Below are 72089 nucleotides of genomic sequence, written 5' to 3'. Positions count from 1 at the left end.
TCGAGTTCTCCCCCAACTCCAGTTTCTCTGGCATTCTCATTTATCGTCCTCCGGGTCCTACCGGACAATTCAATACTTCTCTTATGTCAGTGGCCTCACAGCTGGTTGTCGCTCCCTCCAATTTTACCATCTTGGGAGATTTTAATTTTCATTTTGACAACTTGCTAGATCCCACAGCATCAGAGATACAATCTAACCTAGCCTCCATTCAATTAGAGCAACTAGTTCCCTCGGCCACACATGAAAAGGGGCATCTTCTGGATCCTATCTTTAGTAATAGTGACCAGCTCAAAGTAGGCCTGATTAATATGCTCCCATGGACCGATCACTTCCTGATAGCATTTACCTGGACTACAAGTAAACCACCTCCCTCACTGTTTACATCTAAGAAAACCCGAAACTGGTCTAAACTTCCTCTTGACAACTGGACGAAGACTCTCAGCAACACCAGACCCCGCTTGTCTCACAACCCTACAGACAATAACGTCAAATATGAAGACTGGCTAACTACCTCTTTGGACATAAGTCTCCCTTTATATCCATCTAGATCTAAAAGACATAGCAAGTCAGCCCCATGGTACTCAGAAGACCTGAGAAACCAGAAACGTCTATGTAAGAGACAAGAGAGGAAGTGGCGTATATCCTACGACCAAGCTGCAAAAACTATTTACAGGGAAATGATTAGGGAGTATAAAATGGCCATAAAAAATGCCCAAGCAGCCCACTATACTCATAAAATTACTGCGGCAAAATCAAAACCGAAAGAAATATACCACATAATAAACTCTCTGATAAAACCACCCGCGCCCGCTTCAGACAATAACAACTCAGTGTCCAAATGCAACGACCTGGCTGAATTCTTTTTCAGAAAGTAAATAAAATTTACTCCTCTTTCCCCAACTCACCCACCGATCAGTCCTGGCACTACCTGGACCTTGCCCCTGACAGGGATACTGAGCTGAAATCGTTTCCCTTGATATCCATGGAAACTTTGAAGAAACTAGCCCTACAAATAAAAACAGGGTCTCCTCGCGATCCGGCCCCTCCAGGCCCACTAGGTTTAGCCAGTGATATCATCTTCCCCACCCTGCTGGAGCTGCTGAATTCTTCTATACTGAGCAAGACAGTACCCGTAACCTGGAAGCACGCAATGGTGCGGGCCCTCCTAAAGAAACCCTCCCTGGATCCAGCTAATGCGGGTAACTATCGTCCTATCTCTTTGCTCCCGTGGGCGTCAAAAATCCTAGAGAAACACGTCAATACCACTCTGACGACATTTCTCGAGGACAACCACCTCCTTGACGCTTCCCAGACGGGTTTTCGCCCAAAACACGGGACAGAGACCGCCCTTATAGCTGTAACCGAGGATGCAAGACGGATCTTGGATCGAGGGGGATCAGTGGCAGTGATCCTCCTCGATCTAAGCGCCGCGTTCGACACAGTACATCACAAGATCTTGTTGAACCGTCTTGCTGACCTGGGAGTATCCGGAGATGCCCTGTCGTGGCTGGAATCCTTCCTGTCAGACAGAACCTTCCAGGTCTTCGACGGTACAGCTGTATCCTCCAGTAGGCCACTGGGGTGCGGAGTGCCGCAGGGCTCTTCCTTAAGCCCCACGCTCTTCAATGTGTACATGAGGCCGCTGGCTGGGATTGTTCGTCCGCATGGTGTTAATATCATCTCCTATGCGGACGACACCCAGCTGGTGGTCTCCCTTGCACAGATGAGTGGTCTTCAGACTCCACCTAACCTGGCTGCCTGCCTGGAGGACGTAAAAAGGTGGATGTCAAGCTCATGCTTGAAACTCAATGATGATAAAACGGAGCTTATGCTCCTTGGCCCAGCAACTCCTTCCACCATGGACTTAATTTGGCCCTCAAGCATGGGTCCCCCCCCCCTTCCCAAAGATAATATCAAAAGTCTGGGAGTATGGCTTGACAAATCACTGAGCCTAAACACTCAAGCCACCAAAGTGTCAGCCACTTGTATTGGCCTTCTCAGGGTAATCAAAAAATCCTTCCCCTCCTTCCATTCGAGGCCAGACAAATTGTCATACAGGGCCTGATCCAATCACGGCTGGATTTTAACAATGCCCTGTATCTTGGAGCCCCGGACTATACTCTACAAAAACTTCAGCGCACTCAAAACTGTGCTGCCCGGGCACTACTGGGAATCCCTCGGAGGACCTCTATAAAATCCGGCCTAAAAACTTTGCACTGGCTGCCTGTCAGGGATAGAGTAAAGTTTAAGGCTCTCTGCATTGCCCACCAGACGTTCTGGAGAATGGGCCCAGAAATAAACTCTTCCCTGATTTCCCCTTACCAACCCAATAAAACTTTACGCTCCTCAACTGCTACTTTTGCCACAATTCCTCGAATATTTAGATCCAGAGCAGGAGGACGCTCATTCTCATACAATATTGCCAAACTGTGGAATACTCTCCCGCTGCAGATGCGAAACAACACAAATCTCACCAGCTTCAGGAAACAGCTTAAAACCCTTCTGTTCAACAACTAACAGCCTTAGTGGCCAGGTTTGTTAGGTTTAGCTCCAGCGCCTGGACGCCTCAGGGCAACTGCAGCGCTATATAAACCTAATTTTCATTTCATTTCATTTCATTTCATTTCATTTCATTTCATTTCACTAGTATTTTGTCTAGGAATGAAGAAATGTGAACACAGAAACCAATCTAATAATTTGTGACTGTCTACTCTAAAGTAAAAATGTCCCTTTTTCCAGGGAAGGATGTTGTCTTGCTGCACTTTTTGGCACAACTGATGAATGCTTGCTTTTTAACACGCACCATTTTTCTCATAACAGACAGAAGCTTCACTTCTAAGAACAAATCATCATCATCACCACTAGGACAGAGGGGCCAACGATTCAGCACCAAAAAGAAAAATCAAAGTTCAAACCAGGTGAGGGCTCGGCTCGCCCACAATAAATGTGTGAAATAAATCACTATTAGCACTTTTCCATTTTTAATCAACCGTTTATGTTTTATGGCAAGCTTGATTTTTATAAATATTTTTACTTTTAATGAAGCTTTAAAACTTAAATAGACTCTGTGGTTTTTGGTCAAGAGTGAATGAGTAAAAGGTTTTGCAATATGCAAGCATGAGTCCATGCCTCTGACACTTCTGGACTCTGACTTCGTACTCTTGTCCTGCGTTGGATAATCGTCATTGGGGATCAATCATCGATGAATTTGGGAGCTAAATGACTCTGCCACACTATCTAGTCAGTAGGGAGATTGGGGGTTCTTCAAAGACTGATATCACTGAGGTATGTGGAAAGTCTACCTGCGCCTATTATAATTGATAAACAATGCACTATTTAGTGTCCATAGTTCTGTTTGTGCAGATTTGACCCTGCAACAGTAGTAGTATGGATTGTCCTCCTATCCAAACCAAAAGTAAAGTAGTATCTTATTCTTTTTTGGTGGTCATTCACCTTTTTATTGTTGGTAATTGTCAAAGCATAAACATTTAGAAGACTTGAAAAGACATTATGGCCAATCCCAGAGGACTGCACTCAGTGCATAGAGAGGGATGTACGACGTTACGACGCATGGTTTTACCATGCGTACCTTTACAACGTGTTTTTTACAACGCAAGTCGTTACCATGACTTGCGTTGGAGGGGTGCGGACTTAGGAATTGTTTAATTTACTATTCCAACACCAGCTTACATACAGTAGGGAAGGTGTTGGATAGTAAATGAAATTATTCCTTGTCCTGTAGCGCCCTCCAGCGCAAGTTGTGGTTACGACTTGCATTGTAAAAGATGCGTTGTAAGGGTACTGCAGAGTAAAATTCACGTTGTAAAGGATGTTCCCCATAGAGAGTTATTGCTGACTAGAATGGGAGTTTCGTTTAACACCTTTTGCCAAATGTGCAATCTTACTTAGCTACACAGACAGACTAATAAGAATAATCTAGTAATACCACAGGGAGTCATAGTCGAGGCAGGATAAGAATTTAGATACAGTCTACAAGAAGATCAAAGACGATTTAGAAAAAATCAAACGAGGAACGCTAGGAAAAAATAGGTACTCTATATTAAAATTAAAACTTACCGGGGCCAGCAAAGGAGCCCTCGCCTGACCGATCCTGGCCTTGTTCAGCAGCAGCAGCCTCCTCCAATGTCCTCTTGCCCCTGGGGGGAGCTGATGTACAACATGAAAGAAAGAAAGACCCGAAAACATGGATGATTGTGGTCAACCAAATCAAACATTTCAAAAGAACAATAACAAAATATTTTGGCGAAATAGCAAATAGACAACTATTCCACGGGATATATTGACCTATCTCATGTGGTCTACTACGATATTAGTATTGCTTGATTTGCGGACCGTCAACTTGGAAATTTATGTAACTCACTAAAATAACTACTAAAAAGGTTCGCCTAGGACTGGCAGGCAGCAGTCCGCAGCACGCGAAGTGACAGACAAACTCCATTGTGATTGCAGATCAGCGACAACACTAAAAAGTTTCCTACTACATTAACCAGTCATTAAAATACTCAAACTATCAATCCACCACCACTATTTCTTCTTATTGCCAGGTGTACAAAGGAAGGACTGGACTTGAGTCTGTAGGAGCAGATTTACAAGCCCCTTGCGGCTCTTTTGGTCCGTTGTTGCGTGACTTTTGTGACGCAGCGGCAGAACAAAAGCGCCATGGTGCGGCGTATATTAACAACGTGACGCATATGGGAGATGCATCACGTTGTAAAGCCCTGCACCATCAGGGGTGTTCCGGCGCAAGGGAGGGCGTTCCTGCGCAGGATCGCATCCTAAAAGTGGCTGAGGGAAATCTACAAGAATTCAATCAGTCACTTTTAGGACAATGATGCGTCACTCAAACCCTGCGCCTGCTTGAAGCAGACGTACGGCTTGACGCAGCATTGGGGAGATAGGGCACCCCAGAGCATTGCTGGAGCTGCGCCATCGTTGCGACGCAACTCCAGCAATGCGCCACCTTTACGGCACAGATGCATAACGCTTCAGTGGTGTTTTGGGCCCATCGTGCGCCGCATTGTAAATATGGCGCACCATGGGTGGTGGTGGCGTGGCGCACAATTACTGGCGCATCCCTGCTACTTTGCAGGGATGCGCCGGTAATAAAAAATCTGACCCTTAGTGTCTAGCATTACGCAGTTCTTTAAACTACACTCATACATAATTTCTCAGGCCAATGAAATGAACACAAAATCGAAAACTAATAAGCATAGTAGCAACGCTACTGAGAAGGAGAGCAGTGCACCTGAAATGCACAGAAGATTTTGAAATATAATTTACCTACAATGTAATCAGCAGCATTATTGCAGGAGAAAACAGAGTAATGAAGAAATAGCTACTACTACTCACCAAGGATCTCGAGGCTGAGCAGGTCGATCAAGTCGCGTTCCCGGTCCAGGAGATCCGTCCAATTGTGGGTGGCCTGGTTGTAGGTGCGCCGGACCCGAGAGTGTTGGTACATGGCCCGGCACACCTTCTCCCACTGCTTCCGGTGCTCCCGGATCCCGTAGCCGCTAGCGATCTTGCCACCTGCCATGATGGTCCTGGGGAGGCGGCGCTGGACATAAAAGACTAGTGCGGCCACCAACTCCGCGCTAAAGATCTCCTGGGCTGTGACTGTCTCCCCCCTCAAACGCCCGCACGAGAGCCGGGCACGGGGTGCGGGACCCTTCCCCTTCTCAGGCTGCCTCCTGGCTCCCTTTACCATGGTCTGGGCAGAAAGGAAGGTAAATAATAAAGAAGAAACAGAATAGGGAAGAAGAAAAGAAAATAATTTCAAAAAGTAGTTTAAAATTAACCAAAAGTAGCAGAAAACACAAAAATATAGAGCTAGAAAAATAGAGGGATAGATAATAAGTAAAATAGATCCAAAAAAACTTCAAACAAGCAAAGGATGGCAGAGATTGACAGAGGATACAGAAAGCATGCCCAGAACCATAGCAATGAATGAAAAACAAGATGGCCGCGCCCGTTCATGACCGCGTGGAGACGTTCGTGCGAGATTTTCCTCGAGAAAACACACGCGAACTTGTACTAGCGAGCCGCACACTTTGCGAGATTACACATAGCGCCCAGAAACGGAAATAAGGTCACGCAAACAAAATGGCCGCGCCCGTGAACGACCATGAGGGTAACTTTGCGCCGTTGTGCTACAAGCGGCTCGCTAAAACGCACAAAACCTTGCGAACTAACACGCCGCAAAAAAACAAAACGCATATTCGCACGAATTTGCGGCTTCCGAATTCCATCTCGTGCAAATTCGCGCCCTGCGAATCCCGCAAAATTGCAGAAAAACGACTTTTGCAAAACTGAAAGCACTCAGCAGGTGCAAAAGTTCAACCTCATCATTAGTAACCATTCCCTGTAGTGCTTCCTGAGGGCCCCCTCAAGAGTTCAGTTGCTTACTTGCAACTATTCTATGACCCTGCTCTGACCCTCACAGCAGGCTCAGAGAATAGCTACAAGTAGACCACAAAGGTCCTGTGAAAAAAAAATTGCACTGCAACAGAAAGCAATTACTGATAAGGAAGCAGGTGCCAGACTCAGTGACACATTAATCAACCCCAAATTAATTCATGTCAGTTGAAGCAGGGCAGGTGTGCTGCCTTTTCCCCCCATAATCTACAGTGATGAACCAGTGGGTGGCAGTGATGTACCAGAGGGTTGCAGTGATGTACCAGAGGGTGGCATGGGTGAACCAGAGGGTGGCAGTGCTGTGATGAACCAGACGTAGAAACAACATAGTTGCGACCGTTGCGACCCGACAAATAAACTCGCGTTTGCGAACTGGTGCAAAACCCTTGCGAACTGGCAGAAACCCTTGCAAACACAAAAAAAAGAAAAAATCCACAAATTCGCGAGAATTCGCGGATTTTGCGGATTGCGAATTCGTAAATACGCAAATTCGCGAACCGCGAATTCGCAAAATTTGCCCATGCTCAATTCACGCCTAATCATATTTGGCTCTGCAGAAAATGTTATTGGCCCCGCTGGAATTCTGCTCTTCTATGCTATTCTACTAGCCAGGAGGCAAATTTGTATGAAATGGACAGAATAATCTCCTGCCACTTTTTTGGACTGGCAGCCCACAGTCTTGGCGGTTTCCAAAATGGATCTTGCCAGGCCAGGCAGCAATAAGAAGAGAGAATTTTGGAACCTTTTGCAAGCTTGATGGGGTCCAGAGTCGTTGCAATAACGGGGTGTTTTTTTTCCCCCTTAGAGTTCTATGATTAAGCCATTAACACTCTCCGGGCTAAGTTGGAGACTGGCAGATTTTATGGCAAGATTCTCTGACGGTAGTCATCTAGCTCTTAGAGCTTGACAGAAGAGTTATTCCGGTGGTTATTTCATTGACCCCCAAGATGCTCTGCTACTAGTAGGTGGGCCCCCTCTCGCTAATCAACCTACGCCCTTCAGTTCTCTGGAGGTGAGTACAGGCATCTAGGGTGCAATTTGAAGGAGGATCGGTGGCGAATGAGGACAAAAAAAAAGAAAAACGGGATGAAAGACACCTATGTATTTCTGAAATTGAAACTAAATATAGAGTCTAGGAACAGTAGCTATTTGCACATCTCCAAAATTGTAAGTACCCATACTAGCATGTGAATTATAGGACATTTTTCGAAGTGATTTCTTTTTTACACATTGTCTTTCATTTGGAAGGTAGAAATGCATCAAAAGTCAATAGGTAATAATAGTTGCTCTACAATTCTGCATTACCCTAAGTCTCCTGATAAAAATGGTACCCCACTTGTGTGGATAGGTCTAGTGCCCATGACAGGAAACGGCTCAAAATACAAAGTGGACACACCACGTTTTTACGGTGAAAACTGACCCTTTTTTTCAAAGCGCCTAGCTATAGCTTTTGAACCCTAACTCTGCTGGCACCTAGGGAAACCTAGCAAACCTATACATTTTTGAAAACTAGAAACCCAGGGGAATCCAGGATGGGATGACTTGTCTGGTTCTCACCAGGTCCTGTTACCCAGAATCCCTTGCAAGCCTCGAACTTTGTAAAACAAACCACATTTCCCTCACATTTCTGTTATGAAAAGTTCTGGAATCTGTGTACAGCCACAAAATTCCACCCACCTTACATTCCCCAAAATCTTCCGATAGAAATGGTACCTCACTTGGATGAGTAGGTCTAGTGCCCATGACAGGAAACAACCCAAAACACAACATGGACACACCACATTTTTACATTGAAAACTGACCCTTTTTTTCAAAGTGCCTAGCTATGGATTTAAAACCCTAGCTCAGTAAGCTCCTAAGGAAACCTAGGAAACCTATACATTTTTTAAAACTAGACACCCAGGGAAATCCTGAATCCCTTGCACACCTCAATCTTTGTCAACAGAACTAATGTTCCTCACATTTCTGTGATGGAAAGTTCTAAAATCTGTGTGGATCCACAAAATTCCACCCCCCGCATTTCCCAAAGTCTTCTGATAAAAATGTTACCTCACTTGTGTGGGTAGGTATAGTGCCCGCGACAGGCAGGGGCCTAAAACATATGGGGGAGACATCAAATTTACCGATCACAAAACAACCTGGTTTTGCAAGGGGGGGGTCACTTGGATTTTTGGTCCCGGGCTCGGGCCATCTTGCATGTTCCACTACAACAAGGCTGCCTATCACAGACTCCTGAAACTGAACAAAAGTCATCCAGGAAAATCCAGAATCCCTTGCACACCTCAAACTTTGTCAACAAAACTAATGTTCCTCACATTTCTGTGATGGAAAGTTCTGGAATCTGTGTGGATCCACAAAATTCCACCCCCCCCCCGCATTCCCCAAAGTCTTCCGATATAAATGGTACCTCACTTGTGTGGGTAGGTATAGTGCCCGCGACAGGCAAGGGCCTAAAACGTATGGGGGAGACATCAAATTTACCGGTCACAAAACAACCTGGTTTTGCAAGGGGGGTCACTTGGATTTTTGGTCCCGGGCTCGGGCCATCTTGCTGTTCCACTACAACAAGGCTGCCTATCACAGACTCCTGAAACTGAACAAAAGTCATCTTTGATGCTGGAGAACACTCCTTGAACACACCAAAGCATTAACAGTTGCTAAATTGAATAGAAGGATGGCCAATTTCTTATTCCAAATGTAAGCCTTACGAATAGCAGTGTAAGGTTCCAACCTCTGATCTACTTTATCAACACCACCCATGGGTTTATTGTAGTCTTCAATGCACACAGGTTTGCGCACTTCAGCAACCTGACCCCAAACAGCCATCATGAATGGTAGTCAGCAAATACATGTCCCTCCTGTCCACAAATTTCACAGCTAGTAATTCATCACTACGCAAGGCACTGAACTGTCCCCTCTGAAGCTTTTTGCAAACAAGTCCTTTTGGGTAACCTTTACGGTTAGAGCTGATTATGCCACACTCAAGAGTGTCCGCTTTAAACAATTGCACAGCAGTGTAGAAGTTATCTAGGCACAAATGGTCACTTTGTTAAAAAGTCCTCTAGCAAGTTCTCACACAACTTACTCTTAAACTCCTAAAGCGAACGGACAACCAGGGAAGTAAATAGTGGAATCCCTACCAGTAAACACCCGGAAATTATAGACATATCCGGTCCTGCTGTCTGACAACATATACATCTTAATTCCATAACGTGCCCTCTTGCTAGGAATGTACTGTCTAAAAACCAAACGACTCTTGAACAGGACCAAAGACTCATCAATAGCTATTTCTTTCCCCAGAGTATAGATCTCAAAAAATTGATCTACAAAGTGATCAAGAACAGGCCGAATCTTGAAAATACGGTCACAGTCAGGGTGATCTCGTGGCAACGCCGAAGCATTATCAAAAATGGCAGCATCCAAAGCACAAGTAAATACCAATCATGACTCATAATTGCAGGATATATGGATGTTGCCATCAATGGACTGGTAGACCAATATGAAGCCATGGACGACTTCCTTATACAACCCATCAAAACAGTCAAACCCAAAAACTTCTTCATCTCAACCAGATTTGTGGGAGTCCACCGGGTAGCTCTAGAGTGGGGTCTAAGTCTGTCACTGTTGTTCCTCAAATACTATTCAGCATACAAATTAGTCTGCTCAACAATCTCAGCCAAAAATACATCATCCATATACAACTGAAAAAACTGTACAGGTAAAAACAATTCTCAATTCTACACCCTGCATCAACACTAAAGGAAGGCAACACTGGCTGCATCATGTTTGGATCAATCCAGAGTCCAGCACTTCCAATGGGAAGTTCCAGATGCCTCTTGCTGCACCATTGACACATCAGTGTCCTCCTCTAAAGCAGACACTTCATCCGCACTGAGAGAAGTTCCATCCGCACTGAGAGTAGCTTCATCACCAGATGATTCCTCTTGGACAGAAAACTCACTGCCAGAACCTTGCACTTCCTCCTCTCCCTCAGATGCACTGTCTGTCTCATAATCATGGTGAGAGAAAGATTCAAAAAGCATACCAACCACCTGAGCAGTAATTCTGTGGCTAGCCATAATCCTTACTAACAAAGGTAACTTGTCAAACAAGTCAACAACAACAAACACTTTGTAGAATACGTAATAAACAAAATGTGGCTTTATCACAAAGAACTCTATACTCCAAAACTGTACCACTTACCCTGTAAGACACAGATATACTCACCACCACCTACTCTGCACAGACACAGCAAGGACGAACAATATCCCACTAAAAAACATAAAGAAAAGAAAATTATGCATAAGACAACGCAAAAGACATCACAAAGAATTTCATGCTCAAAACACAAACTAAATATGCTGCTGTTATGACACCACTTACATAAAATTTCACTCATGCTTGATAATAATATTCATTTGGAGTAAACGCAACAAAAAAAAATTTTCTTACCAAAAAAATGCAACTACGCAAAGCTGCAGATGAACCACTGTTGAAACTGCAAACAAGAACAAAAATCTTTGTGGGGAGCGACCCTTGCCCAAGCGGCCGCTCACCACAAACACTTATATATAAATAAAAAAATCCCTGTTGGCCTACCTAAAATATTTTTGGGCCAACGTATCCCTCCGGGGGAGCCAAACGGCCAAACAAAATGTCTCCCAAAGGGAAGCGACCTTTGTCCAAGGGGCCGCTCCCCGCATGCATTAGAAATATGAAACAAAAAACTAAAACAAAAAAATTCCCTGGTGGCCTAGTGGCCCTTCTAAAATTTATTTGGGCTGATCTACGCCCCAGGGGAGCAGAAACAGTAAAAACAAATGTCCCCCAAAGGGGAGCGACCCTTGCACAAGGGGCCGCTCCCCGTATACATTGCACATTTAAAAAAATAAACTAAAATGTAAAAAATCCCTTGTGTCTAGTGGGCATTTCTGCTGCACGATCATGCGATCTTGCAGCAGGAATGCTCAAAGAAACATTGGAGGAAAGGAGAACCCCTTCCTTTCCCAGATGCCTCTTTGAAAACAAAATCCCCCCTCCCCGAGCAAATGGCTTCCATTGCGTCTAATTTAATCTAATTATGTTGGCGCGCGATGCGCGCTGACATCATTAAATGATGTAGTGGAGGGGGTGGGTGGGTGGGGGTCAGTGAAAGGGCTTCCGCTGTCCTCCCCGGTGGGGGCAGAAATATGGGCAGCCCACGGGTGAGTGCCAATGCTTACCCCGTGGGTGGGTACTGGGATGGTCGGGAGCTGTCCCGAGCACACGCCCACCATGTCTCAGTAGGCTACCGGTCATCCTGAGCACGTAAAGGGTTAAAGAGAAAAAACGTATTTGCCACGACAAAGCTGGATACATTCATAATTACAAAAGTATTTCAAAACATTTGATAAGCATTCTTCAAAAGTATTTCACAAAGACAATAAGTCTGCCTTACCTAATATGAAGCTCTTTTAATTGTTTTGTGACATACTCAACTGTGCGCCGAAGCTGTGCGTGACAGCAGGGTAGGCCCCTGTGGGCGGTTTGGTGTAGAGCCTGGCCCCAGCACTAAGGTCCTGCATCCAACCCTACTGCAGACTAGTTTGGGAGCTGTCATTATGAGAACGAAATCCACATTTCACAGGCAGCCATGAAATATTTCTTAAAATGTCCTCCTCTCAATGTGATATGATTTTTTTTATAGCACTGCATTCTGTGAAATAAAACCACCAAAGTATGTATGTATGTATGTGAGTGTGTGAAGACAGTAAACAAAAACACACATTTATTACTACATGCAAATGTCATGTTCTGTGTTAGGAAACTCCAATCCCTCATTTAAGGCTGAGAAACCATTTAAGCCTACTTCTAGGGGAGTAAATATGCACAGACAAAGGTAGCAATCTTTTGTTGTGGAGAGCTCCTCGAGTAAATTCTTTTTCTGTGTTTTTTTATCCAACTCTTTGATGCTCATTTCTTCAGTGTCAGAATAATGAAAACAAGCACTGGCAAAGCCAATTTGTCTCCGCAATCCAAGAGCCAATGGCATTGTTAATGACAATATGTTTTAGCTATGTGTTGTGGAGTGGATGTATGTTGTGTGGAGTGGATTTATGTAGGTTGGTTTGGAATTGTGCGTTGTGGAATTGTGTTGTGTTGAGTGAAGTTGTGTGTAGTGGAATTATGTGACATGGTGTGCAGTGGAAATATGTAAATAGCAATTATGTGGTACTGAGTGTACTCGGATTATGTGAAGTGGCATTGTATGTTTTGGAATGTAACTATGTAAACTGGTATTTTGTGTTGTGAAGTGGTATGTAGTGTAGTTTAATTATGTGGTGTGCTATTGAATTTTATGGCATGATGTGGAATTCTGTGGTATGTATTGGATGTAGGTGGTGTGTTGTTTAATTGTGCTGTTGAGTTAAATTATGTGGTTTGTTGTCGAAATGTGGTATGGAATGTATCTGTGTGGCGTTAAATGAAATGAAAGAAATGTACATGCTGCGAGTTCCCATCCCTCAGAGACAGCAGCTGCATTATGACTTTAAAATGGAACCACTGTATACAGCTCATTGCACTGCACACTAGTTAATGTGCACACGTTATGGCATGGCAGCAGAATAATTCATATTATGATTCATTGAGATGACATCCTGCTCAACAGAACATGAACGATGCACAATCAAAGCAGACATATTAGGTAATGCAAAAAAACTATGTTGACACCAAAAACACTAAAGCCCACACTGGTGATTTTTTTTTTATCTGAGCAAAGGCATTTTTTTTTACCAAAAGAATGATGTACGCTTTTCACATGATAAAGCTAGCACATAGACTGACAAGCTAGGGCTTTTAAAATATCTGATGAATGATGCAAAGCGGAAATACTAAAAATGTTTAAAGCTTTGAGCAGAGTAAATTAGACCCGCTCCGCCATTAATGCAGCTTCTTGGCACATTGTGATTAAAAATAGGGCTTTAGCTGGGCCGGGTCCTGCCGGTGCTCAGCACCAGCAGTTTTTAACAGCAGGTACCGAGACGGATCCCTATCAGGCTCTCCATTTCTACCCTCAGGGTGTAAAAAAATACCTCACTGCTTTTGTTGTAACTTCAAAGAGACTCGTTTTTCAGTTTTATATAGCGCAAACTTGGAGCACTTTCTGTGAGCACCAGTTACATTGCACAAGGACATATTCATTTTTTTGAATCACAGGACATCAGGCTCGAACCTGTTTTCTCAACTCAACTGTTTTTGTTGCATTTTGTGGTGGTAACGTGTTATGTTGCGTTTATGTTTTGGTCTTGCATAAGTGCAGTGTGTGGTATTGTTGTGTTGAACTGTGGTTGTTATGTGGCATTCGTTTTTCCCATTTTGTTGTGCCCTGTGTTGTTTTAGTTGTGTGTTCGCTTTTCTATTATGTTATTGTGCTGTGTTCTACAGTGATCTGTAATTACTTTAGAGATGTTAGCAAATGCAGCTACATTTCTTGCAAAAAGCATATCATTCTTTTAAAAGTTCCAGTGACAAAAACACTGCTCCAGCTCGCCAACTATTATGGACGCCAGTCAGCTCAACATTCACTTTATGTCACTTGGCCCCTGAATGTTTTCCCCTGGATCATGTTCAACCATATGAGTTTATGGACAGGACCACTGACACAGCTGTTAGGCATTGCTGCTTCAGATGTAAACCCCCAATAGGGATTACAATTGTTAAGATTATTGCACGAAGATATACTTTCTAAAATAAAGTGTTATGCAAATGAGAATATCTGACATATCGAAAAAAGAACAGTTGATTAAACTGATGGGTATGTTGTATTAAAAAAACTTTAGTGGATATTATTTGTTTGTTTCACGAGGTTTGTATAAGGCAGAAACTTAGTATATGTAATAACAAACCACGCAGACGCTACGGGAAACGAGTGCTGTAAATAGCCACCAGCAACAGCCATTGCTTACAATTTTCTTTTTATGAAGATTTATATAACTGGAACTCGTTATATAAATCGAGGGGTTAAATCCTGGGGAGATTTAGTGGCAGATTTATGTTGGTAATGCTCCTCGTTTGCGTCACGCAACTGCGGCGTAAACGTGGTGCATATGCCCTGCGCCACTTGTGGGCATTTCGATTCAGAAAAGGGGGTGGTGATGAACAGAGTGTCTGAATTAAGCAGACCACTCTTACCCAGTCCAATGATCAGGGCTTGATCCATCACCGTTATTTATCTCACTGCACCATCCCAGCTCAGAACCTGGCTATATGCAAATCAGTCTGTCCCTGGCCCAGTGCATCATGGGAACAGGGCAGACTAAACTACCAAGCCAATTCTTCACCAGAAAGGAGACAAGCTACCGGGGGCCGGTTTCTGGCATTTCAGCCGTCTTCGGCCTGGCTTGCTTGAATCCTGATGGTGCAGTGAGAAAGGGACTCATGTCTGAGTATACCCTGCCACACCTATAGTGGCCAAAAACGATTCAGAAAAGGGGGTGGTGATGAACAGAGTGTCTGAATTAAGCAGACCACTCTTACCCAGTTCAATGATCAGGGCTTGATCCATCACCGTTATTTATCTCACTGCACCATCCCAGCTCAGAACCTGGCTATATGCAAATCAGTCTGTCCCTGGCCCAGTGCATCATGGGAACAGGGCAGACTAAACTACCAAGCACTTGTGGGCGTTTCGGCGCAGGGTGGGCGTTCCGGGGCAGGTGCGCCTCGCAAAAGTGGCTGAGTGAAATCTATAAGATTTCACTCAGTCACTTTCAGGCCAATGCTGCGTCAAAACCCCGCGCCTGCTTGAAGCAGGCGTAAGGCTTGACGCAGCATTGGACAGATTGGGCACCCCCGAGCCTTGCTGGAGCTGCTCCAGCAATGCGCCACCTTTACGGCACAGATGCGTCACGCATCTGTGCCGTTTTTGCCCCATGGTGCGCCGCATTGTAAATGCGGCGCACCATGGGTGGCGGAGCAGCGGCGCAAAATAACTGGCGCATCCCTGGGGATGCGCCAGTTATCATCAATCTGCCCCTAAGTGATTTGCCCAGAATCACTGGATGTTGAGCGGATTTCAATTTTTGTACCAGGCTCCCCAGCACCAAAGTCGGCAGCTCTAGCCATAAGGCTACATCCTCGCCCATCGTTCCTCTGTCAGGTCAGACCTCTTTTGCCCAATGAGAGATTTATTTTGTACAGTTGTCAAGCGTGCAACGGGCTACAGTGTGCGGTTTTAGACAAAACTCGTCGTTTTAAAAAGAATATGCTATTTTCCTAGCATGAACTTGAGTTAGGATGTTACTGCATACCGAGCTGTGCACTTTAAAAATGTGTAAAAAGAAGCCAAGGTCCTCTGCTACAGCGCTACTGAAACGTTGGTGTGTTGAGCTGTCTAATAGTATTTTGCGAGAACCAAGGAAATAAAGCTCCCTCTTGACTCAGGCCTGGGAGGTTTGCCGAGGGAGGGTGTAATCTTGGGGTGTCTGCCAGGGAAACCTTGACACGGCGTCCTTCGTGAGTCCAAAGTGCACCTGTGTTCTTCCTCGCCAGGCTGGGAGCTGGAGCTAGGGTCGTGTGCAAGTCTTCAAAATATTGAAATTAACAAAGACTCGCCAGGACCCACAGTATGGATGGCATGGCTGCCATCTGAAATGTCTCTAAGTGCGCTTCCAGAAAAAAAGTAGTGCAGAAACAGTAGTCTCAGTTCGAGACAGCGCATGCACGCAGTCTAGAACCGAGACCTAAAAATGGAGCCAGTCCTGCAGGACTATCAGACCTACCAACCTGCAAATACATTTCAACATGTGAGGAGGGGGTAGAGCCTTAACGGGGTAGGGCATTGTGCCGAGAACTACCTAAGAGGAACTCTTCCCCAAGAAGCCCACTACCCCCTCCGCACCCCCAAAAAAATCAAAGGGTTGCTGAGACTGCTGCAAAGTACAGCCACAAAAGACGAGCAGAAGATCCACTCTCTGCAGTGGTTTCCAGTTTGCCTTGCCTGTCACCATGTGATTTTTTCTCCTCACCGCGCGACCGTGTGAAGGGAGCCTAAAATCGTGTGACATGGTGGCACCCTGTGAATTGGAAGGTCTGGATTATTCAATAAATCTAAGAAGGTCTCTGGCTGGCTGCTGTATCACTATGATGAAAATAAAGAATTGAAGATTTCAACATATACAAGACTTCTTCGTCTTTCTGCCACTTTACCTTGTGTTACTCCGCTCTAATCCTATGATATAATCTTCACTTGTACTCCATATGTGTGTGCATGGGGTTGTTGTTTCCTGACAGCTAATACAGTTGGTACAGTAACTCAGTTTACACATATGGATATAGACTATACCCTTGAATTTTTTTTGGTTACACAGGCAAAATATGGGTTATACGCCCAAATTTAATTTATGCAAACATCTTCTGATATGCATGAAATTAAGCGAGCACAACATTTCAGATATTTTGTGCTGCATCGCGACTGGCCTCTGAACACATACAGCTCTGCACCTCCTGTAACTCACCAGACTCGCTCACAGACTAGCTCCTCACACTGGTGCCAAGTTGTTTGTTGCAGGTGGATGGGGTTCAAAGTGTGGGGTTCAGGCGGAGGTAGCAGGGGGTTGAGAGGGAAAGAAAGGAGGCTGATGGGGTGTTAAAGCAAGGTCTGCAGCATGTTAACAAACAAAATGAGTGAAAAATCATTTATTGTAAATCACTGGAGCCAGGCGACAAGCCAGCATCAACTTAATGCAGATACCTCTCCACGCCCCTCTGAAGAGTGGCACCCTGAGCCTGGGCCCAGCACGTCCATGGCAAAAGTCGGCGTTGATAACATGTCATGCACATATGACGTCAAGCCCTTTGATCCACTTTCCGGGATTAATCCACCACAGAGGGAAGTATTATACAGACCATGCAACATTTTGCAGCTTTTCAATACAGGCTGGAAGATGAAAAAAAGAGAAATTGAAAACTGGAAAAGATGGTAAAAATTGACTAGATCTCACATTAAATGATATTAATCTTTAATGAACCTTTGGGATTCAGAGGACATGGCTCATTTTCAATAAGTTCTATGATTTTTTTCTCTTTAGATTGTATTATATGAAAACACCGACGCATACAGTTTTGTTGTTGCTTTAATTATGTACAACGTGTCTGAGAAAGTACAGATTGTGTGACCTCTGCCTTGACACAAATCACTCGGTTTGCTCATATTAGTACATTAGCAGGCCACCTTCACTTGCATCACATGGGGTAGCACATTTATTCAACGAATATATTTGATTTGCGCGATGTTAACAGCGGTAAATGAGTCATGGTTTAGTTCGTCTTGCCCCCTCGTTTCTTTTTAATGTTAAAAGAGCATATTGAGAAAAAAATGCAGACATAAAGAATGAACATTTAGTAGAATACATCAAACTTTTAAAGTTAAAAAGATGTTCAATAAAACAACAATACGCCTTTAATATTTTCAAGGGCAAGAAGGGGAGGGAAGGGAAAAAAAGAAAACAGAAGAGTTGAGAAAAACAATATTTGAATAAATATAATAAAACTGTCCTCACAATTTCCAAAACGGTACAATTATCCTGGAGATAATATAAGATGGAAAGCAATGGTAACAATAAACAAGAATGATTTGTAAAACGAAGATGCAACAGAGAGATGAATATTCATGGTGGTTTGAGATGTGTAGATAATGTTCAAACTGTAGCTGGCATATACTTCTCAGAATTGTTCAGAAAACAAACAGAGTTTGAAGGTAACCATAAAAAGGGGACATGATGAGAATTAGAGCATTGGGACATATAAGTAGTATATAATTTATTATGGCAACATAAAGAGTACTACCACATCCTAAATTATAATTTATGTGAGTATTTCCAATTAAAATTTGGGAAAGGTAGGGGAAAATGTATTAGCTAAAGGACCTATACAAAGATGAAAAGTGTTAAAGGGATGTGATATTTTAAAGACTTTTTCATTCATTCATAAACTTTATTCGGTTTTACAAAAGTAAATATACACATTCCTTAAATACAAACATTAAAAAGTATAAAATTCATATCTTTAAAACATAAGGGAGAACTAAGAATACAATGAATAAATATCAAGATTTCACGTCAAAGAAAGGCACACTGATAACATGTCTAAAACCATAGGTGCCTCTTCCTCCTTAATTGGCTAATATTCAAGATAAGCCCTAGTTCTCATCAATGATTTCAAATACCCTACAATAAAAATTGGACAATCAGGTTTCAACAACTGTAGGTACAAAAGTGCTGGACACACCTGATTAAAATTAACCCTTTTTAAAAGGGGTAATAAAAAATGTCTCCTGGGGACATCATAATGTTTGCAAAAGAACATGATGTGAAGCAAATCCTGTGGAGACAGGTTGTCGCAGCCACAGGGTGCTAGCACCTGACCTTTGCTACAACTTTTGGCACCGCAATTAAAAGATGAAAAAAATAAAGGCGGAACCTAGTCAGCAAAAAACGCTCGTAGGTGGTCAGTGTCCCCAGGAGATACAGCTCTGTTAATGAGTGTGTTTTTTAGGGTCAGAAATTTGCGAACACTAGGTTTGCATAGTTCCCGATCATCTATTTCCAACTTCCTTCTAGAAATAAATGCATCTTTAACAGATTCAACATTCTTTTTTGTAACAGTTGAAGGTTTTAAAAAGAGTTTAGGGCGACCCAGCTCTGAAAAGTGGCCTTTAACATACTCAACTGTTGTTTTTGCATTTAACATACTTCAGCAGAGGAAATCTTGACATACGATCCAGGGACATACAGTCCATCAGGATCTGCTGGGTTAGTTTTAGGTCTTTGTTAAGCCAGCACTTAAGCCATAACACTAAAGAGCGCATGGCAAAAAAGTCACATATAAAAAGGAATCCACAGTGGGCTATCAGATTCGATAGGCCAGTTGGCATTCCCAGCAGGTGCTTCAAAAAAATATTTTCTACTACCTGTAACGAATCTGCCATGGTGTACCCCCACACTTCAGTGCCATAGCTTGCAGATGACACACACTTTGCCTGATAAATTTTCAGCATCGCTGCGATTGGGCGCTTGCCCACCTTAGCAGCAAAGCTGAAGATTGCACCAACTGTTCGTGTGAAATCCCCCTTCTTTGTTTGAATAAGGGGCCCCCACTTCAGGTGCTCAACCCACACTACCCCCAGGTATGAAAAAACAGGAGTTGAGGGAACCTTCTCGGAGCCTACTGAGAAGCAATATTTTTTTGTTTGCCGAGGCCCTACCTGCATAATATAAGATTTTGCATTATTAATCTTTAAGTCACGGGACCCCATAAAATTCAAAAAGGCATCTAATAAACATTGTAATCCTCTGGCAGTTCTTGCTATCAGGACAGCATCCTCCGCTTATAGGAGTACAGGGAGACCCCGACAACCCACACGCGGAAAGTCAGCCCCCGTCGATACCAGGGCTCCCTCCAGGTCATTGATATATAGATTAAACAGGAAGGGTGCCAAAATGCAGCCCTCTCTCCCCCTCTCTCAATATCAAATCCCCTGGAGACCCGGAGATCCTGTGCGTATCTGATATTTGCTTGGTTTCCCTATGCAGGTCCATCAGGATGTCCACGATAGGGGCCTCCACCCCCATGGCCCTCATGGACTGCCACAGTTTGACCCAGTTGACACAGTCAAACGCGGACGATAGGTCCATGAAGGCCATGTAAATCGTGCCTGGGCGGGCCATCGTGTACTTGCCAATGATCATATACAGGTTTAAACATTGGGCCATTGTTGACCTTCCTACCTGGAACCCATATTGGGTATTGGTAATATTCCTCTGCTCATGAAGATAGTCTCTGCAATAAAACCCCTCCCATCACCTTGACCACAGAATCAATGACATAGATAGGCCGGTAACAATGTGTACTATTGCGGTCCCCCTTTTTAAATACTGAGACGATAGCAGAGATTGCCCAAGCAGTGGGGCTACCGTCCCTGGCAGCTGCGTTCAATACCGCAGTATGTTTTTTTAAGACATTCACAAACCTTACAGAGAATAGAATCTACTTTCTCAAAAAATAGCTTTAGGTATATTCACCAACAACATAGAGATGGTAAATATAAAAAGTTGAGAAATCAACATTTTAATGGAGCGCAAATGACACTACCAAGACAAAAATAAATGATTCCAAGATGCGAGTAATGTATCAATTTTATCAAACAGCTCCTTAAAATTAATAGTAAATGAATCTTGTACTGAAGATGCAAACCAATGTATTTCATCTTAGAAGATAACGACGACTGAAAACCAGAATCTATAAAGAAATGTTTGTGAGTATATTTATTTAAAGGAATAATTTGAGTTTTATCCTTATTAATTTTATACCCAGAAACATCAAAGAAGCAGGCTATTTTACCATGTAGTGCGAGTTAGGATGTGCCTGGACGCAAAAGAAAGAGAAGAACATCATCTGCATAATCAGCCAATTTTAGTTGGTAGTCACCATATTCAAAACCAGAGATGGACACATTAAGTCAAATATAAGAAAGGAACATTTCAAGAACAAGAACAAATAATAACGGAGAAAGAAGACACCTCTGATGAACACAGCATTGAAGAGGAAAATAGGAAGAGACTACACGGTAAACTTGAACTGATGCTCAAGGGGATTGACATGGGAGGGGAGATAAGAGCAATCATCTTAAAGCCAAATCCATGCCAAGTTAATGACTTGAACATAAAATCCCAATTGATCCTTTCAAATGCCTTCTCTGCATAAATCGTTATTGTTGCAAGAGGAGTTTTAAGGAGAGGAGCCTTACTGAGAACATTTAGAAATAACCTGGTATTACCTTATGCTAATCTTCCTTTTATTCATTTTGACTGCTCCTTCACAATAAGGCAGGGAAGAAAAGACTAAAAAAAGAGAGCTAAAAGTGGTGCAAAAAATTTGCAGTCAACGTTTATTGAAGAAATGGGTCTGTAATTTGTACAGAGGGTTGGCTCTTTGCAATCTTTATGGATAAGCAGAAATAGAGCGAATAAAGGGTTGAAGCAAGTGCAGAAAGCGAGAGAGAACAATATGTGAAAAATAAAGAAAAAATTTGACAGTAAAAATGCCTGGTCCATCTGTTTTCCCCTTCTTCAAGGAGTTAGGTACTTAGGAAATCTTATTAAGAGTAAGACCTGTCTCCAAAGATATAAAGTCTAAATGAACTGGAACAGATTTGGGAGTATGACGTAAATAGTCATCAATGTGTATGGGATGCACTGGAGACTTAGGGGTACATAAGGGCTTGTAAAAAGACACAAACTCCCCCAGAATTTTGTTATTTTTAACTAATGAGACACCCAGAGAACGTTTTACCCACTTTATTGCGACCTCCATTGTAAGGGATGATAAGGTAGGGGTTGCCTTCAAGGGTTTTTTTTGGCCAAAATATTTCACAAGTTATTTATAAGAAATAAATCACAGGCCTGAATACTTTTGCGTATCTTTTTGGAAATTGTTGCCGTTGAATCCACCAAGCCTTTAGCTGCTTACAAGATTTTCAATCAAATTGATTCGATCCAAGAACGCTCTAACAACATATAATAAGGCACCAGAAAAGATACACGTTCTCGTGCTGGGCTAATAAGAACCCAAGTGCACGCTACATTTCCGAATTTTAGGCATCACCCAAATCAAACAAGCAAATGGACCTTTGAAGAAAAACAAAGGGGTCAACTTCTGTATATTTGTATAGTCCTGAAGATGGTCTCTGTATTGACACGATAGAGACCGAAACGTCGACCCACGCTTTTTCTTTCATCATTTGTTTGTATTCAATTTTAACAAAGAAGAAAAGCTTTACATAATGATACAGTGAAGGTGTCTTTATTGTGTATTGCTTCCCTTCTTGTCACATTGTTTATATACACTCTAGTACCCTCTTTAAAATACAACTATAAAGTAATTTTTTTATATATACACCAGTTTCTGTGCTTTCTTACTTTCCATATATGTTTTTATGTAATGTTTAGTGCTCTATTTAAACCAAAACGTTACTACAAATTCACATGGAGATTTGCTATTGTTTAGCTTGGGCCAAAACTAGTCAGGCCTGTGATTTATTTTTAATAAATAACTTGTGAAATATTTTGGCCAAAAAAAACCCTTGAAGGCAACCCCTACAACTTATCATTTATATAGCCCAAGCCCTCAAGGGTATATTGGGTTTCCCACTTTGTGTATAACTACATTGTAAGGAGCACTACCTTTTATTAAGATCAAAGAGGTCTCACTAGTGGAGAGAGTATTATAGTGTAATTTCTATTTGAGTAGATTTTGAAGATCACTATTCAGTTTGGAAGTAAAATACTTTTTTCTAATGTTTTTATGAAGGATAATAAAGATTTATGTTGTTTATTTTATTCCTTCTTTTTCTTGGATACATACTCAATGATAAAACTGTGCACAGCTGCTTTAAATGTTGAGGTAGTAGGGGATTATTTATACATAAAAAATTCAGAAGTTAATGAGGTAAAGGATGCAGAGAATTGTGGATCCCTTAGCAATGAATTATTAAACCTCCATCCATGAAGAGAAAGTTGAGATGTAACCAAGGTCAAATCAGTAACAGACATGGCATGATCTGAAATCACTATGGAACTAATGGAGGATTGATTTATATGTTGCAACAAATCTCTAGAAACAAAAATATGATCTAACAATGTAAGGGTACCTTGTGTGAGAAGAATAAGAAGTGTAAACAAGTGAAGTGGGATCAGAGTCTCCAAGAGTCTCCAAGAGTCAATAAAAGCATTATTAGAACTGGTGTAATGAAATTGTTTGTGCATTTTATGGGGAAACAATCTGACTGAGGATTGTCTATCTAAGTATGGGTCCATAATGTGGTTCCAGTCTCCACCTAGAATCAAGTATGAGTCATTATTTTGTATGGATTTTTGCACAGTTGCAGGCCAAAAAGTATAATCGGACTGAGTTGGGGCATATATATTGAAATCAGTTAAGGTGATTTTATTGACTAAGAATTTAAGAACAATTTATCTGCCAATAGTGTCCGTTTCTTGACAAGGACAACAAGATCTGAGTTCTTTCTACATAAAATGATAACTCTGTTCTTTTTAGTAGAAGTGAGAGACACAAACACAGTGATATTCCAGGAGATTACTCTGAATGGTACAGCAATGAACAAAATGCAGAAGCCATGAGGACTATCACATAAATGACATATTCTTAATATCGAAACAAGAAAGAAGGAAACAGAAGAATTGACATAGGAATGAAGCATACATCATAAGGGAGAAGGGAGTAAAGAGAATGGGAAAGAGGAAAGAAAGGAACAGATATAGAATATACCAAAAAGACAGTACATGTCAAAAACAGATGACTGAAAACATATACCTAGATGCTGAACAAGAGGAGGTTGGGGTGGTGACAAAACAGATGACGATGGCACATCGCACAATGAGCTCTGCACCACAATGAAGCAAGACATAAGAAGAGGGAAATGATTAAATCAAAAGAGAGGATGGGAACATGTAAGGAAATGGAAGAGGAAAACTAAGAGAAATATAGCATCATCAGGAGCAACATTTGAATTAAAAAAAAGAGGAATAAACAGCTAACAATTGCAAATGAGATGAATTTGTAGATGGACCAGCTGTGACTATCTTGTCCATTGTGTGTGAGTTTATACATTTCCTGATTTCCTAAGTGCATCCGGTTCTTCATGCAAGATGGTTTTCTTTTGACAAGTGACCTTAAAAAGACATGGATGAAAAAGGCCATAACAAGCCCCCATACTGCGAAGTGCAGGTTGGAGACTGAGAAAATTTTTTCTTGTGTTAGCTGTGGCATATAGACATCCTGCAAAATGAAGATCTTCTTGCCTGACCATATGAGTTGTCTCTTTTATTTATCCAAATTAACGACTTTTACAAGGTCAATAAACTCCCCAAAAGACAATGACTCCTCAAGATTTAGTAGGTGGCAGAGAAGTATAGAGACAAGAAGCGAGTCTATACACTCACGCTCATTGAATATTGAGATTTGTGGAAGGAGGTAGATCCAATAATTGCAGTAGAAAAGATACAAAAAATAAGACAGTGCTATCTCCCTCTGTACCCTCAGGATGACCAAAAATACATAGATTATTGTGTCTATTCCTCTTCTCCAAATCTTCTGAGCAAATCTTTAACTGAAGGATCTCTTTTCCAAAAATTAAAATGTTATTGGTTTCACCATGTAAGTCATTAAGTTGTTCTTTCACAAACGACATACAGGCCTCCATAAATGACCTCTTATCATCAAGATTTTGGATGTGTTTATTGGTTTCCTCAACAAAAGGATGAAAGGCTTGAATCTTCTCAAATCAAATCTCCAATGATATAGGAGATGGTGACATTTCTGGTGAAGGAGTATCCTGTTAAGTTTTGTATTTGTGTTAGAGGGTGAATGAGACTTTAATGAGGTGACAGACACAGATGCATCACATAAAGTAACTGAACTTGCCCAGTCAATGGAAGAAGTCCATCAAAGGGCCCCTAAAGGGGAATCTATGGCTGAGTTGGTATAGACTGTACCTTGATAGTAGTAGTTGTACATTAACAGACAAATTATCCTATTGAAAACCAACAAAAACATTTTCGCACTATTTAGCACTATTTAAAATGGAGCAATATTAAAATACAATTTGACCATGCCCATTCCTGGAAATTGACATATCCCTACAGCCTTTTCAGTTTTCTTCATAGTGTAAACCATCCAAATGAGATAATGATTTTCGCCTATGATGAGCCATTTAACAAGGATTGTACAACACATATGCAAAGCTACGGAAAAGCATTTGCTTCTGTACAATTGAATCATTTCTCTAATTGACTTGCTTCCTATGTTCTTAGCGAACCTAAAAACAGCTGCAATATTTTGATCCTGAACATAGTGACCCTTCCCTAATCTTCAATGTTTCTAACAAACCATATTGTATGTCTTTGTTAAATTCAAATTTAGACCCCTGCTCTCCATAAAATTTACAAAATTTTCTATCAAACTCTGTAGGCCATTTGCTGTCTTGGATATGAGCACCCCATCGTCTGTGTAAAGCAAAATTGGGATAGGGTAGGAACCCACTCTTGGAACATCGGCTTTCACATTCTGTAGAAAACTGTCCACCCCATTTATATATGGTGAGAATAATAATGATGCAAGCACACATCCTTGCTAAACCCCACGAGTCATCCAAAATTTCTCTCCCATTTGTAAAATGTACACAGGTGAGTCATATATTGTGCTCATATAAACATGCAAAAATAACAATCCTATTATGATGGCTCATGTTCATTTTATGCAAGAGTCTGTTACTAGTACTTTGGCCCTGAAGTACAAACCTAATTTGTGGTTGCAAGCCTGCAAATTGCAATATCGTGGGGTCTGTGAGCATGTAACAGCTTTTTTTATGTAATAAATCCATTTTGCAATACTGTAACTGGTTAGAAAGGCACACGGAATTACCATTTTGATTGTACAGGTTTTGTTTGTCTATTCCAATAGTGATTAATTTTTGCAAAAAGAACCTTGTAGCAAAACATTGAAAAGAAGCTTACTCCTGAGTTTGGACGGTAACATATTTGCAAAAGCAAGGGGGTCCCTTCAATAAAAAAGTTTGTTGGGAGTAGGCTGTGGTCCAGAGCGCAACTGTCAACTCTAAACAAGTTTAAAAAAGACACTTTTTTTTATTCAATGTGGATGGCAGATCCTAATTGGCTGGCTACAACATGGAGTCTATGCTTTAGGTCTCAGATACCAGATACCATGGTGCAAGTGCCTGATACCTCGGTACCCAGCAAGATACTGCCTGTAGTACAGGGGTGCGAAGCATAGCCAATGGCCAGGCTCTGCTGCCAAACTCAGAACGGTGGTACCAGCACGTGCTATCATGGTACAGGAAGATTACTGCCATAATGAAAGAGTGGGGGTTGTCTGCCTGCACTAGGATATCCACTGGTCCAAACCAAGAATAGCACTTGTTACAATGCATGCGTTTACAACGCATGCCATTACAACGCAAGTTGTTACAACAACGCTTTGTTACATTGCATGCCATTACAATGCAAGTCATCACAATGACTTGCTGTAGAGGGGGCGCTGAAGTTTGGAATAGTATAATTTAGTATTCCAACTCCAGTGGGTGCAATAGTAGGGAAGGTGTTGGATTGAAAATCTTTCAAATCCAACACATTCTGCCCCCTACAGCAAGTCATTGTACCGAGATATGTTGTAAAAGCATGCGATGTAACAACGCGTCGTTGTAACGACTTGCGTTGTAATGGCATGCATCGTAAGCGCTGTTTACCCCAAACCAATGCTGCGCATGGGTGAAGGCCATGTTCAGCAGGGGTATGTGTTCCCATGATGGTTGAGTGCAGGGTCTTGCCAGATGTCAGTCCATGTGGCCAACCCCCGCTGTGCACGACTGAAGGCTGATTGCAATGAGGAACTTGGGCATCGGTGGGGGGTTGGATGCACGTTGCCAGAGGGCGTTGGGTGTATGATCAACTTTGAGTAAGATCTAAAAAACACAGAAATCAGCCAAAAAAGAAAGGTAAAAGAGATATCATAGTTAGGTATGGTAAAAAGAGTTAAGCTTACAAGAAAGAACCCTGGAAATGAAAGTGCTGTTATAGTTAGGTATTGGAATGAGATAAGAACTAGTGCTTCAAAATGAAAAAAATCACTGAAATTCACCACTTATGGGTTAGTGAACTAATTTTAATTTGCGACCCATTATACACTGATTGTGACCTCACATATCACATGACTTATGATGGTAAATTACTTCACTGAAGACATCACTTATGACATCTCAAATGACATCATCCATGATAGTGCTATTTCCAATACTCCATAAACCTTTACCTCATTTTTAAAATGTAAGTTCCTAGTAAAGGGACTATAGTCATATACAGCTTAGGGTAGATGTGTGGGTGCGTAAATTCAAAATAGTGGAAGCCGTAGAGGTAAGTACAATAGTGCATGTTTTCTTTTATTTGCCTTGATTTAACTTCCTTCTACTTCTTCCCAGTTCAGCTTCCTTAACTTAACCTATTTTTCTGTCTCCCACATGTTCTCCTCACATTTCTTCCCTCCGTTTTTTTGGTTTTATCTTTTAATCATTGTTATTTGTCCCCAGATGCGATGCTCTCACTCATTTCTCTCTGGGTATATCTCACATTTCTTCTTTGATTTCTTTTATTTAGTCGCAAACTACTTGGGAGTGGCTGAGGTAAAATCATAGTTTTAATATTCAAAAAGTAAAGAAGTAATCACATACCTTGAGCACTATGATGCTTGGGGAGTGGTAATGCCTCCAGCACAAAGGCCCAGATGTTGCTAATTCTTTGCGCTGGATTTGTGCCACAAAAGTGAAAATCCTGATATCCATTCTCCCATTACCCCTCCGAAGGTGATTTGATTTATAGTAATCAAAGTTGATTCTCAAAGTCGGCTAAACAAAAACAAACAATGGTACAATACAAAAAATAGTGTATGCAAAAACATCTTTTAAATTCTATTTGGGAACAGAGGGGCATATTATCAAGGGGGTTTATCTCCGCTTTTTTGGCTTTAAAAGCCAAGAAAGTGGAGATAAAATGATCTCCCTATTACCTAGCTGTCGCTAACACCAGTTAGTGACAGCTAGTAGGAGATAGCGACCATCTTGGGCCCCGCTTTGCATGTCAGTGAAATTTATCATTAATGACATGCAAAGTGGGCGTGCCAAGATGGTAGCGACTGAAAACAGTTGCTAACATCGCTATCTCCTATTACCAACTTTTGGAGATATTCGCGATAAGCGCGAATATCTCCAAAAGCTAACACCTGCTCCTGAGCAGTTCTTAGCCATGTTATCCAATGGTAGGTGGATAACATGGCTAAGAGCATTAGCTCGGTAATGCATGAATATCGCTGACTTTTCAGCGATATTCATGCATTTCGGCCGATTTTTATCGCTTAGGAGATAAACCTTGATAATAGCAACGTTCCTAAGTGATAAAAATTGCCGCAGCTCGGCGATAAAATTATTGCCGCTAAGCCAACATAGTGATAATTATCGCTAGTTGTTGGTAATATGCCCCAAAATCCCTGCCAAAAGATCACATGCTCATGTATGAAAGAATCTTGATCTATCCTCACTTTTATCTGTAACTGCTTAACGTACTATTTTTTTTTGTCTTTAGGGACTTTCTTTCTGTGCCACAGATGAAACTAGGGATTCTCACAATTTCATAGAATTGAGATGATTTCTTCTAAACATGAGAGGCTAAAATAAAAAATGGTTATGAGATACGGAGAATCGAATACTAGTATTCACTCAAGAGCTTGCGGGGGTTCACACCATCTCACTCATTTTAGCACTGTGCATGTAGATCTTTATTATGGCAAGTAAACTGAAGATATCTATTTAGTCCAACGAGCACCAGTGCAAACTTTAGTTAATGTGCGCCAAACTGCCTTAAAGGTCAGTGTCCAGAATAAGGGAAATGAAGAGATCTGCTCACCTCCTATTTTAGTGCTTGTCAGACCTTTGAATTCTGAATATCTTCTGGTCTGATGTTCCTAGAAACTGTTATCAGGGGAGACCAAGGTTGGTAGTGAGGGTTGACAGGTGGCTCTCTGACAGATGCTGTTTACACCAATGTATTCCGAAATGCTGCCAGTTAGAAAATCACACCCAGGAGTAGCTAGAGGTGCTCCACCACTCTTCTTTCAGTGATTGTGTTTTAAAGGAAATTATGCAAATCCTGCTCAGGAAAATCGGATACAAAATCAATTATGCTAATGTTAGACAGAAGGATTAGGACAGCTATGCAACTTCTGGAATATCGAAAGTGAGTAGAGTGATCATTTCCCTGAGAAATTGAAAAGTGATGACTTTTCAATATTTTTTGATTCATGGATGAGCAATTGCGAGCAATTTTATTGAGTGATCTGGAAAGAAGAAATAGTGGGTGTGAAGATATGTAGTGTATTACATGGTGTAGTTATGCAACCTCACCGAGGAATACACTTATGTTACAGACTTGGATCCGGTCAGGCTTCTTTGTTGAATCTTAGCTCAACCCTTGGTAGCTGTGGCATTGAGAATTCAGGCTTAAACAAAGGAACAAGTGTAAAGCATTTAGGAGTAACAAAACAAAAGAATAAGAAAGTCAAGCAACACAAATAAAATTCAACACCATTTTATAAAAATAGATTATATTTTAATGAATTTTTAGACACAAAAATAAATAAAATCTACCAAAGGGTTCCAGAGATACAGATTTTTAAGTAAAACATAAATCTCAGCTTTTCATTCAAAATCATGAGCAAGCATTGATAACCACAAAGTCTAAAAATGTTTTTAAACTTTTAAAGAGTTTTGTTTGATAACTCTGGCCGATGCTGGGCCCCCTAAGCCGACGTGGGGAAGGGCAGGGCATTTATGAGGAGTAGGAGGACAGTTACAATGGAACCAAAGCAGAATCAAGTCCAATTCAGGTCTATGGGCGAACTGCCATAAACCTCAATGGAGTGGTCCTGATTCAAGGGATACAGGATGCTGAAGATGCTGCAGATACTGACGATCCCATGCGGATGATCGGGGTCTTCCTTGGGCTACTATTCGTTCCACTGTGGGTGAACTTGGCCACAGGGTCGATGTCCTTTAAAGTCTTCTTTGGTACAGAAAAAGTCCAGTTGCCGCTAGACTACTGGTCTCCAGTGACAGGACAGGAAACTAGTAGTTTCCTTTATTAAAGGCTAGTGTCCATCTTGGGTGACAAAACTGTACTCCGACAGGTCTGGCACACTTGGGTGTAACCGTTGAGCATCAGGACTTAGTTTCTGGGCTTCACATCAACTGTCATTGGTGATCAGGCGATTCTGGCTACCAACTGACCTTCAGATTTTGTGGCTCTGGTGGTGTAACAGGAAGTCAGCGAACTGACTCTAGAACTTCACTTCTGTCTGGGGCTCTGAAGGGATTTTTTGTGAGCCAGGCACCAGAGACACAGTCCTCTCTCTGCTAGCACAGGATCAGCAAGTTCAGCAGTTGGTGCAGACCCTATTACCAGGTCTAGGGAACAGCAGGGCAGTCTTTCCCTTGTCCTCTCTCTATTCCAGATGTGACCTGAGGTCTGGAGAGCCAGGGGTGCCATATTTATGCCCAAAAAGAGACATCAGGGCAGATAGCGGTTACTAGCCAATTGGCTGCCTGGTGATAACTTCTTGTGATGTGTGGCATCTAGCTATGACAGAGTGCACTTTTCTGCCCACTCTCAAGAGGACAAAATCCCTCTCTCAGTGTTTTGAGCTGGCTAGCCTGCCCTATAGGAGTGGCTACCTGAGGGCTACATACTCACAGATCCCCAGGGCCATATTTACAAACCCCTATCGGCACCACAATGTCACTTTTCAGGAAATTGTGGTGACGATAGGGGCTTTGCCTCATTTGCAAGGCAGCGTTAAGCCACTTAACATGGCTTAATGTTGCCTTGTAAATAAGGCACCCTTTCATGCTATACTTAGCATGAAAGGGGAGGGCAATGGGTGTTGCTGTGGGTGTGCCACCACAACACCCATTGATTTCGACTCTGCCCCATATTTAAGGGTAGCGTAAATATGGGTCAGTGCATAAAATGAATACTAGGGAAAACCTGGTCTTACCCTGGTGAAACAAAGAGAAATATTTAATTTCTCCTCATTTTTGCTGTTTTCATGTGAGCTGCATTGTGCAGCTCACATGGAAACAGCAAAATGCCAATGATTGTTTATGTGCACGAAGGTGTTTCTTAAACAGCACACATAGCATTTACAAAAACATCATTTAAAGATTGTTTATGTGCAGGAAGGGACGCCTTCCTGTACATAAACAATCTTCCCCTGTGACGCAGACACCCTTGCACTATGGTGCTGTGTTGGCACTAGTCAGCTACATTTAGCGCCAGCGCAGGGGAAAATGCATGGCTGCACCTTATTCTTCCAAATATGGTGCAGCACTGCATTTCCAAAGGGACAGAGCCTGTCGTTAGCCTTCTAACAACATGCTTTGCCACTTTACTAGTTAATATGCCCCCCAGGTTTGGCAACTGGACTACTTACTCTGTCCCTGATGCCAACCCATCTATCCCAGCAACAGAGCAATCCCTCTCATGTTCATTCACCATTTTGCCAGGGAGAGGTGATACCTCTTCTAATGGCAGACCGTTATTGTTTCCTTTCCCAGGAGTTGTTCACATCTATCCCCAGGAGGGCAGAAGGCTGTCTAGTGGCCGGCATCGGCGAGTCGCCACAGAAAGACAAGGGCTACAGAGTGGCAAATTTCTAAATGTTGCACTTCCTAAAAAGTTACATTAAATTTGACTTGTGCATCAAATCGGGTTTATGCAATGACATTTCAGATACCTGAAAGTATCAATTTTAGTAGTCCCATTCATACGTTAGCACAGCTGCATTGTTAGCATGTAACCCTGTACTCCCTACTGGGGCTGCTAGCCTTTACACAGGCAATTGGAAGTTTTAACTTTTGGACATATAAAAACAAATTTCCTACTGTTTAATATACCGTACCCTGCCTTAGGATTCGACGGGTCTGGTGTAGGGAATGAAATATATATTAAAAAGAGATGTTGGGCTTTACCATTAGTTTAAATGGCAAAGTCGATTTAATGGCAAATTAACGGCCCGGGGCGTCTGGTACCATATATTAGGGACTTACAAGTAAGTAAAGTTATGCCAGTTGGGTATAGCCAATTAAACATTATACTTTAAAAGGCCAAAGCACTGGCACTGAGATCTGGTTAGCCAGCCACTGTGCACTGTTAGAGTAAAAAAAACGGCAGCATCAGACCAAAGTTTGGGGGTGATCATTCAAAAAGAGCCATTTGCTTACAGTGGGACTAATGATGGAGGCTTGAAGGGGTGAGATAAGGTCAAGGCAGTGGTCAGTGGAACATGCAGGTACACGGCGTCCACCCACTCTTTTGCACAGGGTGGATGCCGTGACCACAGAAATGTGCTGAACTTGTCCCACTGTAATTTTAAGACACAGAGACATGTTCAGCATCCCCTGCACATTGTTTGATTTCGATTCCCAGCAGGAACATGCAGGCAGCAGGGGGATTTTCTTTCACCCCAGCTAGGCCGAAGTTAAGGGGCCAACAGGCCGCCTTTTGTGTGAATATCCTGACTGGAGGCAGCCCGGAACCTCACACTTACAAGTAAATGCCACATAGGGGAAACAAAGGCACACAGCTTGTTATCTCTTGACAGGTACTTGAGAAAGGCATGCTTTTTCCTTTGTTCAGTCCCAGTATATATAACAGATGCATGCTCTGTAAGAATGTCAGGGGTGTTGGTCTGTCCCAGGATTTACAAAAATAACAATTTCAATAGCACTATTTTATTTCTTTTATAGCGCTATGCAACTCAATGCAGGGTGTCGGAGCTCTTTACGTAACGCACACATTATACATTGACAACAAATCATGTACATGTAAAAATCAATGTACAAGATGAGTTGCATGAGACAGTGAGAGTTACAAGGTGTAGGAGTCACATGTCCTTCATACCTCACTGCGGTCTTTTAGAAGGATTACAATTTATGAACTGCAGGTAACAAAAGGATCTCTGTGTTAAAAGCAGTAACCCACTTTACTATCTACATAAAACAAAAACCAGTCATCTGTGTGTTAGATGATATGCTATGCAGGAGACACATTTACCTTCTCTACTACACTGATTCAAATCTGGAACTTTGCAAAACTCAGATCTCTCCAGGAAGTACATTAACCACTAGAGTTATCTCATCATTATTACTATTCCCTGAGATTTACTGGGCACCTTCACAGCAGATGCCTTAACCCAATCAAATATTTTAAAATGTAGACTTAGCAACCAATTAAGCATAACAGATTTTATTTATTTACTAGCAGCCCGTCCCGACGTTGTCCGGGAGCAATTAGGCTTCAGGGCCCCCGCCCGCCCGACGTTGTACGTGGGTCCCCCGGAGCCTTACTCCATATATTGCAGTATTATACCTCTATGTTTACTTTGTACGCTTTTGTAACCTGCACACATAACTTTTTCCTCCTGTAATGCACCGTTTGGCTGACTTTTTTAATGCTCCGTTTGCTTCCTCTTGCTACCTGCAAAAGTCACTTTTTCCTCCTATACCTCTATGTTTACTGTCTAAGATTTTGTAACCTGCACACGTAACTTTTTCCTCCTGTAATGCACCATTTGGCTCACTTTTTTAATGCTCCTTTTGCTTCCACTTGCTACCTGCACACGTCACTTTTCCTCCTATACCTCTATGTTTACTTTCTATGCTTTTGTAACCTGCACACGTACCTTTTTCCTCCTGTAATGCACCGTTTGGCTCACTTTTGTATTGCTCAATTTGCTTCCTCTTGCTCACGATGTACGCTTTTGTAACCTGGTCAAGTAACTTTTTCCTCCTGTAATGCACAGTTTGGCTCACTTTTGTAATGCTCCGTTTGCCTCCTCTTGCTCACGATTTTCATTTTTGCTTCATTTTTCCGCCGCTCACCGCTCCTAAATAAATAAATAAATAACCTACCTCATCTGCCGCTCACCGCTCCTCCCCACCGGTCCGCCGCTCCTCACCGCTTGTCCACCGCTCCTCACCGCTCCTCCACGCGCCATGTCCGCCGGTCCTCCTCGCGCTCCTGGATGCTGCTCCTCCCCGCGCTCCTCACGTCGGGCACTCACGCCGCGGCCGGCGCTTCTTCCAAGGGACTACTTTTGTTTTTTCAGTAAATTTTTTAAATAAAGTATATTTATTACGTTTATATAGCCTATGTCCATCTCAAAGGTTCAAAGTTCTTCCTTTATAATAGTAGTACAGATATAGCGCTGACTAGACCCGGGCGTATCAGAGCGCTGTACGTGAACAGGGCAATGAAGAAAAGTAGTTGTTCAGGATAAACAAAAACAAGTGAGTACATCTCACATAAAGTTAAAAGGGAGCAAAAATAACTTTAGCAATTTTTCAGGGTAACAAACCACGCAGGTACATCTCATATTAATATAAAGGGGGGCAGAATTTCAGGGTGGTTAGTGGGTAATAAACATATAAATAACATGAATGGGTGTAGCAATTAAGGTCAGAGAAGAGAGGATAATATGTAAAGAGGAAGAGTGAAGAGAGGGTCGGGAAAAAACTGAAGATAACCAATGCATGGGAAACATAAAGTAAGGTCAAAGGAAAGATTATGGGCCCCAGTATAAGTTGAGGAGGTGATTTTTTAGGTCTATTTAAAGTTGAGGTAGGAGGGGTTACAGTGCAGGTCCTGCTGGAGGGCATTCCAGATGTTAGGGATGTTCCCAGAGAAGTAGCGAGAATGGGTGGATTTCTTTTTTAAAAGCGGGGGTACGAGGAGGAGCGCATTGGTGCTTCTCATCAGTCTGGAACAAACCCACCTTATTGAGTTTGTTTGTTAGGTACAACAGGGTTTATTGGTGAAGAGGTTTGTTCATGATGCATGCCGTCTTATAGAAGCATCTTCCTTCAACGGGTAGCCAGTTTAGGGCTTTAAGGGCTGGGGAGATGAGGTCAAATTGTTTACAGTCAGTGATGAGTCTGGCCACCAAGTTGAGCACAGCTCTAAGAGGGGCTAGGTGTACTTTGGGGGTTCCTGTGAGAATAGGCTTGCCATAGTCCAGTTTAGATAGGACTAGTGATTTGGACGACACATTTGAAGTCATCTAAAGGGATGAAGGGTTTGATTTTCTTAATGTGTCGGAGAGTGAAAAGTGCTCATTTAGCCGAGTTTTTTATGCGGTCCTTAAGAGCCAGATTTTTGTCAAGAGTGAAACCTACGGATTTCGCCCAGTTAGATAAGGAGAGCGAGCAATTGAGGGTACGTAGATCCATGATCCAGCCTTGGATAGGGAGCCAATTGTTTAGAGGAGAGAAGAGAATAATTTCAGTTTTTTTAGGGTTCAGTTTAAGATGATTGGATTAGAACCAGGATTGGATCTTTCTCAGGATATTGTTTAAATGAAGTATATCGGAGTGGGAATTAATTTTATAGTAGAGTTGGATGTCGTCAGCATTGAGGTGATAGTTGATTCCAGCTTGTTTCAGAATGAGGGTAAGGGCTTCCATAAAGAGGTTGAAGAGAGAGGGGAAGAGAATAGAGCCCTGGGGGACACCCAGGGTAACAGGTAGAGGCAGGCGTTGATTTTGATTTGTTGTGTTCTGTGTTGGAGGAAAGAAGAGAAACATTTTAGGACCACACCATTAAGGCCAAATCAAGCTTTAAGCTAATTAAGTAAGGAAGAATGGTTAACTGTATCAAACGCCGCAGAGTGATCGAGCAGTCTAAGGCAAGCTTCACCATTATCTAGGGAACGGTGGATTTCATCCACAATGTTCAGCATTGCGGTTTCTATACAGCAGCCTTTCTTGAAACTGGATTGAAAGTAGTCAAGTAAGTTAAACTTGCCTATTTGCTTCTCCAGTTGAAGCAATGCACATTTTTCAAGGGCTTTTGCAAGAACTAGGAGGTTAGAAATAGGGCGGAGATTGTTAGGATCATTTGGGTCAGCAGTGAGGATTTTAAGAATGGGAGAGATTTGTCCGAATTGCAAGGACTTAGGAAGTATGTTTATGGCAACGTCAAAGGAATATTGGGGCTGTGCGAGTCCCGGATTAGAGGGAAGGATTGGTCAATTTTGGCAATTTTATGCGAGAGGAATTTGGCAATTTCTTCACATGTCTCACAGGGGCAGATGATGTTTGTTTTCTAACAATGTTAAACAGTTCTTTCGGCCTGCTTTTGGCATGATCAAGTTGAGCTCAAAAGAATGATGCCTTTTCATGGAAAATGGGCTTCTCATAAATTGATCTAGCAGATCTAAGGCAGGCAAGATGGGAGGATAAAGGGTGTTGTCTCCATGTTCTTTCCGCCAGTCTAAATTGTCGTCATTCGTTATTGAGTTCAGGGTTGAACCAAGATTTGGATTAAATTCTTCTTTGTTGTTTAAGTTTCAGAGGGGCAACTTGGTCACTAACGGTCTTATTGAAATGTTCAGTGCACTTGTGAGCATTTTTGGAGCGAGAGGTGAGATGAAGTTGAGCTAGGAGTTTAGACTCAAGTTCACGAAGGGGGCTTTGTTTAAGGTTTCTGGTCAACTTCGTGGGTTTCCTATTTGTTATGGGGCGGTTTGGGCAATGGTTGCGATCTTAAACAGAATGAGGTGATGGCCAGACCTGTCAATGGGGATGATTTCGGAAAGGGCGGACAAGTTATTGTTGAAGATGATCACGTTGAGTGCTGCCCCTTTGATATGGGATGGATCGTGGCATAGTTGCTTGAGGTCATTCATCTCTAGAAGGTTGATGAGGCACATGACAGTGGGATCTACTAAATTATTCCAGTGGATTTTAAAGTCTCCTATAAAATGATTTTTGCATCGGAAAGGGAGGAGTGTGTGAGAAGATCAGATAGTTCATCTGCGAAGAGGAGAGGTTCACCCGGAGGGTGGCAGATGCTATGTAGCCTAATCGGAGTTCAACGCCAAGGTATTCACATTTTAAGGGATCCCTGTTCTTTAAAAGGGAGAATTGAAGTTAATTTTTATGGATTATGACTCGTCCACCCCCTTTTAGGTCAGGTCTGTCTCCCGTAATGATGGCGTAGCCGGGGGGTGAGTAAGTCAAGAATAGCCGTCGAGTGGTCATTAAGCAAGGTTTAGGTGAGGAAGGCGATCTCAAAAGCCTCGCTGAGGATGGTTTTCTGATATTTCAGTTGCATGTCAGACTGCTGATCTGCAGTTAACAAACATGCAAGAAAGGTGATTTGGGTTGTCTTTGACAGGTTTAAGAGAGTGGATGGTGGTAAGTTGTGTTGGAGGTCTAGGTGAGATCGGTGAGGAAGGGACTCTGTTAATGCCTAAAATAACTGGGATATTGAAGTACGGGAGGGGGGATTAGTTATCAGAGGATGAGGTAGGTAGGAGTTACATAGGTTAATTATGTCAGAAGTAGAGAGGTAGCTAACAGATCTACTACCATGCTTCTCCTTGTTCCCAATGTATTTGTGGCAGGGTTTAAAAAAATAAATGTATTAGTTGAGGCCCGGATTTTGTGTCAGGATTGCTCCACTTTTTTGGCACAACTCAAATGCCAAATCTAATTTGTTAAATCTCATAATGCGCTTAAATATACACATGATAAACCTGATAAACATATGTGTGAGGTCTTAATATCTGATGTCACTTCTTGTGATGTCACTTCTAGTGAAGTCACTTCCTGTGATGTCACTTGCAATGTCACGCATGGTGGCATCTTGCTCTGTGATGGCACGCGTCATGATTTCACCTGCATACCGCCTAACCTGGTTAGTCCCCCCAATTCTTTTTGTAGGACTTGTGCACTGGATAAGGTTCAAAGGTTGCTAGAATGGTGGAAGCATTGCTCGTAAGGCAAGCTATCCTCACTTTGTAAAGTAAATATAAAAATGGCACTACTTATAAAATGGTGAAAGGCGGCTGCACATAAATGGGGATCTGAACTGAATGGACTCAGTGGCATAAATATGCTGAGTATTTTTGAGGCATAGCTGAAATTTCACAATGAACACATTACTTTTGTTTGTTAATTCGATTTATACACATGATACGTATGATAGCGAAGAGGAATAATTTCTGTTGGTAAAAATCATAAATTACACTTTTATCAAGAGGTGATTCAAGGCAACCAATGGCGATAAAGAATTCACTGACTGCCCCTCTCTGTATATTTTTAGGTCGAGCCTAGGCAGCGCATGCGCTGTCTGGAAGACGTGTTGTAATGAACATACTAGTGTAATCCCCTGTTGCTTGTCATTGGCTAACTCCTGCCTCACTCTTCTTTGCTGGCTGCTCATTGGTTGGTGCTTCCGATACATCACTTCTAATTCTCCCTCAGCAGTACCGACAAACTACAGTGTCCTTGCTCTGTAAGTGTATATGTGTAGCTTTGGGGACTTCTTTTTTTGTTTGCCTTACCTCATATTTATTCTGAACAGCTTTCCACAGATGGGAGTTGGGCTGTCTACAGTGCACTTCTGAGAGCAGTTACCGAGAGCCGGGTGCAGGTTGACTTTTATTATCTTGTGCTGCCTTCCTGCTGCTATGACTCGGAAACAGGCTGCATTTGTAGATCACTTCTTGTTTTCAACTTTGACTGTGCGATCAATATCTGCCAGAAGCTCTGTGTCTTTCCGGCAACATGTCACTGTGATAATCGAGCTCTTCAAGGCGCTAGGCAGCCTCGTAGTTCTCCTTATTGAGCTGAAGCTTGCGGCCTATGACAAATATAACCCATGTAAATAATGCATTAACAATTTTCTGCTGCATGAAATTTATTTTGTAAGCAAGGAGAGAGCCAACGCTGAGACTTGAACTCAGTTCCGAAATTGACAACTGTATATGTTACTCCACATACTGACTGTTTACAGTCCTGACTCTTCTCTCTCACTTCCACTTCCACTGCCCTCCCCCTTCTCCCGTTTCTCCCCAGTCTGTCAGCAGTCTCCGCTGGACGCAGCCGCCCGCAGCATCGGTATGCGCAGCACCCTCTCTCCCCCTCCTGTTCGCCTCTCTGCCTCTCTCCCTCCTTCCCGCTTCACTCCATGAGGTCTTGCAAGTTTGGGTTTCAAACACTTTTTGTAAATACCCGGGGGTCGCCTAGTATGCACACAGGAACACTTCCTTCTGTGAGAGCTTTGAGTGCCATCTCAGTTACATTTATGCTAATTGGTTTGCAGTTTTCCCGTTATTGAACAATACAAACAGAAAAATAGGGAGTGCAATTCTGTTAATCTCAGTGCATGTTTTTGTTCAGTTTTTGTTCATGTAAGAATAGTAGTGCATCAATTTCTCTTGGGCGATCATTGTTTTCAGAGCATGTCACATCATATCAAACGTGTCCGGACTCAGAAAGACTGAATGGAAATTTGAGACCCTGTCTGGAAACCAGCACTAAGAAATGGTTTGAAGTAAACTGTCTTAATTGTAGATAGCTTGAGAGAAAGGTTGATAAAATCAAACAGGGATATCTCCTAATATTTTAATAGAGCGTCCCGATAGCATAGTGTACAATAAAATTCAAACAGCCCACTTCAGTGTCTAGCCGCTTATACTGCTATACTGCCTCACTGTATGCAAATGACATGGTGGGTATTTGAATTAAAAAAGAAAGAATATACTTGTCAATGGAAAGATATGCTGCAGAAGTCTACCTTTTACACTAAAGAAATGTACTTGCCTTTGCTAGTGTCTTCAAATGGGGTGACAAATTATAGCAGTTATTTGATTATGGGCCATATGTATGAAACTTAGGTTTTGCGATTTTCAAATATCGATTTTTAGAGAATCGCTATTTGAGAATCACAAAAAAGTTATGTATGTAGGATTTGCAAATCATTTTGTGAATCCTACATATTCCTTAATTGTGAATCGCAAATTGCAATTCGCAATTAAGGAATACCTCCCCATTCATTCCTATGGGGCTAGAGGCCCATAGGAATGAAAGGGAAGACATTGTTACTTTGCGATTCTCAATTAGAGAATCGCAAATCGAGAATGTAATTTTAAGGGTGACAGGATGTCAAAAGGACACCCTGTTGCACCCCTAAAATCTGCATGTGTGAACATGTGGCACACATACATGCCCTAAGGGCATGTATGTGCACCACATGGCACTTTGAAAAATGCAAAAAAGTGCATTTTTCAAAGAAATCGCAAATTACCACCAACTTGAAGTTGGTGGTAATTTGCGATTCCTTAAGGCCAAATTGCACTTTTTCTGTGCTTTTTACATTGCATTTAAGAAATAGCAATTTGCGATTCCTTAAATGCAATTGCAAAATAAGGAATAGTAAATTATGAGATTCCTTATTTTGCAAGGCAGTTTTGCTTTCAAGTAAAACATTTTTTTCCTTTTGGGAGGTTAAATGGTCTCAAATTCAAACAGTCACCTCATTCAGTCAAGAACTCTCACTCAATTTACACGTTTTCAACTTATTATTTGGGAAGTACTCAACACAAGAAAAAAACTAATTTATGTAAAAATATACACTTTTATTTTCAATAAAAAGACATAAATCCATATACAAATTCATTAAAACTCTACATTATTTTTTTTTTAAACCACCTAATGTCGAATGGGAGAAATATAGGACAAGACAGTGCACTTTGTCTTTGGTATTGTTAGTTTGGACACTTTGTTGACAACATTGGGAAGATTTATTTTCCTTATACCCAACTATTTGCTGAGAACTCCAAATGTAACCCTTCTGTAATGCGTTGACGCGTTTTGGAAGCTTTAGATGATTATAGCCTCCTTCTTCAGGACAGTGTATATAGCTTTCTCCACAATCGATGTTTCACCTATGCAAAAGCATTTGGATGACTAAGATTTATCTGGACTTTGTCCTGTTTGGGGTCGTTTTTTGATAGATTCCGATCTCCCACACCACTGTTAAAACTGTGAAAATGCGATGATAGGCTTTGAACGCGGTATTTTTCAATTTATTGTATCTGTATTTCAATGCCCTCGTTCAACTCCTCAAGGCTGATTTCTGCTATTCTAAGGCTCATTACTTCTATTATAGCGTGGGTGGTTCTTTGTATGCTTTTTCCACCATAACGTTTTCTCCCTTTAATTCTGTTAGGGGAGACCTTTATAATGTTGTAATCTTGTTGCACCCGGGTATCTCACGCACGTGGCTTGTATAATTGCCAAGCAGGTATTCCCGGGGTGTCTCTCTTGCGTCAGCACGATCGCAATCGTGCAGACGCGAGAGAGACACTCCGGGAATACCTGCTTGGCAATTATACAAGCCACGAGCGTGAGATACCCGGGTGCAACAAGATTACAACATTATAAAGGTCTCCTAAAGGGAGAAAACGTTATGGTGGAAAAAGCATACAAAGAACCACCCACGCTATAATAGAAGTAATGAGCCTTAGAATAGCAGAAATCAGCCTTGAGGAGTTGAACGAGGGCATTGAAATACAGATACAATAAATTGAAAAATACCGCGTTCAAAGCCTATCATTGCATTTTCACAGTTTTAACAGTGGTGTGGGAGATCGGAATCTATCAAAAAACGACCCCAAACAGGACAAAGTCCAGATAAATCTTAGTCACCCAGATGCGTTTGCATAGGTGAAACATTGATTGTGGATAAATCTATATACACTGTCCTGATGAAGGAGGCTATAATCATCTAAAGCTTCCGTAACGCGTCGACGCATTACAGAAGGGTTAAATTTGGAGTTGTCAGCAAATAGTTGGGTATAAGGAAAATAACTCTTCCCAATGTTGTCAACAAAGTGTCCAAACTAACAATACCAAAGACAAAGTGCACTGTCTTGTCCTATATTTCTCCCATTCCACATTAGGTGGTTTTAACATTTTATTATGTAGAGTTTTAATGAATTTGAATATGGAATTATGTCTTTTTATTGAAAATAAAAGTGTATATTTTTACATAAATTAGGTTTTTTCTTGTGTTGAGTACTTCCCAAATAATAAGTTGAAAACGTGTAAATTGAGTGAGAGTTCTTGACTGAATGAGGTGACTGTTTGAATTTGAGACCATTTAACCTCCCAAAAGGAAAACATTTTTTTACTTGACAGTACTTTTTGAGCTCTATTTCCCTTTGGGTAAGATTGAGCCCCTCTCTTTGGTTTAAGAGTTTTGCTTTCATACATACCATTAAGCCTGATTGCGATTGCAAACGCCGAAATTCAGCGAATTTCGGCATTTGCGATCGCAATTTGGAATGATACATATGGCCCTAATTCACAACTTTGCAAATACAAAAGCATAATTATACCAAGAACCATGCCATGCCAGTGCTTGTTCCATGTAAGTACCTGTCGTTTATTTATGCCAGCGTTCTCAATAGTCCCAGGCTATTTCTGTGTGAAGGCAATACTTTGATCACAGCAAGGCTGTGCCTGTGCCAGCACTCCCATTATGCCATGATGAAGCATAGCGCTTATTCGTACATGAAGAAAGGCCTGGTGAAATGGTTCTACAGCAGAAACCTATTTACTGTAAAACATTCCTGTGTTGTTACCACGTTTATTGTAAATAGTACATTCTGCATACCTGCTCAAGGACATATTAAGAATTTGTGGGACTGCGAGACCCTGGGCAAAACATATTTTCAGGCCAGTGTTCCGAACAGATTTATGTTTTTGATTCTGTTTTAGCTCATTCATGCCATCTTTCTCCAGGCCACTGACAATGCACAGGTGCACTGTTTTAATTCCCAAGGACAACGCATAGTAGCTTGATGAATTGTAATACAATGCAGTACTCTGTAACCCCCACCTAGCCTTTTCTCATACTCCAAGGTCTGTTTCTTTTCGAAACCATCCCTTCCAGCCTCTTCCTCCTCCTCCCTCCACTCCTAATGTCCTGCTGTGTCTTGATCTCAAATACAACCTCTGCAGAAGGATTAAAGCTTTCAAGCGGCTACTTTTTCACCACCAGCTCAGACTTTTGTTTATTAGAAGCTGCTTTGCTATCTAGACCTTCTATTATCACTTTAGCTCTTTCTAAAAGCTTACACTCCAGCTGTTAGATCGCTAAGTCATTTTACTGCACAACACATACTTTCACTTCACAACACATTTTTCCACTAAATACAACATATTTCCACTACACACAACTCCACTCATCACTCGTTGACACACAATACCACATAATAACACGCCAAATAAATACTCTCCATTCTACACCACATACATTCCACAATACATACTTTCACTTCACAACACAATTATCACCAAGCACAACATAATTCCACTACATATAATTCCAGTCAACACTTTTTCACTCACTGCCATATATTTCCATGCCACACAATTCAACTCCACACAATTCCATCCAACACCACATACATTAAACAATACATACTTTCAATGCACAACACATATTCCTGCTAAACACCACATAATTCAACTACATACTATATGCAAACCACACCAGGAAATTCTGAATCATACTACAAAATTCAACAGCTTACCACAGAATTACACACCACTGCATAACAATTCATAACACGCAATACCACTACACATAACACTCCAGAGCACACAAACCCATTCAAAATAATTCCACTCCATTTAACATCACATAATTGCTATCCAAAGCACTCCACTGCATATTAGACCACATAATTCAACTACACATTATACCACAAAATTAAACTCTAATATGTACCACATATATACACTCTATATAAATCTAATATATACCAGATAACATGCCACATAAATACAAGCACATTCACACTACACATAATTCCACTATACTCTCCACATAAATACACTGCATACCATAAAGCATAATTACACTCAATACACTTACAACTGATGCCTATGCTTCATTTTTACAACACCAAGTTCAACTTTACACAAGTCCATTGTACACCACATACATTCCACAACACATACTTCCACTTCACAACACACTTTCCACTAAACATAACACATTTCCACTACACACAACTCTACTCACCACTCTTTAACTCACTGCCACACAATACCACTGAATAACACTCCACAAATACACTCCATACCATAACACATAATTACACTCAATATACTTTCACTCAGTGCAACACATTTTTACACCACACGCACAGTATTATCCTCTTATTTTACTATCTCCTACATGCACAACCACTCTGTATACTTCATGACATTCTCTCCCCTTATATCTCTTTCTCACACACTATTTATATTACTTTCTATAAAATTAATTCACCACTTCATGCAAAACCTTTTTATCCCTCTCATTCTTACTTTCTATTTTATGCACCTCTCACCCCTGTCTATTCACCATGCCACATATTTACAATACACAAATACACTACACAACACACAATGCCAAACCATGCAATTCCACAACTAACAATTCAAATTAAAATAACATAATTCCGCTCCAAATACTTCACTACAAACAACTCAACATAAATAATAAAAAAAAACACATTTACAACGCCACAAACTCAAACTTTCACAAATGCGATACCGATTGCATTGCAAATGCTTGTTGTTGGTAGCAGGACCACTGGTATAGAGATAAAATTGTCTTTAGCCAGTCCCAAAAAAGGTGAGCCTGAAACTGCTGCTCATCTGGTCACAGTTGTCTACTCAGATGGGAGGGGCATCTGACGCATAATGACAACATGTAAGAATGATCTGAAAAGTAGCCTAATGGGGACCAAGGGGGACATTGGCGTGAGCCGGTGTCTCCCTGTTTTTTTGCATGGTGGAACATTCCACACAGCGCGAAAGGTGTAGTTAGGTAAGGGGGTGGGTTCAAGAGCTAGGTTATTAATAGGGGGTTGTTGGCGGTAAGCTTCACTCTAAGGAGTTTTGTTAGGCGAGCGTTTTACTGATGCCAGCGTTTTCCTCAGAGTGAAGCGTTACATTTGTGCGGCGATATGGCAGAAATCGCTGCTATCAATGTTGTGCTCTGCCTCCTGTGTGAGGCGGTCCGTGAAGATTTATTACGCCCTGGAGTGTCCGCGGTTTTGGCGGCGGGCGTGAGGCGCCCGAAGCATTTTGCGGCACTCAGTGTCACAGAAGCTGTGGCGGCATGTTTACCTTCAAATAGCCGAACCCAGCTGGTGACCGCTAGCGCTGATCAATTACAGGTTCAATCCTTGAACCGTGGACCCCCTTCACGTCGGAGCAGTGGTATTCGGCTGCAATCTCCCCGCTGATCTTCTGTGTCCGTGGTGGAGGAGAGTAGGTAGGGGGCGGTCTCCGCCTCTCATGTGGGCCGTATGAGGAGGAGTGTCAGCTGTAGGGGTGTCTGAAGAGTCTTACTTGAAGTATCCAGAGGAACTCTGCAGGAACAGAATGACAAACTATTCCCAACTCCCCCTTGGTTCTCTCTCCACGCACCGGATAGCTACCCTAGTAGCGTGAAAGAAACCCTGCAGGGGAAAGGGGATAAGACAGAGAAGAGACTGCTGGTCTTCTATGGTGTCTTCTACAGCAACCTTCTTATTTCTTCTTTGGCACTGCTAACATTGCAAGGCACAAACAGAATTATCAAACACAACCTCACAAACACTCTATTGTCTCACTCTGTATTTTCTTAGATTTACTATACCTACCCTTGCTAGACCAGAACTTTGCCCCTCCTCTATTGGATGTGATTGCCTTTTCGTTTTTATTGTTTTATGTGTCTAGGGCAATGCATCCTGCAATTTACATAAGGAAGAAATGTTGAGGTAAGTTTGTTTAGCTTCTCTAAATATCGTTCTTCTTACACTATAAGTCTAACCAACCAATTCTTCCAATTCCTTATTAAATTCATCAAAATCATACAGAATAGGAGAATCTTTGGTGACCAGTGATAAAGACCAAGCTGCTGTGTCACCATTTAAACAGGAAAGAACAAATGCTACTCAGGACTGTGCGTGAGGGAAAATGGCAGGACGACACATGAAATGTAATGAGCACTGCGTGAGAAAAATCTGTGCCTTTTGAGGATCGCCACCAAATCGCTCTGGAGGAGTGAGCGGAATAACTGGGGACAGGGAATGAATGGCTTGTGTAGTACTCTTGGAATGTTGTGGGGAAGAGATATTACTAGCCTGAGAGTCTTGAGAAAGAGCTGAAAAACTGGTACTAGTAAAATACCCATCCATTCTACTCGCTAGGTCATTAGTTTCTCTCCTGGATGCCAGTAAATCTTGTCTTAAGGCCTTATTCTCCTCTCGGACCGCTAACAACTCTTTCTGTATGATTTCTAGTACCCCTCCTAAGCTCTTCAAGTCTATTCCTTCAGCCATTCTGTTCAGGGGAGTCAATATTTTCGTGGGCACTTCACTCTGTCAGAAGAGTCTTACTTGAAGTATCCAGAGGAACTCTGCAGGAACAGAATGACAAACTATTCCCAACCCCCCCTCGGTTCTCTCTCCACGCACCAGATAGCTACCCTAGTAGCGTGAAAGAAAGCCCACGGTGGGAAAGGGGTTTGGACAGAGAAGAGACTGCTGGTCTTCTACAGCAACCTTCTCATTTCTTCTTTGGCACTGCTAACACTGCAAGGCACAAACAGAATTATCAAACACAACCTCACAAACACTCTATTGTCTCACTCTGTATTTTCTTAGATTTACTATACCTACCCTTGCTAGACCAGAACTTTGCCCCTCCTCTATTGGATGTGATTGCCTTTTCGTTTTTGTTGTTTTATGTGTCTAGGGCAATGTATCCTGCAATTTACATAAGGAAGAAATGTTGAGGTAAGTTTGTTTAACTTCTCTAAATATCTTTCTTCTTATACTATAAGTCTAACTCTGATATTAACCTTGTTTTTTCAACCTGAACAGCTTAACGTTGACGAATACTTGGAGGAAGTATGAGTCTTGTTTTTCCAGAATTCACCAACTGATTATTCTTTTCGAGAATCGGACTTTTAAACTAACTTGACTTTGTTATCTTTGATTTACAGATAGAACAGATATGGACTCTATTAGCAAATGATGAAACTCTAATGCCTTTTGAATACCAACTAGGAAAGCCTTATTTAAGTTTTATCTAAACATTTGCTATTTACACTTAGATTCGAACTATAGTAAACACAGTATTTCTTTTCAAGCTCTCTTGGTACTTGCGTGACTGGATACTCTGGAAGCACCAAAAATACGAGAGTTCCGAGAAGAGTCTTCAGCCGAACTTGGAATGTCTTCTAAACGAAATTTCTTGACTCTGAGAACCGACGCACAGATAACTAACCTACAGACGGTAGAATTTTCGAAAATATGCCTTGCTTCTCTCAAATCACTACATGAACGCAACAGGAACCAACCAATTCTTCCAACGGTCTTGGTGAAGTGCGCAGCACTCTGAGTCAGCGTGAGCCTCAGCTCCGACCTATCACCTGGAAAGGCTGCAACGCTGACCTAGCGTGGCGCCTCCATTTTAAGATGGTACTTCCTAAACAAGGCAGTCCAGCCCTCAAGCCCTAAAGACTTGGGTTGTCTGTGGCTCCAACAGAATGTTCCTTACGGATCTTGGTTTTTATGATAAGGAGTGGCGCTGCCTCCAGAAGCCTTCCTTCAACATTTACACGTTGGGAGGGGGAGGAGCTCAGTTGAAAGGGAGGATGATTCTTTTATTTTGTCAGCGTCTCCTTCTTCTGCAAAAAGGGCCCATTTGGGTGGCAAGATTCTAAGGAAGGGCGCTCATATTAACAAAAGGGTGCCATTAATTAATATAGCCCCTTCTGTTTTTTCTGATGAACCCTCTGCAGCAATAGTGGATTATTCTAGTGACAGTAGAGATGAGGATTCTGTTTTTCAAGAGTTGTCATCTGCTCTTAGGCATAAGAATGTTTCTAAGAATGCGCAGGTTGTTGGGTCTGCCTTGGAGGGGGCTGTTTCAGATGTTGTGCTGTCTCCTATGCCTCGTATCGTAAGGGGTGCTTATATAGCGCACTGACACCATGGGTTTCCTGGCGCTGGTTGGAAATAGAGGGGACAGAAAGACTAACCAGAATGAGGGAAAAGCCAAGTTTTTAGAGATTTGCGAAAAAGAATCAGAGAATTAGAAGTTTTAAGAGAAAGAGGGAGAGAATTCCAGAGCTTGGGGGCCAGGTAAGCAAATCTCCGGCCTCCAGATCTGCAGAGCTTGTAAGAGGGGACGGTTAAGAGATGAAGATAGGAGGATCTCAAGTTGCGGGACGGGCAGTAGGGTAGAATAAGAGATTTTACAAAGATGGGACAGGAGCCAGCCAGGGATTTGAAGATGAGGCAGCCGATCTTAAAGGCTGCCCTAGAGGCGACAGGGAGCCAGTGGAGTTTGACGAGGAGGGGCCTGGCAGATTGCCACTTCGGGATCCCTAAGGCCAATCTCGCCGCCTGATTTTGGACCACCTGTAGTCTGCCCATCGATGTTTTGGGCAGACCATGGTAGATCGAGTTGGAGAAATCTAGGCGAGAGAGGACGAGGGCCATGATGACCTGCAGGAGGGCTTCAGGTGTAAGGAGGTATGCCACTTTCCTGATCCTGCGCAGTTGGTAAGTGCAGGATGAGACCACAGTCCCCACCTGCGGCCCTAGGGATAGAGCAGAGTCAATGGTGACCCCTAAGCTCTTCACCGAGGCCACGGGAGTGGGAGACGGGCCCAGTTCCGCCGGCCAGAAGTGTGGCCCCCAGAAGGTGGAGCTCCTACCAGGAAGGAGGAGCTCCGTCTTACCGGGGTTCAGTTTTAACTGGTTATGGCCCATCCACTGGAGAATGTGGGACATGGCTGACTGAAAGTTAGGAATAGCAGAAGGGGAATTAAGAGAGAAGATGAGCTGCAGGTCGTCCGTGTAGTTGAACACGGTGGCGTCCCACAGCCGCAGAGAAAGTAGAAGAGGGCGGAGGTAAAGATTGAAGAGAAGAGGGGACAGAGAAGAACCCTGGGGGACCCCACAGAGCGACTGCTCTCTAGGGGCCCTGAAGGTACCCAGGCTAAGGGTCTGGGACCTGCCCGTCAGGAAAGATCTGACCCAGGCCAGAGCCGGGCCCTGGATGCCAGCCTGCTCGACACGGCGGAGAAGAATGTTATGATCCACCGTGTCGAAAGCGGCTGACAGATCTAATAATACCAGGGCCTGGGGGGTACCTTTGTCAACACCGTCTCTCAGGGCGTCTAGCACGGCCAAGATCACTGTCTCCGTTGAATGGCCGGGTCTAAAGCCAGCTTGGTTGCCCTCGAGAAAGTTGGAGCTCTCGATAAACTGTGAGAGACAGGTGGTGACGTGGGCTTCCAGGATTTTTGAGAAGAAAGGTAAGAGAGAGATGGGGCGGTAGTTAGCCGGGACGGCGTGGTCAGCCCCCGGTTTCTTCAAAAGAGGTACCAACACAGCCTCCTTGAAGGGGGCCGGCACCGTCCCAGAAGAAAGAGAAGAATTTAGCAGAGGGAGAATACAGTCGGGTAGAGTGTGGCAGATGTCCCTAAGAATGGAAGGGGGGCAGCCGTCATCTGGAGATCCCGACTTAATGCGGGTGGCAAGAGTAGCCAGGGAGGAGGAGTCAAGAAGAGGGAATTGTGTGAAAGAAGAAGTGTTGTGGGGAGGGGAGACAGGTCCAGCGCCAGGAAATGTAGTAGGAATGGTGTTCTTGATCGATACGATTTTTTCAATGAAGAAAGTGCTAAGGGCGTTGCATGCTTCCTGTGTAGGGGCCTGAGTAGGGAGCGTCCTGGGGTCGGAAGTAAATTCATTAAGAACTTTAAAAATTTCCTTAGTCTGGCAAGGGGCAGATAAAATTTTTCCAGAGGCATAGGTTTTTTTGGCAGCCAGAATAGCGAGTTTATACCCATTGCGGGCAGCCACATATGCGTCTCTGCTTGCCGGGCTGTAGTCTCTCCTCCACTTCCGCTCAGACTGGCGGAGTTCTAAATGGAGAACTTTTAGGTGGGGGGTAAACCATTTGTGGGAGTTATTGTGCCGGGATTGAGGGAACTTAGTGAAGGGAGCAAAGATGTCACTGGCTGTAGTAAGCCAGTCTGCCACACAACCGTGGAGCTCGTCGGTACCGGTGTCGTTGGGTACCGGGGAGTAGGTTTGGGACAGATGAGCCAGAAATTTAGGGGGATCGACAGCCTTCCACTTGCGAGCCGTGCCCCCCTCCCGTAAGGGGGCCCTGATGTGGCCGACCGCTGAAAAGGTGGTATCGATCAGACAATGGTCCGACCACAAACAAGGTGTTATTAATGGGCAGGAGGACGTGACTCCGTGGATCCAAACGTGGTCGAGGATGTGGCCACCCTTGTGGGTGGCAGACCTAACTAGTTGGGTAAAGTTAAGGCTTGAGAGACCCTCGAACAGTTCGGAAGCATGTGGGCCAGCGTCCTCATGTAGGAACCAGTAGTTAAAGTCCCCGATGATGATAATACGGGGGGAGCAGGTGGCAATGTTGGTAAGCTGATCGATAAAGGATGAGGGGAAAGATGGCATGGAGTGGGGAGGGCGGTATAGTAGCACAAGAGTAACTGCACCAACCTCGGTCCCTAGGCTAAGGACCAGGGTGTCTGCATCCGGTAAAGTCATGGGCGCAGAAGCAATGATCTTCAGGTCCTTGCGTATTACAGCCGCCACCCCCCCCCCAGTACGGCCCCCGGCTCGGTTGTTGTTCAGCAGAAAGTAGTCAGGGGGTAGCGTGGCCAAAATGTCTGGGAGAGAGCCATCGGTAAGCCAGGTCTCTGATAGTAATAAGACATCAGGGCTTTCAGACATGAGGAGGTGCAGAATATCAACTTGGTGCTTAACCATTGAGCGGGTATTTAAGTATAGGACCCGGATGGACGACTTCGGGGGAACCGGAGCGGTAACAGGTGGTGTCGGCGCAAGATTAGGGGTTGAGATACCTGCAATGCCGAGTGAGGTAATGCGGGTCCAGATGTCAGAAGAGAGAGGACAGGCCGAGGCGTGTAAGCGCCTAAGGGCAGAGGTTGAGTAAGATAAAGGCGTGGCAGCATCCCTAGCCCCTGGGCCCGTCCGGCCGCGGACGGGCGCAGACGGGCTGGACTTAGGCGCGACTTCGGCGTGCCCGCTGCGCCCGTCCGCTGCGCTCCCTGTAGGGGTGCGCCATTTTATGGGCTGAGGTCGTGAGTGGCCGAGCGCTGCACCGCTCGCCTCCTCAGCGTCCTCACCCAATATGGTGGCCAAACAGCGCGACCCGGCGGGAATCGATCTCCTGCAAGGGTGGCTGACCGGAATGAAGATGTTAACAACCTGCACAACAAAAGGGGGTTAGTTGGCTGGCGGCGGCGCAATTAAAAATTAGATTTTTGAAATAAAGGATTAAACATGCGCGAGTAGCGCTAAAATGCAGCGTGAGCAGCGCGAGTGAAATGCGCCCAGGGCAAGTAAGGTGAGTGGCTAAGTCCCACTGGCCGTCTCGTGGCTTCCAACCAGTAATGGAGGCAACCCAATGGCTTTTATGGGCTGAGGTCGTGAGTGGCCGAGCGCTGCACCGCTCGCCTCCTCAGCGTCCTCACCCAATATGGCAGCCAAACAGCGTGACCCGGCGGGAATCGATCTCCTGCAAGGGTGGCTGACCGGAATGAAGATGTTAACAACCTGCACAACAAAAGGGGGTTAGTTGGCTGGCGGCGGCGCAATTAAAAATTAGATTTTTGAAATAAAGGATTAAACATGCGCGAGTAGCGCTAAAATGCAGCGTGAGCAGCGCGAGTGAAATGCGCCCAGGGCAAGTAAGGTGAGTGGCTAAGTCCCACTGGCCGTCTCGTGGCTAGGCTTATGCCGAGAGGCCCCCCTGGGGCACAATCTAGTTTTTACTTTCAAAAAACATTTAACACTTGTCATATTGATCAGAGGCAGCTCTGAGTGATGATGTTACTGAGGTTGTGAATGAAGTTGAAGGGTGTCCGCACAATAAACATGATTCTTCACATTTAGACCAGTTTGGGAATACTGCAGACATTGTATCTATTTTTCCGGAATCTCGCCCCCCTCCTTGTCACCCTCAGGTTACGTTTGACTCTTCGTTCAGACAACAATGTGGACAATGGGTGTGGGTTGAGCATTCTACTCCTTCTTCGTCCGCGGTTGGCAGCTTCATACAGGCCTCCGAAGTTGGTAAGTTGTCAGCGGCTTCTGGCAAGAGCGGCTGGAAGTCTATATCACCTACAGTCTCTCAGCCAGCGTCTGGTGTTTCCAGACTTGTGAATATGAAGCAGGTTGCGACTTTTGGTAATGTATCATCTACACCAGGCGGATCAGGTGCGGATTTCTCTATTACGGCTGGGATCTCTGAGAGGAGGCCTGTGTCCAATTGGAAGTATTATGACGGCGGGGTAGGGGATAGTGAAATTCCAGGTACCAGCAATGATGATTTTGAAATATTGGATGAACATTTTGATCAAGGGTTTGTGGCTGAAAATGCAAATGAATGGATTCTTGTGGAAAGTTTTGATGATAACTTTGGGTTATGATCATGTTTTTCAAAAAGGGGGTCCGGGGCCAATCAATTCTTCTAGTATGTTACAGAAGTCAAGAGCGGACAGTGCGACAGATCAAGAACGGCGTCACAGTCATCGTCGTCGTGATGATCCACAGGAATTTCAAAAGCGTGCTGCTCAGTTAACTCCAGGTAAGCCTCATTGGTGGGCTTCTTGGTCGCAACCTTTGACGGGCAAGCATAATTCTGGTTTTGTGGGTGTTGGTAATTCACATGTGAATGAGTTTTTGGGTTTGGGGGGAAAGCAGGATTTGATGAGAATAACGGATCAGCCATCGTTAACTAGTAGTGTTGCAGGGTCAAACAAAGCTTCAGGTCAAGACAAACAAGTTTCAGAAGTTGACAATTCCAGTTTGGGGCAGGATTCAGTCATTGATAGCATTCATAAGCTGCCGTATATGGGTTTAGCTATGCCCTTGGGGATGCATCTTTCAGTTAAAACAAAGAAAAGAATTTGGCAACATGGATTCGTTGATGTTTTCAAACTCCTTCATAGAGACATTCAAGCTAAGGATGGGTCCAAAGAGGAAGAATGGGAGCTTTCTAGATGTCCCAGAGTACCTAAGACTATTGATAATTGGCCTGCTGCATTTTTAATATATGCAAGTGTATATTGCGAGAGACACCATGTTCAAATACATGAATATTATTCGATTGGAGTGGGGTGGATTGTGTGTGGACTGAGGTGTGTTATGTATTATTCGTAAAGCCCATTTGCAATTCAGTGGTTATGCATAGCTCGACTATGATGAGGAATTCAGGGCTATAGTCAGTATTTTTAATTGTAAACCTTGGGGCGAGGTGGATCAAGAACTTTGGTTGCAGTGGACAACTTTAGGGGTTTTGCTATTAAGAAACATATAAACACACATGTCCTACGTAATGATATACAGCTCACTGTCTTAGGGTTCTATAGGCCTTCCTTAGGCCTTCCTTAGGGGACACTTACATATATTGCTAATAGAAAGGGTGTCCTGTCATTAATTAATGGTAATGGCAAAGTTGAACTGGCAGAGTGACAAATGCCCTTCCATTCTGCAGTGGGAGGTTGTGAGTCATTTTGTACTTTGCAACACACAGCATGTAACAATCAGAGCTTAAGCCCTCGGTGGACACTCTGCCTTACATGTCCTTGGTAACCTGGGTACCATATACTATGGCTTTATAAGTAGGTCTGCACTGCCAATTGGGGATAGCCAATTCATATACACTTTTTAATGGGTAAGAACACTAGCACTGAAGTCTTATTAGCGGGCCTCAGTGCACTCTCAGAGTCGAAAAACCAGCAGCTAATAGTCCAAATGGGGCAAAAAGTGGAGGGAAACTTGCAAAAAGCATGTTTCCTTACAACTGAAAATTGAAAATGTCATTGGGCCTGCATCTTAAAAGTCCTGAATTTCAGAGAAAATGTAATATCACTTTTTGAGCAAATATACTTTTTTAATTTGCTGTAATTTACAAGACTATTCATGAAAAGCTACAATAGTGGCAATTTCCCATTAGTGCTACCATTTGTAGAAATTCATGCATATTTAAAGGCTTCAGGTTTGTTGGTCTTGGTCTACTTTTCAAGGCTACTCACCCCAGCCCCAGAGGGTTTTCATAGGAGGAGATACCCCTGTAAATAAAATTACAGCACAGGTGTAATTTACATATGAAATCCAATTATAAGTGTACAATCTCATATTTCTAAATAGAAACACACACAAACTCAGTTTTTCTAAGTTTGTCTGTAGTAATGTAATTGCCATTTATAAAGCAAAAAAATGTAAAATCATGCCATGCCACTGGATAGACCAAAAAGCATGGGTAAAGCCAATAGGTCTCGCCTATGCAAGAGCTATTGGCTTTGGGAATGTGTTTCTGCCTTGCTGTACTCCAGTGTGGCTGCTATTCAGCATAGCTAAATGTCAGTGACATGGAGTGTCCTAGAGTGGAGTAGGGGTAGTAGAGTGTCATAGACTGGATTTGTTGGAGTAGAGTGGAGTAGGGGGAGTAGAGTGCCATAGAGTTGAGTGGAGGGTAGTAAAGGTCAGTGATTCAGTGGCAGAGTGTGTCATAGAGTGTAGTGTCATAGAGTGCAGTGTTGTAGAGTGGAGTGGTGTAGAGTGGAGTAGGGTGGAATAGGATGGAGTGGTTTGGAGTGGAGCAGATTGAAATAGGGTGAGGTGGATTGGATTGTGGTGGATTGGAGTAGGGTGGGTTAGATTGGTTTGGGGTGAGTGGATTGGGTGGAATGGATTATATTAGAGTTGGATGGTTTGGAGCGGGGTAAAGTAGAGTGGAGTAGAGGGGTGGATTGGACTGGATTGGAGGTGTGGATTGCAGTGGATTGGTTTGGTGTGGGAGTTGGGGTAGGTTGGATTAGAGTGGAGTGAATTGAACTAGAGTAGGGTGGATTGGAGTTTTGTGCGTTAGAGTAGGGTGGGTGTATTAGAGTGAGTGGGGTGGACTGTACTAGCCTAGGGTGGATTGGATTGGATTGGATTGGGGTAGAGTGGAGTGGAGTGGACTGGAGTAGAGTTGGGTGGATTGGATTGCAGTAGAGTGGGGTGGATTAGTGGGGTGGACTAGATGGGGTGGATTAAATTGAAGTGGGATGGATTGAAATTAGGTGGGGTGTATTGGATTGGGGTGGGATCGGCAGGAGGGTGATGGGGTGTATTGGAATGGGTGGATTGCAGTGGGGCGGCTTGGACAAGAGTGGGATGGACTGGAGTGGGGTAGAATGGAGTGAGGTGGAATGTAGAGGGGTAAATTGTGGATTGTTTTGGGGTTGAATGGAGTGCAGTAGAATGGATTGCAGTACAGTGGATTAGGTTTGAGTGAGGTGGTTTGGATTGAGTGGGGGGGTTGGATTGTGGTGTAGTGGATTGAGGTGGATTGGATTGGGGTGGTATGGACTGGATTGGGGTGGGGTGAATTGGATTGAGGTGGATTCATTTGGGGTTTGGTGGATTGGAATGGTTGTAGTGTGGTAGAGTGAAGTGGGGTAGATCTTATTTTGTGGGAGTTGGGGATTGGATTGGGGTGGGTTGGAATGAAGTGGGGTGAGGTAGATTAGTTTGGGGTGAGATGAATGAGATTGGAGTGGTGCAGATGGAGTGGGGAAGATTGTTTGGGATTGAAGTGGGCAGATTGGAGTGGGGAAATTGTTTTGGATTGGAGTGAGACTGATTGGAGTGGGGTGCATTGTTTTGGATTGGAGTGGGGCAGATTGGTTTGGGTTGGAGCAGATTGGAAAGGGACAGATTGTTTTGGATTGGAGGGGGCAGACAGCTTTGGATTGGAATGGGGCAGATTGGAGTTGGGTATATTGGAGTGGGTCAGGCAGTTCTGGATTGGAGTAGGGTGTATTGGATTGAAGTGAGGTGGATTGTAGAAGGAGAGGGGTGTATTGGATTGGTGTGTGGTGGATTTGATTGGAGTGGGGTGGATTGTGTGTGGACTGAGGTGTGGTGAATTGGGAAGGAGTGGGTTGATTGTGGTGACGTGGATTGGATTGGAGTGGGCAGATTAGAGTGGAGCAGATTGGATTGGGGCAGATTGGAGTGGGGCGCATTGGAGTGGAGTGCTTTGGTGTGGGGCAGATTGTTTTGGATTGAAGTGGAGAAGACTGGCGTGGAATGGATTGGGGAGGGGCTGAGTATTTTTGGATTGGAGTGGGGCAGAATGCATTGGGAAGATTGTTGTGTATTGGACTGTGACAGATTGGAGCAATTTAGAGTGGGGCAGACTGTTTTAGATTGGAGTGGGGCAGGCTGGAGTGGGGCAGACTGTTTTGGATTAGAGTGGGGTAGGCTGGAGGGGGCAGAATGTTTTGGATTGGAGTGGTGGAATATTGTTTTGGATTGGAGTGGAATTGATTGGATTTGAGTGGCCTGGATTGAGGAGGAGAGTGGGGTGTGTTGGATTGTGGTGATGTGGACTGGATTGGAATGGGGTAGATTGCATTGCAGTGGGGTGGATCGTAGTGGACTGGAATGGGGTAAATTATGATGGAGTGAGTGTATTGGGGTGAGCTGGACTATATTGGAGTGGGGCAGATTGGATTAGGGTGGATTGGAACAGGGTGTATTGGAGTAGTGCAGATTGTTTTGGATTAGAGTGGGGCAGATTGGAGTGGGGTAGATTGAAGTGGAGCAGATTGTTTTGGATTGTAGTGGGGAAGTCGGGAGTGGGATAGATTGGAATGGAGACAGTTATTTTGGATTGGAGTGGGGCAGATTTGAGTGGGCAGATTGCTTTTGATTGGCCTAGGGCAGATCAGAGTGAGGCAAACATTTTTTAATTGGACTGGGGTTGATTGGAGTGGGATGAATTGGAGTAGGGCATAATGTTTTGGATTGGAGTGGGGCAGAATGGAATGGGGCAGATTGAAATGGGCATATTGTTTTGGATTAGAGTGGGGCATATTAGAGTGGGGCAGAATGAAGTTGAACAGATTGTTTTGGGTGGGAGTGGGGTTAACTGTTTTGGACTGGAGTGGGGCAGATTGGAGTGGGTAGATTGCTTTTGATTGCACTGGGTCAGATTGCAGTGGGGCAAATTAGAGTGGAGCAGACTTTTTTATTGGAATGGGGTAGATTGGAGGAGGCAAACTGGAGCTGGGCAGATTGGAGTGAGGCAGATTGTTTTGGATTGAAGTGAGGCAGATTGGAGTGGGATGGATTGGAGTAGGGCAGATGGTTTTGGAATGGAGTGATGCAGATTGGAGTGGGACGGATTGGAATGGGCAGATTGTTTTGGGATTGGAGTTGGATGGATTAGAACGGGGCAGATTGTTTTGGATTTGAGTGGGTGGATTGAAAGGGGTGAATTGCAGTGGGTTTGATTGTTTAGGATTAGAGTCGGACAGATTGGAGTTGGGCAGATTGAAGTGGAGCAGATTGTTGTGGATTGGAGTGGGGGAGATGGGAGATGGGAGTGGGATGGATTGGAGAGGGGCAATTGGAGTGGGCAGATTGCATTTGATTGGACTGGGGCAGATTAAATGTAGGCAAACAATTTTTGATTGGAGTGGGGTGGATTGGAGGGTGCACACTGGAGTTGGGCAGATTGTTTTGCATAAGAGTGTGGCAGATTGGAGTGGGATGGATTGGAGTAGGGAAGATTGTTTTGGATTGGAGTAGGGCAGATTGGAATGGGCAGATTGTTTTGGTAAGTTGGGTAGATTGGAGTGGGGTAGATTAGATTAGGGCAGATTGGAGTGAGGCAGATTGTTTTATTTTGGAGTGAGGAGGATTAAAATGGGAGGTTTGGAGTGGGGTAGATTAAAATGGAGCAGATAGTTTTGGATCGGAGTGAGGCAGATTGTTTTGCATTTAGTGGAGCTAATTGTTTTGGATTGAAGAGGGTCAGATTGTTTTGTAAAGGAGTGGGGCAGATCGTTTTGGATTGGAGTGGGGCAGATTGGAGTGGAGCAGACTATTTTGAGTTGGAGCAGGGCAGATTGAAGTGGGCAGATTGCTTTTGATTGGTCTGAGTCAGATAGGAACGTGGTAGGTTAGAGTGGAGCAGGCTTTTTTTTCTTGGAGTGGGGTGAATTGGAGGAGGCTGACTGGAGTTTGCAGATTGGAGTGAGGCAGATTTTTTTCTATTTGAGTCAGGCAAATTGGAGTGGGATGGGTTGGAGTGAGACATATTGTTTTGGATTGGAGTGGGGCAGTTTGGAGCGGGGCGGATTTGAATGGGCATATTGTTTTGGATTGGAGTAGAGTAGGTTGGAGTGGGGTGGAATTGAGTGGGGCAGATTGGCATGGGCCAGATTGTTTTGGATTGGAGTGGAAAGGATTGGAATGGGGCAGATTGGAGTGGAGCAGATTGTTTTGCATTGGAGTGAGGTAGAGTGTTTCGGATTGGAGTGGATTAGAGCGTTTTGGTTTGGAGTGGAGCAGATTGGAATGAGGCAGATTGGAGTGAGGCAGATTGTTTTAGATTGGGGTGGGCCCGATTGTTTTGGATTGGAGTGGGGCAGATTGTTTTGGAGTGGGGCAGACCGTTTTGGATTGAAGTTGGGCCGATTGGAATGCGAAAGAATAAACAGATTGTTTTGGATTGGACTGGAGCAGATTGGTTTGGATTGGAGCGGGGCAGATTACAGTGGAGCAGTTTGGAGTGGGGTGGGTTGGGATGGGAGAAATAGAGTGTGGTGGATCAGAGTGGCTTAGTTTAAGGTGAGTGGTTTGGATTGGAGTGAGGTAGATTGGAATTGGTTAGGATGGATTGGGTTAAGTGATGTGGATTGGTGTGGGATGAGGTGGGGTGGAATGGCATTAATTGGAGAGGGGTGTATTGGGGTGTACTACACGATTATGTGTTAAGTCATCATTTTGGATATTACACATAAGAAAGAAACAATGCTGCCTTGCATTACGTTAATCCTCGTCTTTTGAGAACAGTGCCCTGAAGCAGAAACCAAAGAAAACATGAGTGTAAAGTGAGAAAAGAAGATTTGGCAAAATAAAAGAAAGTTAATTATAGAAAACAAATCTGTACAAAGCAACTGCCAGGCTCAAGTCCCTTTTTGGTAACAGCAGTTTCTCGCAAGTGAGAGGCATGCACTAACTCATACTGTCGTGGGCTTGACCCTAAAAAAGAGAATAGACATTGAGAAAAGCTCATTTAGGAGATAGGGATGTCTTCAGAGCCTTGGAAAAAAACAGGCAGACTGTGCATGTGGCTTTAACAATCAGATCAATTTGCAACAAGATTAGAACTTATGAAGTAATAGGTATGTGAAACAGCATTCAGGTAAAATGATGTGTGAGAAATTATATTTAAAGAGGGGAAAAACTTTTGAGAGCTTTTGAGAGTTCACAAATAAAAAAAATCTAAAATTGTTAATAAAGTGAGAAGCCACTTGAGCAAAGTAATTTGAGAGACTACAATTTGTTTCCAAAAGCATCCCCGAAACGAAATTGAGTAAAATGCTGTGATCATCATACAGATTACTATAATCACCCTTAAAGAAGTATAGAAGCCTGCCTTGGCAGCAAAGGCGCTTGAACTGCTGAAATCACAGAAAAGTGCAAATTAATTAAAGTGGAGAATAAGCTGAAAGGTAATAAGAACACTTTAGTGGAGAGGGGAGGCTGTCCATGTGATGAAGTGGCCTTACATACCCCATGAACGCTTTTTTATGCCATCACCTCCTTCATGAAAAAGGAAAACTACCTCATGCCAGCACTAAATGTATTAAACAAATAAATCAAGATAAGATTCTGTTGAATTCTACTCGTGAATTTGGCACTCTAGAATGCTGCTGACTAAATATAAAGAAAATATGTAATTGAGTATTGCTGATTTTTTTCTTTCTTTTTCCTGAAAGTTACCAATATGCTTGTTTGTAAAAATAAAAGTGTCCCCTCTCTTTAATCGTATTTTAATTTAAAATTAATCTGCAAAATTTTCTTTTTGCTTTGGTATATGCTTGATTATGGTATCCTGACCCAGCCGGGACAGGAATTTATTCTCAAAAATCAATGCCAAGTATACAATACAATAATAACAAGACACAAGCCTGTGCCGTACTGACAGAGAAAGGGAAAAATAGATGTAGGGTGAAAAAAAAGGGTGTTTTTCAGGCAAGGAAAAAGAGCAAAGGCAGGGCACTGCAGAAAATTCAAGGATCACTGGCAGTGTCACCTGGAGTGGAATGTACACAAGCTTTTTAGACAATAATGTGAGTGTCAACCCACTCTTGGGTGTCGACGTTTCGATCCCTATAGCTCTATTAGATGCATGGGATCATCATCAGGACTTATATAATAACAAAACATGCCTGAATGAGACAAGCCTGTTGAGGAGAAAAAACAAAGAAAGAAAGATTTCTTTAAGGATCCGTTAACCAACAAGGAGTAGTTTAAAAACTAGACGCCCACGTTGTAACACATTCGAAATCGCAGTGCATAAACCAGTGCATGGTGTTTGTGCCAAGTAAAAACACTTCACAATGCTTATTTTCACAATATTCGAAATCGCAGTGGAAACTCGGCTTAGTGCGATCTAGGGAGCAAGGGCCACAGTGTGGACGTGTTATAAAATTAAAACAACTACTTACAAAGACACAATTGTGGCTTGCCTCGCCCTGGGGTTCACAAATGTGGAAAGAAGTATAGAGCCACCGATGCCCTTAAACTTCTGATTCCGGCACTCGCCTCCTCCTTGTACTAGAGGGTTATGAATTTATTAATTCTCTCTAGCCCCCCGAGGTCAAATTCCCTCTCCGGTCTAAGTAGTCTAAGTATTAAAGAAGTGCAATCTTGCATTATCACTACACTGGATTTAAAACCACTTTCACTATAGAGCCCTGTAGACGAATCAATTTCACGCATGCCACTGCGATTTCGAATATTGTGAAAATAAGCATTGTGAAGTGTTTTTACTTGGCACAAACACCATGCACTGGTTTATGCACTGCGATTTCGAATGTGTTACAACGTGGGCGTCTAGTTTTTAAACTACTCCTTGTTGGTTAACGGATCCTTAAAGAAATCTTTCTTTCTTTGTTTTTTCTCCTCAACAGGCTTGTCTCATTCAGGCATGTTTTGTTATTATATAAGTCCTGATGATGATCCCATGCATCTAATAGAGCTATAGGGATCGAAACGTCAACACCCAAGAGTGGGTTGACACTCACATTATTGTCTAAAAAGCTTGTGTACATTCCACTCCAGGTGACACTGCCAGTGATCCTTGAATTTTCTGCAGTGCCCTGCCTTTGCTCTTTTTCCTTGCCTGAAAAACACCCTTTTTTTTCACCCTACATCTATTTTTCCCTTTCTCTGTCAGTACGGCACAGGCTTGTGTCTTGTTATTATTGTACTGTATACTTGGCATTGATTTTTGAGAATAAATTCCTGTCCCGGCTGGGTCAGGATATCTTGGTCTGTATAGTTTCCATTGTGTTTCTATACTACATTGTACATATGTTGAATAAGCTAGGTTCCACTGTTTCCTATAACGAAGTTATACCCATGGTTCTTAGCTATCCGCTGGGTTCCCCTTGTCTTTGTAAAACATTGGTATATGCTTGAGCCATGCCTCTGACTGGCCAGTGGATTTCAGTGAGTTTTCCGTCCGATGCCCCCTCAGGGATGTAGCGCACCCCAGGGTATCACACCAAAAGCTCCTCAGTTCAAAAGGGTTTGCTATCTTAATCATAATCGCCACCTTCCTGGATCCAGTAAAGTAGACCATGTGAGCCAACAATTCTTACATTTCTCTCTCAAGAAGATGAGACTCTTGCAGGAGAACTACATCTGGACCATGTCGCTGAGGAGTGTTGCACCACGCCTTCCTTTATTCTGTCATCCAGCCAATTTACATTCCAAGAAAATATCTTCAGCCTATTTTGTCTGATCTCGGGTATCCAGAAAAGCTGTGTTCAATTCCCACCTCCCACTCCATGCACTGCCATGCTGTTGGCATGGATCCGGCTGCTGGGTCAATTCATGGCATGCCTGTCACTTCAACAGATTTTCAGTATTGAACCTACAGAACTCAGCATGGGTTTGTTCCGGGGCACGGCCAACTGATCATATCAGGCGTGCTATCGCACTGTTCAATGCCCATGCTGCCTCGGGGGGTGGGGGGGGGGGGGGGTGAATGGCCATGATCCTCCTCGATGCAGAAAAAGCCTTTGACCGCGTGGCATGGAAATATCTTTGGGGTATACTGGCAGGCAGAGGCTTTGGCCCTAAAGTTATGGGAGCTCTCATGGCTATGTATCAGGATCCCGTGGCTTATGTCCAAATAATGGGGGAAAGCTCCGATAAGATTTAAATCAAGAGGGGGACCCTCCAAGGGTGCCCCTGTTCGCCGATTCTCTTTTCAATATATATTGATCCTTTGATTCACAGGATTCTTGGCTTTGTGCAGATCAGACCAGTAGTGCTCAACGACCTTGAAAATAAATTGTTGGCAAATGCGGACGATCTGGCGGTAATAACTCCTGATCCTGAGCACGCTATGCCAATTCTGGCCGAAATAGCGAAAGAGTACGGCTGCCAGTCGGGGTATTTATTGAATGAGGGTAAAACCCAAATAATCTGCACTAAAACCATTATTAAAGCAGATATAAGATACGTGGACTAGGCAGTATATCTTGGGGTTAGAGTGAATGCTTCAGTAGATCAGATCATTGTAGATAATTTTACTCCACTTATGAAAGGCCCTTTGATGTTTAACGAATAATGTGAACAAAGTGTTTTTTAATAAGACCGACCTATGTAGTGCACCGTTTAACTTAGAATGAACTATTTGTCATAATGATTTTTAGCAATTTTGTACTTTGATATTGCAGTATAAATTATGCGCTCTGTGGGATGAAATATTGATATATGTTTTTATTGCTTTTTAGTTTTTAATTCGAATAAGAGACAACAAATTACTTTTGTCTTGAAAAAGGTGGTGCTCATCAAATCACAACACCGAAACGCGTTGACGCCCATTAGTCTGACTTAAATCCGAGGAACCACTAGGGTGCCATTATTTGATAATAATGGGACCATTGTTTAGATTCTAATCGGATTAATAATCTTTGATGTTTTCGTATATAATGCACTTTTTTGTCTCTGTTGAATATTATATTGGTTTATTGATTAAGCATATTGTGTATGTATAGGATTAATTTTAATGTGCTTTAGTTTCTCTTGTAATAGTTTTCTTGATTTTAAATTTTGTATGTACACCAGGGGTATTTTGATCTTTTGACACCAGTATGAATGGTGTGTGTTTGAATTACAGTTTTTTTAATATTTAGTCTCACCAGGGCCACTTTCTTGTTGTGATCACATTAGTTCCCAGTCCCTTGGTGGTGGCGGGTCGCTCCCCCAAAAACATTTTGGGCCTATTTCGTTCAATACCACTTCTTATAGATGAGGGGGCTGATTAAACCTCTAGAATCAATATTCATCAGGTTTATCTGGCAGTATGGCAAAGTCAGATGTTCAATGAAATATATATCACTTCCTTGGGAAAGGGGAGGGCTGGCAATGCAGAATCTCAGGTTTTATCACTGGACGTGCCTGCTGACCCAGATGGCCATACTTTTTGAACCTGCTACTAATATGGGTAATATACCTGGGGTAACCAGTGCCCACCCTCCATATATGAATTGTTATTGGGGAGTGAGGCTACGGGAATACTATTGAGGAAAGTTGAGCACCGTTATTACAGGAAGATGCGTTATACGGTTCTGGAAGGGGCCTGGGGGGTCTGGAAACTGGTGCAAAAGGCTCTAGCTATCCCAAAAATGAACCCCTACTTCCCTTTATGGAATTCTAGCCTTTTTCCACAGCTTAATAATGATAGAAATTGTCAGCGTTGGGAGGAGCTGGGAGTTAAGACTTTAGGGGATGTTATGGAAGGGGATTCCATCTTGGGGTTCAAAGTTATTCAGCAGAAATACGGTATTCCCTCTAATCAATGGTTTAAATATGTACAGATATCTCAAACATTTCTGGCTATTAGACCCCGTATCTCTTTGGGAACAGGCAATACGATGTTGGAATACCTTTTAAAAGGAGGCAAAAGGATCCAAGCGGTATAAAACTGGCTGCTAATAGGCACTCAGGATGATCAGGAGAAAACTGAGACTTCCTGGGCTGCAAAATTAGGGGATCCAGACGTCGACCTTGGTAAAGCCCTACTTTAAAAAAATATATATATTTTGCTATTCTAACTTGCGGGCACAGCAATATAAAACACTGTTTAATTTATATTACACTCCAGCAAAGCTGTTCGAGTGGGGTTTAAGGGAAGATGACAGATGCCCCAGATGTAATGATGGTCCAGCGAATTTACTGCACATGTTTTATTATTGCGAGAAATTAAATACAATCCGCTGGGAAATTGTGAAGTTCTGCGAGGGGCTGCTAGATGTCAAGATCAATCTATCCCCTACCCTGATGCTATTAGGCATTGATTGCAAGCAGGGGTTGGCAAAAGAATGGGAAGCTCTGGTCTTTATCTCTGTAGCGGTGCTCTGGATTCTTAACTCTGCTGGTTGGAAGGACACTATAGCTCCTTCCTTTCAAATGTGGCTTGCCAGACTTCCTGGTACGCATAATATAGAATCCTGTTTGTACAATCATAAGGGCACAAAAACTCGGGAAATGGGTTTGACTATCTGGGCACCGCTAAAAAGATGAAGGGATTCCAGATTCTAAAATGTAAATGTTGTTGCTGCTATAGTATTAACCAAGGAATTAAGTTGGCCCCCTTATCAGCTATCATGCTAAACTTTAATGTATTATGTATATATATGTCTTTTTTATTCCCCTGTCAAGGACCGGTTTTATGCTCTGCACCTGTTTGTCACTTGATCCGGGTTTTATTTCATTTTCTTATGACAATGTTTCAAAGAATAATTAATTTTTTATTACTGTTTGTACCAGGAACTCTCAATAAAAAAAAAGAAAAAAAAAAAGAACCTACAGAACTCATCCTCTCTGGGTGTTTTTCCATTGAGGTAGATGGCTTTAATATCATTCCAATGGTGGACATTTGCTGTGAAGACAAGAGTTAGCAACTGCCAAAGAGTGATCATAGTTAACAAAATCAAATCGTAAAAAAGGTTTATTCGATTTCACAGTATGAATCTTAAAAGCATTCATAAAAACATAATATATATTATTCCTGTTAGAAAATCTAAATACTCTGTCTAGAATCATATATTAAAAACAAATACAGTACAAATAAAGTGGACAGAGTGCATTTTTCTTCTAGCATCAAAAACAAAAAGGACAAATTAAAAGGTTGACTGTAAGACCTTCCTGCAGGTAATAACAGCCCATAAATACTGTGAAAAGACGACACAAATATACAAATTTGAGAAAGATTGTAAATATAAGAAAGCGGGTCGACAATGCACAAAGTTTAGAGACTTTAACAGTGGCTTGATTAAGCGATTTGTCAAATCTGAATAATAAATTACAGAAAAAACTATGTGTGTAGTATTCTGCATGGATACATTATTGCTGGGGCATTTCTCTAGTTCATATGACCAATTATTTATTTTGGGAAAACTGGTTAAATTATGACAAATGTCCATCCTAAATCGTGTCAGTACAAATCTATGTTGACTATTATGTACATTTATTAAATAAGGTTGTGTATCATATGTGCTCTGTGAGTAAAGGGGTGATGGGTCCCGATCCCTTACAAGCCGTTAGGTATTAGAGCAAATTAGGCTGTGATGCTTGCCCCTGAAAGGGGGATACCCCTAACCCCTAAATATGAGCAAGTTCCGAGGTGGGTGTGGGGGCAAGTCCAGGTAGTAGTATTACTCCAGAAAAAGTTCCAATAAGCCGGATTCTTTGTGTTAGAAATTTATATATCGGTATTGTCACTCATAAAAGGGCATCTGAGTGAGTATGCAAGAAGTGACAGACAGCCAACACGTGTTTCGCCCCTTTTAGTGGCCATCCAGCCTGGGGCTTCCTCAGGGCATATAAGTAGGTCGAAAGGACTTGAGTCATCTTAGTAATAAATAGTCCTGATAATATCTGGAAAAATCTCGGCGTAATGCCTCCCGCTTTGGGGAATTTTCCGACTGAGTGCAGCAGTGGTCCTCAGAGTGAAGCCGGTATTAGTGTAGAGTGCACCACGTGATAGATCTGGGTGACGGGGTCAGGTTCCGCCTGCGTATGTACAAGGGCATCATATTGGAGTGGTCTGTGGAGGTGTATGGATGAAGGGGAAAACGAGAAGTCTACTACATCCATGTACAAAAATAGGAGAACTAGTGGAATGTTTGTGGGGGATTTCTGCCCAATATTTCAAGGAAATGTTGTAATACTGCCATGTCTCCCTGCCAAATGAATAGGATATTGTCTATAAATCTTCGCCATAACATTTGAGTTGTCAATTCCTCAAAGTCTTGGTCCCAGAGCCAGAACTTTTCTACGTGGCTCATAAAGATGCAAGCATACATCTACAGTGGAATTTATTCCTCATCTTAGATGATTTACATTCCCTCCTAGATCCTTTTCTTTTTCTGCCCAGAAATCCTGCGAGCACCTGCAGGCGCTTTTTGTCACATATCTTGTGACTCCACTCCCTGGTGGATAAAGCTAGTCTACTCCAATAGGAGCGGATTTGCTACTTTAATCATTCCTGCACGTAAATAGAATCAGCCCCTGATCCTGTTAGCCTAGGGACCAATTTTGAGACCTTTATTTAAAATTCAATCAAATGGATTTTCCATTTGTGCCACATGGTCCATTATAACCAACACTACAGAGGCATCTGCCTAATTAATATGACACAGTTCTCTTAAAATGTCACCTTAGCATCCATCACCTATTTGTCTCCCTCACATTACTACATACCCACAAACATTCCACTAGTTCTCCTATTTTTGTACATGGATGTAGTAGACTTCTTGTTTTCCCCTTCATCCATACACCTCCACAGACCAATCAAATATGGCACCCAAGTACATATGCAGGCGGAACCTGACCCCGTCACCTGGATCTGTCACATGGTGTGCGGCTTAACTCTGAAGGCCACTGATGTACTCAGTCGGAGATTTCCCCATACCGGAGGCATTACGCCGAGATTATCCCAGATGTTATCTGGACCATTTATTACTAAGATGACCCAAGTGGTGTTCAAAATAGGATTCACTAGAGGGTTGATCACTTCCGCTATCAAAGACAGGACTTTAGCTGGGCAGGGATTGGAGGGGGAGCCGGTTTTTGCACGGATTTCATGAGCACCAGAGATTGCTCTGAGGTGATCACAGGGAACTCCGTAGGTAGGCCATGGAGCGGGGACACACTTCTAATAAAAGTCCCCCAACATCCTCGAGGTCCAGTGGCTGAGCTGCAAAGGAGTCCTGGATAATTTTATTTTTTTCATAAAAGAAACAGGCCATACAATTTGTCCAGTCGCTTGCGGGTACAAAGGGTCGACTGATTGTCGTTGGGGAGGAGCTTCAAAACATTCTTGTTTATCCACAAGGTTAGAACTGAGAGACATGTTGGAAAGTTTTTTTGTGTTGTGTTTGGTCTTCGTCCAACCGAAGGATAACAAAGGCCACCCTAACAGGAAGGGGGTGTTGTTGTTTTTGAACAGTGATAGAATTGTTGCGTACATCAACCTTCTTTCATTGGATTTACACCATTACTTAAAGAATGAGTCGCAAGAATATCTCTGCTAACACTTTTAACAGCATGAAGGTACACTTAAAACCCCAGGCAATCTTTCCTGGTTGCTTTTTCATGGTCGTGGTGGCAATCTTAGGTAAGGGCCACTCACAAATACATGCACTTCTTTTTTTTTTACAAATGACTAAGGAGAAATCATTCTTTCAATTGTATACATGTGCAATAATCCTGTGGGGCTGATACAAAAAATTAAGAATGTGTCAATCAGAGCAATCACTGAAGGAGATTGATCTAACGAGGCCAGCGTCCAAAGAGCTCTGACCCTCAGTCCTCCCTATTTGTATTTTGTGTGTTGGTGATACAAGGTAGGCATATGGCTAAAGCTGCCTCAAGCCAGACCTAATAATAGGGAAATTGCATTAAGGTGTCTGCTTCTGTATGGTATGAAATATCAGCCGTATCTAGTAACTAAATTCAATTATTCTGATGGTACTAATAAAAAGGGCATCGTATATATGGCTCCTGAGTTTTCAGCATTTTTCAATCACTGGCAGCGAAAAGCAACGTACAAAGATGCCTTTTAATTAAGTAAACAATTCAAATAATTTCAAATTAAAAAAAAATCCCAAAAGAGACTTCCCTTAAAGATACCTTTGTCAGATTCATTGAAGTTGTTAGACGCTCCAAAGCAACAGTAGCCAGTACATAATTAGTAGTCAACATAGTAGTCATAGTTTATTTCGAGTGAAACAACCTTAAAACCGCCCCAATACAAACTGCATTATAAAATAAACATTGATATAAAATGTGTAATATTATATGAGTATCAACAGTAGGAGCTCATGCCACTATCAACTACTATTTATTTTAGCATTCCATGTGTATGAATAACTTACTATCCCACTCCGAAAACAACAGTGGTCATCTGTATTAAAAAACATAAGAGCGGCAATGATGAGTAATAAATGTACTTGAAAGTGATGAGTCACTTTTACATTCTTACAAACTTGAAATGAGTAGCACGATTTTTTAATATCAGCCAGCATTTTGCCTTTTCAGCATAGGTGAGTGACACAAAATATAATTCCGTTTCATCTCGCCCTCGCACAATTGCCAATAACTTGAGTAGGTTATTTGCAATTGCCATTTATGTGTAAAAGTAGCTGGAGACAGTCTGACTTTAATGCACACCATTTTAGCAAATGTTGCTTCAGAATAAAGTGAGCATATATTATTCAAGTACATTTCTGTCTGTTTGCCATTATTGGAATTATTAAGGCTTTTTATTCACAAAATCTTTCCAATAGATTTTGAGTTGCTCAAATGAACTCCTGCTTATAAGAGATGGAGTATGCCAAAAAAAGCGCCATGCTTTGTGATTCTAATGACAAGAGGACCTGCCAAAACCGGAGAGGTTTAGACACTTTTGGCATGGAGATTAGCTCGCCCATAAACTCCTGGGGGCAGATTTATGTCGGACTTGCGCCACGTTTAAGCCGGCGTTGCGTCACGCAATGGCGGCGTAAACGTGGCGCATCCCTGCGACCCATTTACAACGTGACGCATCTAGGCAGATGCGTCACGTTGTAAAGCCCTGCGCCACATGTGGGCGTTCCGGCGCAGGGTGGGTGTTCCGGGGCAGGTGCGCCTCGCAAAACTGCCTGCGTGAAATCTACAAGATTTCACGCATGCACTTTTAGGCCAATGCTGCATCAAAACCCTGCGCCTGCTTGAAGCAGGCGTAAGGCTTGACGCAGCATTGGACAGATAGGGCCCCCCAGAGCATTGCTGGAGCTGCGTCGCAACTCCAGCAATGTGCCGCCTTTACGGCACAGATGCGTCACGCATCTGTGCCGTTTTTGCCCCATGGTGCGCCGCATTGTAAATGCAGCGCACCATGGGTGGCGGAGCTGTGGCGCACAATAACTGGCGCATCCCCGGGGATGCGCCAGTTATTGTAAATCTGCCCCTGATGTTGATCAGGGCATCTATTGTACAAAACCTGGCTGGCGGTCAAATGTAAATCAGATGAATGCAGTGACTATCTTAGGTGAGGACAAATAGATGGACTTTTTTTTAGTAATGATCCAATTTTTGGCATTTAAAGCAGACACAGTAATGCCATCGATGAGTTCCCTACAAGGTACAACTATTGAATGGGAAACACTTGTACATCTGCATGTAAAACTGTAAGATATGTGATAATGTCCAAAGTCATCATTGCTCTGGTACTTTTCTGTAGGTGTAGGCAAAAGTACATATATTACACAAGCTTTCTTGCTAGAAGCCATAGGCTATACACAAAGCCCACACACACTTAGGAATGCATTAATGCCTTTGGTGTCCTGTAGGTACAATCAGGAAAATTCTTCTTTTTATACCCGACGAGTGCAGGAAAACAGTGGTGACGGCCTTGGTCTTATCTCGCCTCGATTACTGCAACAGTCTATTGCTCAATACCCAACAGGGGCTTCTTAACAAACTACAGGCCTTGCAAAATGCAGCAGCTCTTCTTATCACAGGCGTGCCAAAGTGTGCCTCCGTCTCCCAGGAACTGGTGAAGCTGCACTGGCTCCCAGTGCGGAAAGGGATCTCCTTCAAAACCTTGTGCATAGTTTTCAAGGCCCTTCGGGGCTTGACCCGGCTTTTCTAACACAGTACTTTCAATGGTACCAGCCAGGTAGACATCTTAGGGCAGCAAGTCTGGGGCTGATCACCACCCCTTGGATAAGGAAAGCTCGATGGGGTGGCAGAAGCTTTGTTCTGGGAGCTGCTAGGGCTTGGAATGCTCTGCCTTTGGCGCTTAGACAGATTACAGATTTAATGACTTTCTGCAAAAACCTGAAAACATGGCTTTTCGTTCAGTAAGTATAGGCTAGGCTATGGGAGCTTTCATTCAGCGCCAGGACACCGATTGGTAACAGTGCTCTATAAATGTTATAAATAAATAGGTGTTGAAGATATAGGAGCATGTCATCTGCATAGAGAGACAGCCTGCCCTTTGACCCGTCCAGCCGAACAAAGCCGCTCATCTGAGCAAACCTTCTATCCATTCAACCAAGAGCTCTATTTGGAGGACACGGTTGAAGGGGAGTAGTGGACATAGCAGAACAGAGGGAGAGTACTCCATTGATTTTTCTCTAGGATCAAGCATCAGGACTGCTTTGACTGCCACAAATCGTAGATCAATGTTCATCTGTTGATTTGTTGGAAAATCTGCAAGAAAAAAGGTCAATGTATGGCATTGAATGCTTATTCATAGTCTAGCAGGAACAATGTTGAAGGACCTTGCAAATCTTCAATGTGTGGTAGTGACATATAGAGTGTGCATACACAATGTCTACTATACCTGTTTGTCACTAAGCCCTTTTGGTCCGCGAGAACCAGAGACCTCACCCCTGCCATAGGCTTTATAACCAGCAGCTTGGTAAATAGCTTAACCTCAACATTAAGGTGAGAAATGGGAGAGTAGAAGGCGCATTAATCTGGTGGATTGTTTGACTTTAGTCTTACTGAAATTGTGGCGCAGAGGTAGTCTTTGATTAATGAGCCTCAGCCACCTATAGCTTTCAGGAAATTAAGGAGAACTGCTTGAAGAAGGCCGATAATGATTGGGTAAGGCCGTCAACTCTCTGCTGGATCTTCTCCAGTGTCACAGGTGCTTCAAGGCTTTCTCGCTCTGCCACCTATAGGGATCACAGCAGAGAGTCTTCGTCATAGGATACAGTTGTTGCAGAAGAAGGGTAATTCGTTCGTGATAGAGCTCGGGGTAATATTCAACAAAGGCTTCTGATATCTTATGCGGTTTGGGACCATTTTTCCTTCACTCTTATGAATTGAAGGAACGATTCTGCACCCTTCCTCCTTTTGTGCTAGCCAGTACAGAAGTTTCCCCGGGGAAACAGCCTTTACAAGGCTGGCAGAGATATGTGTGGTGTTTCCCTGCAAGCGGAACCACGCTTGCCTTAAGCACTCATGTGCCTCAACCACGCATAAGTGTGGTTAAGGCAGTGTGCGGTCTAGACGTGTGCATGGGCAGGGAGAGGAACAGGATGTATCGGGAGAGGAAGCTTTGAGACACTTTCCGGTAAGTGGGGATGGGACCAGGTTTGGGAGGTTAGTTTTTATGTCTGGGGCTGGGTTTGAGCACTCAGAGGGGGGATAGGCTGGTTTTCAGGGTTTGGGGTCAGTTTTCAGGGCGCAGTGTGGGGGGCTGGGGCCGGGGTAGTTTATGGGGTTGGGGTTGAGATTTAAGGTGCAGGGCTGAAGCCTGGGGTAGGGGTAGTTTTCAGGGGTTGGCACCAGTTTCTAGGACTCAGGGAGATGGGGCTGGAGCTGGGGTAGCATGTAGGGCTGGGGAACAAGATCAAGGGTTAAGGGCAGGGGCCTGGAGTCAGGGTAGTGTTTAGGACATGGGGCCAAAGATTTAGGGCTCAGGGTGGGGGGTAGGGACAGTTTTCAGGGCTGGGGCAGTTTTAGGGCTCAGGGCAGCTAGGGCTGGT

This window comes from Lissotriton vulgaris, chromosome 7 (genome assembly GCF_964263255.1).
Source record: "Lissotriton vulgaris chromosome 7, aLisVul1.2, whole genome shotgun sequence".
In the NCBI taxonomy this organism is placed as follows: Eukaryota; Metazoa; Chordata; class Amphibia; order Caudata; family Salamandridae; genus Lissotriton; species Lissotriton vulgaris.
Note: the sequence above shows the minus strand (reverse complement) of the source record.